Raw genomic sequence first — 71032 nt, forward strand, 5'->3', positions numbered from 1 at the left:
GCCAGCAGCTAACACACAAGTCTGCTGGCCAGTTTAACAAGTACAGGAGCCGCGAAATTGAGTTAGCTTGCTGCTAACTCTACACCAAGGAGTGACCTGGGCCCTCTGCACGACTGGAGTGCTGTCTGCCCAGCAACGCCTGCATCTTCAGCTTCAGAGCCAAAGCCTTCTCAGCCTGACTCACCCACGGATTCACCGGCTACAAAGCAGGACACCACAAAGCATCTCTTCCTTCATGGACTGGTAACAACTGGGCATAGCCTAGCAACACAGTGAAGCATAGTACGGCTAAGCAAGAATGTTTAACTCAAACAATGTACTGTACGTGTATTGATTTGGTTAAGGTTATACATTGAACTGTTGTTGTGATGTCCTTGTTGCTTATAGTCAGGCTACTGCATAGCCACACCGCTAGGTTAACGATAGCATGCTTTACACATGTTACATCCAGTAACTAGGCCTTGCATGCAACTAACCTCATCTTAACCTGGCACCTTTAGTATACACCAATTGGCCTTGAATAGAGAACCACACAGTTAAGAGGTTAAAACCTAGTTTGGCGAACTTTGGTTCAGGCAGCACATGTGGTTCAAGACACCACATGGTCTGGCCTTTTATCTCTGTAGTTCCCTTTATCAGCCAACGTGTCGACATGCCATGTGCTCAGTCACCAGGTGACTGCAGCCATCTTGCTATTGTCTTCCCTACACACACACACACACACACACACACACACACACACACACACACACACACACACACTCACACATTCACACTTGTATATAGGTACACTTAGCTAGATTAGTATTGTGTGTTGCTTTTACTCTTTTGTTAAATAAATGCTTTTGGATATACCTGTTGTCTGTTTTAATGTTGCACAAGAATGAGTTTTGCCAACCTCTGCTCTGTAAAGAACTCCAAATCCTTCAACCTTTACTAGCTATTGATATGGTGATTTTGTTTATAGTTATTAAATTAATTATTAATCAAAGTCCCAAATTCATAGATTAGTACACTTTGAGACTGAATTGGCTATCTTTTTCCCTGAGTCCAGGGTGGTGCCCCGTTATTATTAATTCTTATTAATAATTTTATTGATTTTAATAATTAACGATTATCTTTGATAATCGTTAATTATTGCTGATAGCCAAACTTGTAGCCACGGCCCAACACTGACCATCAAATGAGTAAAAAAGTGTTGGTGCGTGTATGTGTGTGTGCGCACGTGTGTTCTTGCGACACGCAAGAGAGGGAAGAAAGAGGAGAGAAAGCGATCGTGAGGGGGAGAGAAGCGGTTCCTTTGTCCACAGAGAACACGTGCACAGACAGCAGTCTGTAACGCACGTTGTCTGGTTTCTGATCGACAAAGCAACTTACTTCCTTACTCACGATGGCACAAACACAGCAGTAGTCCCAAGTGGGGAGAACACAAAAATAGTCTAGTGTGGTGAACACAACTAAACAGGCAGCAAATACTCCTCCTTTAAATACTCCTCCGAGTAAAGCAGAGACAAGACTATATGTCAGATGTGTCTGTGAAGGCTGCATAGCAGTAGTAGTAGCAGATCTAAGGACTTAGTCTAACTTATGTTACCTTATGCTTACCTATGTTACACCTGACTTCACACCTGACACAATATCTAAGGCATGCAAAGGTTATGGGGAAAACAAACTGCAAACTGACGGTGACCATGGTACTGGCGGGAGTGGTAGTAAGCGTTAGTGCATGCTGAGGTTGTGGCTACATTACACTACACTTAACTCGGGGGGACACTACCACGGTGGCTCCACCCCCCTTCAATGTGGAGGCTGCTCCATGCATCCAGGGAGTAGAATTGGCCGAAAAGGTTCAGTCAGGGTTGGTCATCACCCCTGTGGTTTCGTTTCCCACCCCGCTGGCGAGGTGGTCTGCGCCTGAGAGGTCCTGTTCTGCCGTCCACCTTGACGTGAGGCACCTTGTTTCCTTCCAGTGCTAGGTTGGCATCTCCTGACGTGTGGATCCACAGGACTCCGGTGTCATCTTCATGCCCTCTAGCAGGGCACATGAGGTGAGGTAACCCAGGTAGAATTCTACTTGACTATCAGAGTCGAAGCATTTGACGTTGCTTGTGAGGGACTCAAGCTGTCGAGTGTGCAAGCCTTGGCGTAGACATGGCGGCGGACTGTCTGAAACATCTGAGACTCCTGAGTCGCTCAGGTTGTCATAGCGATGAGGGAAACTTCTTACTCTTCCTGGTGGGGATGGAGTTCTGTTCAGACAGAGGTGCGAGCTCTGCGATGTATTCAGCTCACCTGTCAAGGGGGGCCTGCAGGCACCACCTTCGATCTGGACACGGGGGGGGTATGGTTGAGGATTGAGGGGGGTGCACCATTGGAGTGTGGGGCACCTGCGTCCATCGGGTGTGCTAATGGAAGCACTTGACAGTCATCTGTACTGTTGAGGTCGGAAACTGCACCACCAGGGGTCGCTAGGCTACTAGCTGGCATCTCCTAGTGGACTGTGGTCATCTGCTCCTTTACCTGGAGGGCTTCCTGAGGCAGGCTTCGACTGGTTGCGATGGGAGAAGGGACCTCTTTGAGGTCAGGAACGTCACTTGGTTCCTGGGTGGCCATGTCGACAGTGGTGCTCATCTGTCCGGCCTGGCCTTCTTCACGACTGTCCTCTGCTCTCCTCTGAAGAGACTGGATCTGCGTGCGCAGGGTTCTGTTGGTGTCCTGTAACCAGAGTATCTCAGTACCTGAGCTTAGGCAGTCTTGACGCAGCCTGCAATTCTCGTCCAGTACAGCCTTGTAGCTGTGTTGCAGCTGGCTCAGCTGTGCTTGGTGCTCTGTGGCTACAAGCTGGGCTCTGCACTGATGGAAGAGAAACATCTCGCCAAACAGGTCTGGGATGGTGCACTTGGGCTTCCCGGCCAGGGATGTAGGTGTATTCAACTAGTTCCTGTAACAAATAATCACATTCGCTAATACTATAGCAGTTGAGATTCTCCTGTTCCTCTATGTTAGTTCCTCCACACTAACATGGTTATAGGCAGCATAGCCTACAGTGTCTTGACATTTCTGAGAAAAAGCTAGGACTCATACCTCCTTTACTGTGGCTGGAGGGACAAACTGATTGATCCATGCAAAAGGCCGGGTCCCAGATTCAAGCATTGCACACAATAATGAATATCCTGGACTGGAGTTTGTGCCCAACAACCCAAACAGGCTTACTGAGCCTGCCATATAATTTACTTAGCACATCTTAATTTACTGAAAACACATCTGTTGAACAAAATAATGTGGACGGAAATCTTGTGTAACCGAAGTGCAGTATACACTTTATGCTCATGCTCTACTGTTTGTATTGTTTGTCTGTGCAGTTTTTAACAAGAACATAAACAATCAACACTTCCTGAAAAAAAGATGTCCATCCAGTCTGAACTTTGCTTTGTCTGTCAATTCATGACAGGAAGTCTTGCTTCTTCTTTATGGAGATGAATGGGAGGTGAAATTCACAAGATGTTTGATGAAGGCATCCATATAAAAATGAAAATGTTACCTCAAGTGAAGGAAGAAAACAAATTATTTTTCGTTATGTTTGATCTACCTGTTTTTTCTTTGTGCATTTTTTTTAACATCCATTAGAGATCAGTATTAGTAGCGTTGGTTCCTGTGATAATAAAGTCAGTCTGCTGCTGTGGGCGTCTGCTGTTTGAAAAGTTTAAAAGAAGCAGAAGCAGAGATTCAGCTCAGTCAGGAGGGACTCAGTCTGCCTGCAGCAGGTGAATGTTTGGATTCACACAGTGTGTAATATCTTAACCCTAGTCTGATACAGATTTTATATGAATGACTGTTTGTTGTTTTCTTGATGATGCATTTCTTAACTGTATGCTCTCTGTGTGTTTAGTACTTTAGCTCAGTGTAGGTTTAAAGGAAAACTAAGCCTTTAGAAATCTAAATGTAACATAACAAGTTTTTAGGTCAGGAGGATCATGATCAACTCCACACAGGTTTCATATTTCACACTTGCTGCCTATGTTGACACTGGAGTTTTTAAATATTTGTATTTTATGATCATTTTGTCTTTATATATGTTAATAGTTTGTGCCAATGTTTTGCTCATTGTGGTTATCTGTATGAACAGAAGCTTACATGAACCTATGTACCTTTTTCTGTGCAGCCTGTTTGTAAATGAACTGTTTGGTAGTACAGGGTTGTTTCCATTCCTTCTGGTTCAGATCCTCTCTGACATTCACACTATTTCTACTTTCTTTTGTTTCCTGCAGATTTTCTGTGTGTTCTCTTATGCGTGTGTTGAATTGTTGAACTTAGTCATCATGTCTTATGACAGATACCTTGCTATCTGTTGTCCTCTGCAATATAACACACGTATGACCACTAAGAAGGTTGCCACACTCATCGCTTTAACGTGGTTATTTCCCTTTCTTGCAATTCTTGTTGTGATTTCTTTGAGTGCTCCTTTACAGCTGTGTGGAAACATAATTAACAGACTTTACTGTGGAAACTACTCCATTGTTAAACTGGCATGCTCTGACACCACAATCAACAACATCTATGGACTCATTTACACTGTTATTTCAATCATTATTCCGCTCATTTTAATTCTTTACACATACATTAAGATTCTTAGAGTTTGTTTTTCTGGTTCTAAACAGACCAGACAGAAAGCTGTCAGTACCTGCACACCTCACCTTGCTTCCCTGCTCAACTTCTCATTTGGGTGTATTTTTCAAATATTACTGAGCAGGTTTGAATTGAGCAGTTTACCAAATGTGTTGGATATTTTATTATCTGTATACTTTCTAACATGCCAGCCGCTCTTCACTCCTGTACTGTATGGGCTGAAAATGTCCAAAATCCGTCTGATATGTAAACGTCTGTTGTGTGGTAAAGTGTAGGTCAGTCAACACATTTATTCAGTTGAGCTTTACTAACGTAAAAGCAGTAAATGAACTCCACCAGTGTCAACAGTCATGATGTGTCTAGTTTAGTGTGACTGTGTGGACAGTAAGGTTAATAAACATGCAGGTCGGACAACATCAACAAAGGTTTTCGATTGATTTTTCTCCCCAAACAAATTATGACCAAATGCATTTCTTTGCAATGAGGGTGTATGTTTGGTTTTAACTTTGGTAGGGACATTTTTTTGAATAACTGTGTATGTGCACTTGGTGACTCAGCCTGACTCATGATGTAAATGATGCAAAATGTGTACTTTGTTGAATGTATATTAGCTGACTTGCTTGTAATCAGACCTGTATTGTGGATTTTTCACTGATTACTGTTGGTTATCATTGCTGTATTGCCTGTGCGTGTCACTGATGGAAAACAACTGGGACACTGAGTGATTGAGCTTGAGACAAATGCTGGATCATGGCCAGCTGATGCTCATCATGACTTACTGGGATATTTTGCAATCTATTCCTCTGTCCTGCATGCGGACGAGCCCAGGTACCACAGCGAATCACTGATCCAGTGGATCGGTCATCTGTCACCCCAGTGATGAATGAGCAGCAACTTTCTGAGCCGGGCTTCTCCCTTAACAGACTAAACTTTGTTAACACGACGCATGATGTCTCAATGAATAATTTTTCGCTACTGGGCTGTGGAAACCTTGATAGGTCCAGTGTCTCTCTCACAAAACCTGCTGCTGACACACCTGTGTATTGAAACAGTGAGGAGGCCCTTCGGTGGACATTTTAACATCAGGAGCATTACTGCAAAGAGCAATCAGCTAACTCATCTTGTGTCTGATTCAAATCTGGACTTTCTCTGTCTGACTGAAATGTGGTTTCATGTGTTCACGGTGCCGGATACCAATGTTTCAGAAGAGACAGACCTGATGTAAGAGGAGGAGGAGTGCTTTTTTATGTGAGAGACAACATCAAATGTGAACATGTGGTTTGTAATGTGGGTAACACATTAGAATATGTGGAATAAAAATAATGTTATCCCAACAAATGTCTTTTAAGATCATAGGTGTCTATAGGCCCCCTTCTGGCACTGGTTTATCAGATCATAACCTTACCCTATGTGCAAGAAAATTGACTAAAAGTAGATTGAAGACCACGGCAACTAAGACAATGATCCTTCAGTGCATACCCAGAGCTAAGCAAGAAGAATTTACCAGTGAAATTAACAGCTTGAACTGGGATGATGTTCTGTCCTCTGATGATCTGGACTATGGCTGTGATACTTTTACTCACAGAATCAACTCTGTGAGGGAAAGATTTAATGTAAGGATACAGATGAAATCTAAAAATAAAAACAATTTACCGTGGATTAATGAAAACTTGTGGAAACTAATGAAATCTAGAGATGCTGCACTAAGGAAGGCAATTAAAACTAGAAGAGACACCAACATGCTGATTTATAAAGGTTTAAGGAACAAAGTTATCCAAGAGTGAAGAGAAGCTAAATCTCGTTTTTATCTCAATATTTTGAATGAGGATAAAGGCAACAGTAAATTGATCTGGAAAAACATTGATAATCCCACAAGGAGGGACCCAAAATTTTTAGAAGATTTTAAACTCAAAGTACAGGGAAAGTTAATTGAAGATCATCTTACTGTTGCTTCTGTCTTTAATAATTTTTTCTTGAGTCTGTATATGAGTTAGGGAAAAAAATTACAAAAAGGAAACTGGATGTTGTTCCTATAGATGCTACAGGTCAGGTTTTAGAAACTAATGAGTTACAAGTAAATAAAATCATCAGCTCCTTAAAAAGCTCCAAAAGTAGAGATGCTTTCGACATTTGACACCATGTTTGTCAAATCACACAAAGATATTTTAACTTCCCCTATTGCTCATTTAATTAACTTGTCTTTTAAACACAGCTCCTTTCCTGATGACTGGAAATGTGCCATTGTCAAGCCTATTTTTAAATCTGGAGACCACCTTGAAGCCAGTAACTACAGACCAATAAGTATACTGCCAGTACTCTCAAAGGTTGCTGAGAAAGTTGTCATTAAACAACTGACAACATTTCATAATACAAGCAATTTTGGTCTACATTGTATGCAATTTGGCTTTAGAGCAAATCATTCCACTGAACTGTTACCTTGCACTTAATAGAGCAAATTAAATCAAGACTTGACAAAGGAGGAGTAGTCGGTGCTGTATTTTTAGATCTGCATTAAGCATTTGACACACTCAATCATAATCTTTTAATATCAAACTCTCTAAATTTAACTTCTCATCTAGAGCACTGGCATGGATGTCTTCATATTTATCTAATAGGAGACAATGTGTTGAAGTTGGTGACACACTGTCCAGTAACATGAAGTGCACCATGGGTGTTCCACAAGGGTCAGTGTTAGGTCCCCTATTATTTAGCCTATATATTAATGATCCCCCTCAACAGTGTCATGATGTAGAATTACAAATGTATGCAGATGACACCGTTGTGTACACACATGCAAAAACAGCTGAGTTAGCTGCTGCTAAGCTAACAATTGCATTGTTGGAACCATCTTCCAGATTCGGTCCGGGGTGCAGACACCCTCTCTATGTTTAAGAGTAGGCTTAAAACTTTCCTTTTTGATAAAGCTTATAGTTAGGGCCGACCAGGCTCGCCTTGGCCCAGCCCTTAGTTATGCTGCTATAGGCCCAGACTGCTCTCTCTCCTCCTCCTCCTCTCCATCTGTATGCATTCATATAACATCAATGCATGTCACTAACTTTGCTTCTTCCCCGGAGTTTTTTGTGCTTTCTCATCTCGCAGGAAACCCTGGGTTCTGGGCCGAGCCTCCGCAGTCCTTCCCAGTCCTGTTGGCATCCTTCCCTGGCTATTTCTGCTGTTATTGTTATTGTTATGATTGTTTTTACTCTGTCCCCTCCCCCCCCCCCCCCCCTTTCCCTCTTTCTTTCTCTCTCTCAACCCAACAGGTCAAAGCAGATGGCGCCCACCTAGAGTCGGGTTCTGCTTGAGGTTTCTACCCGTTAAAGGGGAGTTTTTCCTTACCGCTGTCGCCAAGTGCTGCTCATGGGGGGAACTGTTGGGTCTCTGTAAATTAAAGAGTACGGTCTTGACCTGCTTTATGTGAAAAGTGCCCTGAGATGACTTGTTGTAATTTGGCGCTATATAAATAAAAATTGATTGATTGATTGATTGATTGATATGTTTTAATTGTTTTTCCAGATCATGTTAATACCAGGTGGAGATGAGCTCCAAAATACGGGACTCAAAGTGCGTATTCTGCTAACAAAAAGATTTTTATTGACTTCCCTGTCTCATTAAATTTCAATTTCAAACTGAAAAGGCTTTAATGATATGACCATAATCAGACACAGTAATACCAAAGCACTCTATGAACACTGGCATTCATTTACATTCAGAACATTTAAACATTTAAAAAAGAAAATCTATAGAGGGCTTTATGGGCCCTATTTCAATGATCTAAAGCGCATGGCACAAGTGCATTTAGGGTGTGTCCAAATCCACTTTTGCTATTTTAACAGCGGAAAAAATGGTCGATGCGCCAGGCGCATGGTTCAAAGGGGTTGTCCATAATCTCCTAGTAATCATGGGTGTGTTTTCGGCGTAATGTGCAATAAACCAATCAGAGGGTCGTCTCCCATTCCCTTTAAGAGCCAGGTGTGCTTGAACCTTGGCGGATTGCTATTATAATGGTGCATTTACCATGTAGTAAGAAGGAAGCTTCTCTGCAGAGGAAACAGATCTGCTCATGCACAAAGTGAAAGCGCACGATCCATAACGAGCACACTGCTGCTCCTGGACCCTCCAGTGGCCCCAGACCACCAGTTTAAGAGATCTTGTTCATTCATTTGTTGCAAATGTATTTTTGTTTGGTTTTTGAAAAGGTTTATTTTTTAATTACAGCTTTAGTTTCTTTAAAATTGTTATGAGTCATGGAGTAACAGGTCAAACCAGCAGGGTTTTAATTGCTGAAAGTATGGAAACTTTCAGCAAGTACTCTCAAAATGTTAAAGAATATTTGTTAAATATTGTTCAAAAATTAATCGTCATTATAAATCATTAATTTTAATCATGTAAAGAATTATTAACACAGTTATCAGGACTTGATCAGTTCTCCAAGGTTCTGATCCTGCTGCTGGCAGCAGCTAGAAGCTCTGCAGATTTATTTCCTTTGTTAGTTTATTCATTGTTTTAACCTCATTTATTTCCTCGTGTTCCTCATGTCATCATGTATTGATGCAGAAGAAAAGTCGATCTGAGTCTGATCTGTTGTCGTGTTTTGCCACGATTTGGTCAAATAGTTAGACAATTTTATCCGTCATTGCAATAGCAGATTTAATATTGTTCCTATATTAAAAACATGTATTATTACATGTATTATTTTAAACATGAGCCATTTTTTTTCGGTGAGCTATATTTTCACTTTGTGCAAAACAAAAGGTGGCTCTTTTATCGACATGAATCAGAGATCAGTATCAACCATTGGTGCCTGTGATAATAAAGTCAGTCTGCTGCTGTGGGCGTCTGCTGTTTGAAAAGTTTAAAAGAAGCAGAAGCAGAGTTTCAGCTCAGTCAGGAGGGACTCAGTCTGCCTGCAGCAGGTGAATGTTTGGATTCACACAGTGTGTAATATCTTAACCCTAGTCTGATACAGATTTTATATATGTGAATGAATGTTTGTTGTTTTCTTGATGATGCATTTCTTAACTGTATGCTCTCTGTGTGTTTAATACTTTAGCTCAGTGTAGGTTTAAAGGAAAACTAAGCCTTTAGAAATCTAAATGTAACATAACAAGTTTTTAGGTCAGGAGGATCATGATAAACTCCACACAGGTTTCATATTCCACACTTGCTGCCTATGTTGACACTGGAGTTTTTAAATATTTGTATTTTATGATCATTTTGTTTAAGTTTGAAAAGTTTAAAGGAAGCAGATCAGAGTTTCAGCTCAGTCAGGAAGAACTCACAGTCTGAGTGTCTTACCGTAGTATTACACAGACTTTACACGAGGGGATGGTGGTGACAGAATGCTATCTGTATGTGTTTAATGCTTTAGTTATGCATTGTCCTGAACAAGTGTAGGCTTAAAGGACATTAAATGTTACACCCTGTGAAATGTTGCTTTTTATGAGTCAGAAGGATCATGATCAACTCCACACAGGTTTCATATTTCACACTTGCTGCCTATGTTGACACTGGAGTTTTTAAATATTTGTATTTTATGATCATTTTGTCTTTATATATGTTAATAGTTTGTGCCAATGTTTTGCTCATTGTGGTTATCTGTATGAACAGAAGCCTACATGAACCTATGTACCTTTTTCTGTGCAGCCTGTTTGTAAATGAACTGTTTGGTAGTACAGGGTTGTTTCCATTCCTTCTGGTTCAGATCCTGTCTGACATTCACACTGTTTCTGTTTTCTTTTGTTTCCTGCAGATTTTATGGTTGTATTCTTATGTTTGTGTTGAATTTTTAAACTTATTCCTCATGGCTTATGACAGATACCTCGCTATCTGTTGTCCTCTGCAATATAACACACGTATGACCACTAAGAAGGTTGCCACACTTATCACTGTAACGTGGTTATTCTCTTTTCTTGCAATTCTTGTTTTGATATCTTTGAGTGCTCCTTTACAGCTGTGTGGAAACATCATTAACAAAGTTTACTGTGGAAACTACCACATTGTTAAACTGGCATGCTCTGACACCACAATCAATAACATCTATGGACTCATTTACACTGTTATTTCAGTCATTATTCCTCTCATTTTAATTCTTTACACGTACTTAAGGATTCTTAAAGTTTGTTTTTCTGGTTCTAAACAGACCAGAAGGAAAGCTGTCAGTACCTGCACACCTCACCTTGCTTCCCTGCTCAACTTCTCTTTTGGGTGTTGTTTTCAAATATTACTGAGCAGGTTTGAATTGAGCAGTTTGCCCAATGTGCTGCAAGTCATTCTGTCATTATATTTCGCAGTACTGCAGCCACTTCTGAATCCAATCATGTATGGAATGAAAATGTCAAACATACGAAATACATGTAAACACGTCTTATGTTGAAAAAAATGTTACCAGATATGTTGGATATTTTATTATCTGTATACTTTCTAACATGCCAGCCGCTCTTCACTCCTGTACTGTATGGGCTAAAAATGTCCAAAATCCGTCTGATATGTAAACGTCTGTTGTGTGGTGAAGTGTAGGGCAGCCGACACATTTATTCAGTTCAGCTTTGCTAACATGTAAAAGCAATAAATGAACATCTCCTATAACTCCACCAGTGTCAACAGTCACAATGTGTCTAGTTTAGTGTGAGCGTGTGGACAGTAAGGTTATTAAACATGCAGGTCGGACAACATCAACATAGGTTTGGGTTGATTTTTCTCCCCAAACAAATTATGACCAAATGCATCTCTTTGCAGTCAGTGACAGGTGATCTTGTTATGCTTTGCTTTGTGATGTTTTTATCTTTTCATTTGATCTAGGAGAAAGTCTAAAATCCTAAAAGTGTGAAAGTTGTGCATTCAAACTTTACAGGAACAAGAGCATATATAATGCCACAGTATGACTGCAGGTACAAGATTTTTTTTCTTATTTAAAGACATTATTAAAAAAAACACACACAAAAAAAACTATTACATGACAAAATTTCAAATTGGAAGTTAGAGGTTAACCTTCTACAATGTTATTATGTAAAACAGAGAAAAGCTGCAAATCCTTTCATAGTAGAAAATGCTCAACATTGACATGATCAATCATGTATCAGAATAGATGATTTACTGTAAATTAATTGACTGTTTCAACACTAATCTAGATTCTGTGATACTGTTGATCATAGTCAAATGTTTCAAATTTCCTTGTGAGAATTACTTAAGCACCTGTTTGTCACAAACATGTGCATATTAGTAAAGAGCATTTTCTGGTATTGAATTAATTTATTACGGACCAAGCCCAAAAGGCAGAGGACTACTGTAAAACAAACCCTATTGTTTTTTGTGTGTTTCTTTGTTTCTTTCTTTGTTTCTTTCTTTCTTTCTTTCTTTCTTTATTAGGGCCTGAGGCCCAAAGGGATGAAGACCCTCTTGTATCTGTTCTGTTTGTTTCTTTCTTCTTATCACGCCATTTAAACCCTAAATTTGACCCCCTAAACATGCTCAAAAACTCACCAAATTTGGCACGCACATCAGGTCTGGTGAAAAATTTGATAAAATGTAACATAAAGTGCCAAAATGTGCTAGAGAGCGCCACCTATGTAACTAATATGGCCGCCACGTCCCATAGGAATATCGTACAGAGATACAGAGATAGAGAACCACAACTCAATTATTCGTCTCATCAAGACCTACAAATCATACACCAACACCCCTGACCTAAATCCAACAGGAAGTCCACAATAAGCCCATCAAAGTATGACTTTGCGCCAATTTTGGACCCCGAACAAACGCTATCTCCTCCTAGGGCGTTAATGGTATCGGCTTCCAACTTTGATCCATGACTTATGACACTGTGCTGAACAAAAGTTGTTAAAAACTTTGTAATAACTCGAACGGTTTAGATTTTATAAGCCCTGAAAGTTGTAGTGCTACATCACACCTTACAATGTAAACCAATGGGGAGGCAATCTCTGGGCATGGACTTTGTGTCAAACTGAGGTTTCTGACATCTAAACTATAAGTCTGACCACTTTCAAACCTATATCAATGGATTCGCGATGAAATTTCCCACAAAAAAATGTGATTTTTTATGTAAGATTTGGTCAAAGTAATGGGATTCATGAGGAGATTTCACAAGAAGAGTACTTTAACATCCTCCTCTCCAAATGAGTGGGAGAGAGAAAGGAGGGAAGAAAGTGGGGGAGGGGTGTGTGGCACACACAGTGGAGGCTGGTCCATTGAGGCAGAGGAGGTTGATCCTCTATTTTTTGAGAGGCAAGAAGGAGATCAAAATATAAAAAGAATATTTGGTTGAAATAAACCATTAGCAAATCTCTGTATTGTTTACAATATATTTTTTCTCTCTTCCTTGGAAGAGACACATAAAATGATGCTCTAAGGGAGGACAGCCTCCCTAACCAATCAACAACCAGAATGCAATATTGACATCGAGTTGGTCCAATGATAGTTTCCAGAATTCATCCTCAATTCTCTCCACTGTAAAGCAGAGTAGCAGCAGTAGATAGCTCCTTGCATTAGCCAATGCAACAGCTGGCTTGTTGTAGCAGCCTGAAGGACTCTGTATACATCCATGGAAGGACTGTTAAGGACTGTTGTTAAGCTAATGGGAGCAATTATCTGGACTGTGCAGTGCAGCAGCAGGATGCCGCCAGGGAGGCTGGAGAGAGAACCAAAACTCAATTATTCGTCTCAAGACCTACAAATCATACGCTAACACCCCTGACCTAAATCCAACAGGAAGTGCGCAATTAGCATTTCAAAATAAGACTTTGCCTCAATTTCGGCCTCTGAACAAAAGCTATTTCCTCCGAGGGCGTTAATGGTATCGACTTCAAACTTTGATACATGACTTATGACACTGTGCTGAAAAGAAGTTCTTAAAAACATTGTAATAACTCAAATGGTAATTACAGCTTTGGTTTCTTTAAAATCATTTTGTTCAGTCATGGAGTAACAGGTCAAATCAGCGGGGTTTTAATGCTGAAAGTATGGAAACCTGATCACTGTACTCTCAAAAATATCAAAGAATATTTATTAAATATTGTTCAGAAATTAAATCATTAATTTTAATCATGTAAAAAATCATCATACACAGTTCTCAGGACTTGATCAGCTCTCTAAGGTTCTGATCCTGCTGCTGGCAGCAGCTAGAAGCTGTGCAGATTTATTTCCTTTGTTAGTTTAATCATTGTTTTAACCTCATTTATTTCCTCGTGTTCCTCATGTCATCATGTATTGATGCAGCAGGAAAGTCAATCTGTGTCTGATCTGCTGTCGTCTGTCTGTTTAAATACCTCCACGATTTGGTATCCATAAGTCATAGCAGTTCTTTTGGATTCATAATTGCAAATGCTGACTACATATCCCCTGCCTTCTAAATATGACCTGAAGAGGTAGAAGTATATCATGATCCACAGTGTCAAATGCTGCACTAAGATCCAATAACACCAGGACAGTTGACAGAAATGACTGATTTGATTAAAAAATACTTTCTCAATAATCTTGCTCATGGAGGAAAGATTTGAGATAGGCCTATAGTTGTTTAGTATTGAAGCATCCGGGGGGGGGGGGGGGGCAACTACAGTTTTTAGTGATGCTGGAAAGAGAGTAGTGAGTCATTTACAATATGGAACAAATCCACTGCCAAAAAACTGTGCTAAAAACCTGTTTTAAAAAGCTTGCAGGCAGAGTATTCAGTGAGCATGTGGAAGCTACGATAAGATGCTGCACTATTTCTTCAAGAGTTTGTTATTAATTGCAGTAAAGTCAGACATAAAGACCATTCTTTTTGCAGAGGGTGATATGGTTGTAGTGTTTTTGCTGGGCAGAGTGGAGCTAATACTTGGTCTGATATTTTCAATTTTGTGATGGAAGAACTCCTTCCATTTTTTAGCTGACAGAAAGTCAGAGGATGACTGCAGTAGGGGATCAAGAGTGGCAAATAGAGCATGATTATATTTCCATTAATGATACTAGTGGAATGGGAATACCTAGTCCTGCATAACTCAGAGTCGAAGAGACAAGTTTCTCTTTGTAGATGTCATAGTCAATCTGAAGCTTAGTTTTTCTCCATCTTGGCTCTGCTTTCCTGCATTCTCTCTTCTCATATGCTGTTATAGCATTTCTCCATGGTGCTTTCTGTTTGCCAGAAATTATTTTAGTCTTAACAGGTGCCACTGCATCCAAAACCCTGAGTATTTTGGAATAAAAATGACTAAGAAAATCTTCTACAGACCCTGCTTTTCTGATTGATGAATTAGATAGAGCTTCCATAAATAGAGCACTGGTGTTCTCAGTAATGTACCTTTTTGACAGTTTAAGGTCTAGTCTGAATAACTGGAGAAACTAATGAATCAAAGAAAAATGCAGAAGTGATCAGACAGAGCTAGATCCTTAACATTCACAGCAGAATACTAAGGCCCTTACTAATAACCAAATCTAGTGTATGACAGTTCTTTAGCAGTGCTGTCATTAAGATTGTCTGTATGAATATTGAAGTCACCAGTTAAAATAAAAGAATTAAAATCAATACATCTATTGACAGCATTTCAGAAAAGTCATCAATGAAGTGTGTACAGTATTTTGGGGGCCTGTAGATAGCAACTAAGAAAATGCTTGATGAGGTTTTCACCACAGTACAGAGATGTTAAAAGGAATTAAACTCACCAAGTGAAACCTGTTTACATTGAATTATATCATTAAAAATAGCAGCATCACCCTTTCTCTATAAACACTTTTTTGTTTTTGGAGGGGTCTCAATGAAAACTGTTGCACTGCAGCTATTATCTACTCATGTCTCCATTGAAAGCATAAAATCCAGCTGGTATAAGGTGATAAGATCATTAATTAAAAATTAAACAATTTAAAACAATATTTGACATTGAGACATTTAATAACTTGTACATATCTCATATCTGCATATCTGTTCATACAACAAACGTTATTACTCTTCATACAATTAGTCAGACATAGCCATTTATCTTATATTATCAGTCAAGCTAAATACATGTATTAGATGATCTACACTTTCCAATAGAGCATACTTTTACATAGGGTACGGATTTTAGACATTTTTAGTCCATACATTACAGGGTTGACCAGTGGCTGAAATATAAGATAGTATAATGATAAAAACATATTTAACATGCTTGGTGCAATTTTCACATCAAATCTTGCCATTATTATTTGAAAGCAAGCCCCTAAACAAAAGTTAAGGAGGGAAACAAGGTGAGGTGTGCAGGTACTGATAGCTTTCTGTCTGGTCTGTTGAGAACCAGAAAAACAAACTTTAAGGATCCTCATGTATGTGTAAAAAATTAAAATGACAGGACCAAAGACTGTGAGTAAAGTAACAGTAAGTCCATAAATGTTATTTACTCTGGTGTCAGAGCATGCCAGTTTAACGATGGCGTAGTTTGTACAGACAAGTTTGTCAATGATGTTCCCACACAGCTGCAAAGAGGAACTCAAGGATGTTGTGACAACAACTATGAGAAATGAGTAAAACCACGTTACAGCAATAAGCATGGCAACCTTGTTAGACGTCATATGTGTGTTATATTGTAGAGGACAACAGATAGCGAGGTATCTGTCATAAGACATGATGGCTAAATTAGTAAACTCCACACTCCCATAAGAGTACAAACAGAAAATCTGCAGGAAGCAAAAAGAAGCAGAAACAGTGTGAATGTCAGAGAGGATCTGAACCAGAAGGAATGGAAACAACCCTGTACTACCATACAGTTCATTTACAAACAGGCTGCACAGAAAAAGGTACATAGGTTCATGTAAGCTTCTGTTCATACAGATAATCACAATGAGGAAAACATTGGCACCAACTATTAACATATATAAAGACATGACCATCATGAAAAAGAGGTATTTTAAATCCCCAGAATCAAAGTATGCACTAAGTGTGAGATATGAAACCTGTGTCGAGTTTATTCTTAACCTCACATTTGCTCGTAAAGAAATCATAACGCTGTTTAGTGGATGAACTAGTTGCAAAAATGTTACACTGTGACACGGAAAGTGAAACTTTGCAAAAGTGAAACTTGTTGTCAGCAAAACATGAAGCTAATCCATCAAGAACACAAACAATATTGCATATTTGACTGAGTATAAAAGATCATGATCAAGACCTTATATGTGACAAAATTAAACATATTTTATGACACTGTGTTAATCAGACCGAGTCTCTCCGAACTGAGCTGAAACTCTGCTTCTTGTACAGATTTATGACAGACGACCACAACAGCAGACTGACGTCATTGTCAAATTCATGAATTTGACAATGACGCACTATTTCTTCAAGAGTTTGTTATTAATTGCAGTAAAGTCAGACATAAAGACCATTCTTTTTGCAGAGGGTGATATGGTTGTAGTGTTTTTGCTGGGCAGAGTGGAGCTAATACTTGGTCTGATATTTTCAATTTTGTGATGGAAGAACTCCTTCCATTTTTTAGCTGACAGAAAGTCAGAGGATGACTGCAGTAGGGGATCAAGAGTGGCAAATAGAGCATGATTATATTTCCATTAATGATACTAGTGGAATGGGAATACCTAGTCCTGCATAACTCAGAGTCGAAGAGACAAGTTTCTCTTTGTAGATGTCATAGTCAATCTGAAGCTTAGTTTTTCTCCATCTTGGCTCTGCTTTCCTGCATTCTCTCTTCTCATATGCTGTTATAGCATTTCTCCATGGTGCTTTCTGTTTGCCAGAAATTATTTTAGTCTTAACAGGTGCCACTGCATCCAAAACCCTGAGTATTTTGGAATAAAAATGACTAAGAAAATCTTCTACAGACCCTGCTTTTCTGATTGATGAATTAGATAGAGCTTCCATAAATAGAGCACTGGTGTTCTCAGTAATGTACCTTTTTGACAGTTTAAGGTCTAGTCTGAATAACTGGAGAAACTAATGAATCAAAGAAAAATGCAGAAGTGATCAGACAGAGCTAGATCCTTAACATTCACAGCAGAATACTAAGGCCCTTACTAATAACCAAATCTAGTGTATGACAGTTCTTTAGCAGTGCTGTCATTAAGATTGTCTGTATGAATATTGAAGTCACCAGTTAAAATAAAAGAATTAAAATCAATACATCTATTGACAGCATTTCAGAAAAGTCATCAATGAAGTGTGTACAGTATTTTGGGGGCCTGTAGATAGCAACTAAGAAAATGCTTGATGAGGTTTTCACCACAGTACAGAGATGTTAAAAGGAATTAAACTCACCAAGTGAAACCTGTTTACATTGAATTATATCATTAAAAATAGCAGCATCACCCTTTCTCTATAAACACTTTTTTGTTTTTGGAGGGGTCTCAATGAAAACTGTTGCACTGCAGCTATTATCTACTCATGTCTCCATTGAAAGCATAAAATCCAGCTGGTATAAGGTGATAAGATCATTAATTAAAAATTAAACAATTTAAAACAATATTTGACATTGAGACATTTAATAACTTGTACATATCTCATATCTGCATATCTGTTCATACAACAAACGTTATTACTCTTCATACAATTAGTCAGACATAGCCATTTATCTTATATTATCAGTCAAGCTAAATACATGTATTAGATGATCTACACTTTCCAATAGAGCATACTTTTACATAGGGTACGGATTTTAGACATTTTTAGTCCATACATTACAGGGTTGACCAGTGGCTGAAATATAAGATAGTATAATGATAAAAACATATTTAACATGCTTGGTGCAATTTTCACATCAAATCTTGCCATTATTATTTGAAAGCAAGCCCCTAAACAAAAGTTAAGGAGGGAAACAAGGTGAGGTGTGCAGGTACTGATAGCTTTCTGTCTGGTCTGTTGAGAACCAGAAAAACAAACTTTAAGGATCCTCATGTATGTGTAAAAAATTAAAATGACAGGACCAAAGACTGTGAGTAAAGTAACAGTAAGTCCATAAATGTTATTTACTCTGGTGTCAGAGCATGCCAGTTTAACGATGGCGTAGTTTGTACAGACAAGTTTGTCAATGATGTTCCCACACAGCTGCAAAGAGGAACTCAAGGATGTTGTGACAACAACTATGAGAAATGAGTAAAACCACGTTACAGCAATAAGCATGGCAACCTTGTTAGACGTCATATGTGTGTTATATTGTAGAGGACAACAGATAGCGAGGTATCTGTCATAAGACATGATGGCTAAATTAGTAAACTCCACACTCCCATAAGAGTACAAACAGAAAATCTGCAGGAAGCAAAAAGAAGCAGAAACAGTGTGAATGTCAGAGAGGATCTGAACCAGAAGGAATGGAAACAACCCTGTACTACCATACAGTTCATTTACAAACAGGCTGCACAGAAAAAGGTACATAGGTTCATGTAAGCTTCTGTTCATACAGATAATCACAATGAGGAAAACATTGGCACCAACTATTAACATATATAAAGACATGACCATCATGAAAAAGAGGTATTTTAAATCCCCAGAATCAAAGTATGCACTAAGTGTGAGATATGAAACCTGTGTCGAGTTTATTCTTAACCTCACATTTGCTCGTAAAGAAATCATAACGCTGTTTAGTGGATGAACTAGTTGCAAAAATGTTACACTGTGACACGGAAAGTGAAACTTTGCAAAAGTGAAACTTGTTGTCAGCAAAACATGAAGCTAATCCATCAAGAACACAAACAATATTGCATATTTGACTGAGTATAAAAGATCATGATCAAGACCTTATATGTGACAAAATTAAACATATTTTATGACACTGTGTTAATCAGACCGAGTCTCTCCGAACTGAGCTGAAACTCTGCTTCTTGTACAGATTTATGACAGACGACCACAACAGCAGACTGACGTCATTGTCAAATTCATGAAAGGACACTGTGTGTGTGTGTGTGTGTGTGTTTGATATAATAATAATAATAAAAATAATTATATATATTTAATTTGTACTGCAATTTTCATTAATAGTGAAACTCAAAGTACTACAGTATTAATAACATAGAACACACAACATAAAGAAAATGATAAGAGTTAGGATGACAAAAGGTTTTTAGGTTTTCTCTGCTGCACTCAGATGGTTAGGAAGGCTGGTCCACAAGCTTATAACTGGGGCCCCTTGGTGTGGAACTTAATACTGAAGGCCCCATAGTGCAGAGCTTGGTACTGGGGGCCCCATGGTGCAATGCATTGTACAAGGGCCCCAAGGTGCAGAGTTTAGTACTGGGGGCCCCAAGGTGCAGAGCTTAGTACTGGGGGCCCCATGGAGCAGAGCTTAGTGCTGGGGACCCCATGGTGCAACGCATTGTACCAGGGCCCCAAGGTGCAGAGCTTAGTACTGGGGGCCCCAAGGTGCAGAGCTTAGTACTGGGGGCCCCATGGAGCAGAGCTTAGTGCTGGGGGCCCCATGGTGCAGAGCTTAGTACTGGGGATCCCATGGAGCAGAGCTTAGTGCTGGGGGCCCCATGGTGCAGAGCTTAGTACTGGGGGCCCCAAGGTAAGGGTTAGACACGCAGTTCCACAAGGTTCTGTACTTGGACCAATTCTATTCACCTTGTATATGCTTCCTTTAGGTAATATTATTAGGAAACACTCCATAAATTTTCATTGTTATGCAGATGATACCCAATTATATTTATCAATGAAGCCAGATGAAACCAATCAGTTAAATAAACTCCAAGCATGCCTTAAGGACATAAAGACCTGGATGACCTGCAATTTTCTACTATTAAACTCAGATAAAACTGAAGTTATTGTGCTTGGCCCTAAACACCTTAGAAACACATTATCTAATGATATAGCTGCTCTGGATGGCATTACCCTGGCCTCCAGCACCACTGTAAGGAATCTGGGAGTTATCTTTGATCAGGATATGTTCTTTAACTCCCACATGAATCAAATCTCAAGGACCGCCTTTTTTCACTTAAGTAATATTGCAAAAATCAGGCACATCCTGTCCCAGAAAGATGCAGAAAAACTAGTCCACATATTTGTTACTTCTAGGCTGGATTATTGCAATTCCTTATTATCAGGCTGCCCTAACAAGTCTCTAAAGACTCTCCAGCTGGTCCAGAATGCAGCTGCACGTGTACTGACTAAAACTAGAAAAAGAGATCATATTTCTCCCATTTTAGCTTCACTGCATTGGCTTCCTGTAAAATCCAGAATAGAATTTAAAATCCTTCTCCTAACTTACAAAGCCCTTAATGGTCAGGCACCATCATATCTTGAAGAGCTCATAGTACCGTATTATCCCACTAGAACACTGCGCTCCCAGTATGCAACTTACTGGTGGTTCCTACAGTCTTTAAAAGTAGAATGGGAGGCAGAGCCTTCAGCTATCAGGCTCCTCTTCTATGGAACCATCTACCGGATTCAGTCCGGGGTGCAGACACCCTCTCTATGTTTAAGAGTAGGCTTAAAACTTTCCTTTTTGATAAAGCTTATAGTTAGGGCCGACCAGGCTCGCCTTGGATCAGCCCTTAGTTATGCTGCTATAGGCCTAGACTGCCGGGGGACTTCCCATGATGCACTGAGCTCCTCTCTCCTCCTCCTCCTCTCCATCTGTATGCATTCATGTAACATCAATGCATGTCACTAACTTTGCTTCTTCCCCGGAGTTTTTTTTGTGCTTTCTCATCTCGCAGGAAACCCTGGGTTCTGGGCTGAGCCTTCGCAGTCCTTCCCAGTCCTGTTGGCATCCTTCCCTAGCTGTTGCTGTTGCTGCTGCTGTTGTCGTTGTTGTTGTGATTGTTGTTATTCTGCCCCCCCCCCTTCCCTCTTTCTTTCTCTCTCTCAACCCAACCGGTCAAAGCAGATGGCCATCCACCAAGAGCCGGGCTCTGCTTGAGGTTTCTACCCGTTAAAGGGGAGTTTTTCCTTACCGCTGCCGCCAAGTGCTGCTCATGGGGGAATTGTTGGGTCTCTGTAAATTAAAGAGTACGGTCTTGACCTGCTCTATGTGAAAAGCGCCTTGAGATGACTTTTGTTGTGATTTGGTGCTATATGAATAAAAATTGATTGATTGATTGATTGATGTTGCAAATATTTTTATCACTGTATTTTCTCACATGCCAGCCACTCTTCAACCCTGTAATGTATGGATTGAATATGTCCAAAATACGCATCATATGTAAGAGTCTGCTTTTTAAGTTGTGTTGGGAAGGGTAGATCATCCAACAGATTTGTTCATGAGAAATAAATGTATGCTCTTGACTCCTCAGTTGAGTGTGTCAATGAAATTATTTCTACAGTTAACTCATTGTATCAAAAGGTAGGACATTTAATGCAAAAGTTTACAAAATAATTATCAAATGTTCAGTTTAATTTTGGTCTGTCTGATGAATTACAAACAAGTAATGCAGTTTTATTTCCCATCAGTGAAATAAACACACATAATCCAAAATCCTAAATAATGGAAGAATTTATTACAGTCGTGAGATAAAAATGAGATGAAGTCATTTCAGTTTTCTACTGAACATGATTTGTACACTTTTCACAAACTGCTATGGAAAGTAATGAAGTTCATTTATTTGTCCCAAATTTAGGGCAGTTTTGAGATTCTGTTGATTGATTTGAGTTATTACTATTTGTGAAATTTTATACTGTACTTTGGCCTTATAAATGTTTCTGCACTGCTTGTCCTTTTCAGATTATTATAACAACTAGGACTTTGAAGAGTAAGACTTTACACCACAAACACAGCTGTCAAGTCGGATTTAATTTTTATAGCCCAAAATTACTAGATTAGCCCAAATTTTCCTGAGAGGTCTTTACAGTCTTTACAACATACAACTGTTCTATCCTTAGACCTTCAATTAAGATAAGGAAAATCTCACTTTGAAATAACCCTTTTTCTGAAGTTTCCAAGATCAACATACATTTAATTGGTGTCTTTTTTCCAGAGTAGACAGCTGGATCAGTAGAGAAATTATGATATCAAGGAACATGATACAGGTGAAACTGTTTCTGTAAACAGGATACAAATGGAGTGCTGAAATAAATATTGTACGGGTAAAATATGATAAGTTACTTTATATACATACAGCAGGTACAAGCAATAAAAATACACAGGTGTGTTTTTCTCAATGCTGAAATGTTGTTGTCCACAGTGACAGGATCTGCCATGTTTTGCAAATATCGAGCATTTTTGCTCTCACGAGACAGTCGTGTTTCTCTGGAATTGAGACGGGAATGTTTGCCTGCCAAAATATCTGATATTGCAGTCCAATATCAGCTTGTAGTGACTGCATCATTATCAAACAGTTTTATGGTTTTGTTTAGACTCTGGCAGCATTTGGTTAAGGTGAGGGAAAGATCATGGTGTTGGTTTAATACAAAAAACGTCTGCAGTTACTTGAAACATGAGACACAAACACACACAGTCTGTCAATGTCCAACATCCACCTTGACCTCTTAAAATTCTTTAAATGAATTACTGGAACTTTATTTCAATACATCACAATCTACATTATTCATTGGCAGTGAGACACTGTCAGTACTTTTCAAATCTCTAAATGTTTCAATGCAAAGTGTTACAAATGAATGATTTACTGACTCTTTTCTCATCACATCTACATAGTATCTCTATGACCGGCCAACATTTTAGAACAGAACAGATTTCGTATTTTTGACGTTTGCAGTCCATACATGATAGGATTCAGAAGTGGAATGATCAGCAGATAAACCAACACAATGATTCTCAGCACACTGGAAACACTGCTCACATCAAATCTACTCTGAAGTGTTGCAAACAAACATGCAAAAGAAAAGTTAAGGAGGGAAGCGAGGTGAGGTGTGCAGGTACTGACGGCTTTCTGTCTGGTCTGTTTAGAACCAGAAAAACAAACTTTAAGAATTTTCATATAAGAGAAAAGGATTGGAAACAGAGGGACTACGACGGAGAGAAAAGTGTCAAAAAGCCCATAAATGTTATTCACTTTGGTGTCAGAACATGCCAGCTTAACAATAAAGTAGTTATTGCAATACAAACTGTTTATGATGTTTCCACACAATGTCAAACGGATGTTTAAGGATAAAGTAATAAGAAATTTCACAAATGAGTACAACCATATCACAATAATAAAGATGACTGACCTGTTAGACGTCATCCGTGTGTTATATTGTAGAGGACAACAGATAGCGAGGTATCTGTCATAAGACATGATGGCTAAATTACTAAACTGTATATTTGCATACGTATACAAACAGAAAATCTGCAGGAAGCAGAGAGAAGCAGAAACAGTGTGAATATCAGAGAGGATCTGAACCAGAAGGAATGGGAAGAACCCTGTACTACCATACAGTTCATTTATAAACAGGCTGCACAGAAAAAGGTACATAGGTTCATGTAAGCTTCTGTTCATACAGATAACCACAGTGAGTGATGTGTTGGCAGTAATGATAACAACGTATAACATCGCAGTCAACATGAAACAGAAATATGTCAAACCTCCAACATGCATATAAGCTCCAAGAATGAAATAAGATAACGTTGAATTCACCATAATTTTTTTCGGAGACAAAACATCGAGTTTGCTTCTAATTATTGACCCCAAAATAAATCAAGTGTAAAGATAAAAAACTGAAACGCAAGTATGCTCAACTGACCATCTCCCTGCCCTCACTAAGTTAAACATTTGCACTGTATTACAGACTGCCTTACTCACTTTTGTCAGCTGCAGTAACATCTACTGCTTTTTATACTTTTTCAGATGAATTCAACTGGCCAGCCCCACCTTAATATGTGGGCAGATACCAGTTTATTGATTGACACTCTGTCAGTTTAAAGGTGCAAAAAAAATTCCCCCTCTCAACCCCTCCCATGGGGGGGTGGTGGTGTGTTTTCCTCAAGCTCGGGTCCTCTACCAGAGTTCTGGGAGTTTGAGGGTTCTGCGCAGTATCTTAGCTGTTCCTAGGACTGCGCTTCTCTGGACAGAGACCTCAGATGTACCAGGAATCTGCTGGAGCCACTCTCCCAGTTTGTGGGTCACAGCTCACCAGTCCTCGGCCTCCCTCATTCCACTTAGTGTACAGTCTCAGGGTGCTGGACTTGGGATGAAACCCTCCCTGCATTGTGAGGAGCTTTCTTGTCTGGATATCAGTGGCCTCTATCTCCTCCTTTGGCCAGCTTATTATACCAGCGGGGTGTCTGATGACTGGCAGGGCGTACGTGTTGATGGCCCGTATCTTGTTCTTCCCACTCAGCCGACTTTTCAGGACCTGCCTTACTCTGTGTAGGTATTTGAGGAGGCTGCAAGGAAGTCAGCCACAGCGAAAGTTCCCATTTGCCTGCGGGATCCCAAGGTATTTGTAGCTGTCCTGAACATCTGCAATGCTGCCTTCTGGTAGTTCAACCCCTCGGTTCTGATCATCTTCCCTCTCTTCGATACCATCTGACCACACTTATCTAGTCCGAATGACATTCTGCTTGTTGCTGTAGATCCTGGTGATGTGGAGTCGATGTCTCGCTCATTCCTGGCATACAGCTTGATGTGACTGATGGTTGTTCCACTTCAGAACCGGTATCCGTAGCCACTGTTTGAGATGATCTGGCCGAGGGGGTTCAGGCCTATGCAAAACAGCAGCGGGGATAGTGCATCACCTTGGTATATGCCGCACTTGATGGTAACTTGTGCAATTGGCTTTGAGTTGGCCTCCAGAGTTGTTTTCCACAGCCCCACTGAGTTCTTGATGAAGGCTCTTAATGGCTCTTTCCAAGCATTCCAGTATCCATGTGTGTGGCACTGAGTCATGAGCTGTCTTGTAGTCAAGACCTGTAGTCAAGACCAACCTGTGCACAGGCATCCAGGCATCCAGGTCTGGCAGACCAGGCCTCCCTGGTCTTGCAGTCTTGGGTGACTGCTCTATCGACCAGTAGCTGGTGCTTAGCTCCCCTGGTATTGCTACCAATTCCTTTCTGGGCCCTGCTCATGTATTGGGCCATGTGCCTATTCATCTTAGCTGCTATGATGCCTGACAGGAGCTTCCATGTTGTACAGAGGCAGGTTATTGGCCAGTAGTTGGATGGGATCGTGCCCTTCTGGGGGTCCTTCATGATCAGGACTGTCCACCTGTGGGTTAACCACTCTGGGTGGGTCCCATCCATCAGCAGTTGGTTCATTTGTGCTGCCAGGCGTTCATGGAGTGCAGTTAGTTTCTTTAGCCAGTAGGTGTGGATCATGTCCGAGCCCGGTGCTGTCCAGCCATTGTAATGGTTACTGGATCTTGTTCTGGGAGATTGCTGTGGTCTGCTCTTAGGTCCACTAGCCACTGAGCATTGGTGTTATGTGATGCCTCCTTCCAGTATTGTTCAGTCTCAGCGCTGGAAGGATCTGTTTTCATGTTATTGACTGTTGTCATGTTATCCTATTTTTTCTCCTGGCTTCTGCTTCTCCTGTGTATCTCTTCAGGCAGGTAGCTTGGCAATCTCCAGTGCGTCACATATTGACAGTTTGTTGTACTTCCCAGGTATCACTTTTGTCCCCACATCTTTCTGTAGCTCTGAGAGTTGACTAACTTCTCTCTGTGTCGCCTTGATCTTGGCCTCCAGCCTCCTTCTCCATGGGGGGTAATGCTCTTTGTGGTTTATGGTGTTAGCCGAGCATCTCTAGGATCATTGTTGCTGTGGTGTATATCAGCTGATTGGTCTCAGTTATGGTCCCAGTTATGGTCTCTACATATGGGATGTAGGGAGAGTAGTAGGGATAGTACGTAGTGCTGTATTCATGTCCTCTAGCAGACTTTCAGAGGGTACTTTGTCACTTAGCCTTGGTAATCGGCTACAAGGGTACCGGGTGTCCAGCTTAGTCATGATAGTCATTCTTAGGTCAGTCGCCCTTGTGTTAAGGGCTTGTTGGGGCTTGGTACCCAATCTCGGAGTGTGGGGAGGATGATGATATCTCCCCTCTGACCTGTCGTCCTGGCTCCCCCTGCCGTAGCATGTTCATTGTACCTCATCAATCTCTAGTTGTGATAGCAGTTGCTGTTTGCGGATGTTGGAACACTGAGCTAGTAATTGTTTCTTTGTCAGCTTAGATGTTGGGTTTCAAAGCATCCATATATCCCACAACCTCTGCATGTAGCCCCTTTCATCGGGTTACTTGTATAGTAGCACATATTTTAATTTCACATTAAAAAATGATATAGTTTTTGTAAATGTAAATAGTTTCACCACCAAAATACATGTAAAGGGATATTTAAGTATTTGTGGATCCACACACATTGTGACTTCCCTCCTAACTCTTTTTGGATTTTTGTCCAATACGTACTGAAGCAGATCTGTGGAAAAAATTCACAACTGTGAGGTGCAGTTGCGAGCTACACCAGCAGGTGGCGACATTCCCTCACATGAGCAGACAGAACAACAGTCTGTGCCCGAAATCTGCATTCTCTCTAATGGCCAGCAGGGGCGACTCCAGTGGTTGCAAAAAGAAGTCCAATTGTATAGAAATCTATAAGAAAATGACCCTACTTCTCACTTGATTAATTACGTCAGTAAATACTTTCCTAATGAGTTTATAGTCTCAATCACTGGTTTCAAGTCTTCTTCACTACACTATGATTTTCAATTTGTAAATTATGGTCTTGTTAAAAGTAAAATAGATGATAAAGCAGCATATGCTTTAGGGTGTGGCTACCTTGTGATTGACAAGTCACCACCACAGCAACAACATTGATTTCGTAACGTAACCATGGCATAACCCCAGATTCACAGAGTTTAGGCGTAGCTGCCGATATTTCATAGTGTGTTTTCAGTTTTAAGTTTATTGTAACATATTGGTTGCCTAAAAAAGTCTTGTTCAGCATTTGGTTGTTCTAAAAGACCCTCTAAGATCAGTTGATCTTAGAGTCAGATCAGTTTTTTTTGTTTTTCAGTTTTTCTGTTAAGTACATTTTGTTTTAATGGTTTTAAGCCTGTTTTTTGGTAGCAAAAATTAGCATTAGCATTATCACAGTTAACCATAGACTGTAAAGTGCTAACCAAACTAGCAGCTAGTGCTAGGGTCAGCTCCAGTACACATTTATTTATGATTAATATATGTTACAACATACATACTTTGATGTAAAATGATCAAAGTGTTCTTAAAACTAATGCACTTTTTGTTCACTATTTGGTATTAACATATAATACACTTATAATTAATGCATTAAATTGCAACTAAAATACTAGTCCATATTGAATCACTTTTCATAAGTACAAATAAACACTACTTGATTAAAATTAACTTTAAGTTTATTCAAACAATGTACTTAAAAGTGTGCCACAATAAATTCAAAATGCACTAGTATTGTATTTATTTACATGATACTTAGTAAAATAGATATTTATACACATTAGTGTTGTCTGTCAGTAGTATTTAAAGATAGCTTTGTAAAAGTGTATAAAGTACTTTTCACATATATTACATAAAGCCCACTTCAGGATACTGCATTCCAGTGTACTAACAGCATATTTTTATGTAAAATGATTAAAGTGTGCTTAAAGGTATTATACTTGTACATTTTTTGGTATTAAAAAGTAGTACACTTTTTAATGAATACATGAAAGTATAACTATAAAGGCACCACATCTTAATGTACTTATTATAAGAGTATTCAAATACAGCTGGGTTAAAGTACACTTTAACACAGTACATTAAAACACAAAATAAATACACTTTTTTAAATCTAAATTCAATGCATCAATAATGTGCTTTAAATGCGCTTATTGCTATTCTTTTACATTTTAAGTACACTTAAGTGTATTTGGCAGCCAGGTGGGTGTGTGCAAGATACAAGCACAAACACAGCTTTTTTATTGTATTATTTGTTTTTTTATTGTTGAAGCCAGGCTTCTGTCCCTCTCCTTGTTGTCTCCTCTTGTATGAATGTGGATGCTTGGTAGACTCTTGTTTAAGCGTCTTCCAGTACAGACTGTAGTACTGTCAGCTCATGTGAGGGAATGTCGCCACCTGCTGGTTTAGCTAATAACTGCACCTTACAGTTGTGGATTTTTGCTACAGCTCTGCTGTGGTACGAATTGGACAAAAATCCACAAACAAATAGGAGGGAAGTCACAAATGTCACATTGCCCACAAACAGACAGGGAGCAATCCACAAATATGAAAAACCTGTTACTCGAATTAAGATTTGAGATACCAAATATATCAACTGATAATATATGATGCATCATCATAGATTAAATCAAAAGCTCCTATATCACAAATTCAAGAGGCCCTACAATCTGATTTCAATACCCCACAAACTTGGTTGTCAGCTAACAAACTCAGTGCATCAGAAATCCATTCAGTGCTTCTTGGTGTGAGACAGAACCTCTACTTCAAATCCAACTCTTTGGTTTTTAACTTGTAATGATGGTAGATTTCTTCAGAAAGTAGAAAACATTTAATATCTAGATGTTTGGATTGACTCTGAACTTACCTTTAAACCACACACTGATCATGTCATGAAAAAGTAAATTTTGGTGTTGGTGTTCTGTATAGTTCCAGACATTGCTTTACATTTAATGTTAGAAAGAGACTTGTTTCACAACTTATATTACCAATAATGGACTACACTGACATTGTTTATCATAATGCTTCTAAAACTGATCTCATCCCCTCTGTATTATATATAACAGACACTGCATATTTGTACTGGGTTGTTCTTTTTTACACACCATTGCACAGTGTTAGACACCCTCAGATCTTGATATAAGACATCAATTTCACTGGTACCAATTTATTTTTAAATGCATTAACTCTAAATATCTTTATTGTCTAAAACAGTTTTTTGTTCCTTATATGTCAAATTATTCACTAAGACGTTCTGATCAGATCCTCTTTGTAGTCCCTTAGCTTTTATGTTTCAGGCTCCTTCCGATTGGCATAAGTTATCTGCAAATATCTGCTCTCTGTCATCATTTTGTTTATCTAAAAATGATCTAAAAATCTAAACAGATTACCTATGTTTCTTTATCTATAGACTGGTTAGTTTTTTTCCCCTTGAGGTTGTAACACTTTTTTTCTCTTTGTCATTCAGTTTGTTGTTTGTTGTTTGTCTGTTATTCGTTGTGTTATATATCAGTGTCTTGTACCATTTTCCATTTGTTTTGAGTGTTTGTTTGGGACCCCCTTAAAAATGAGATGATTCATCTCACGGTGTTTATCCTGATTTAAAATAAATTATAGTGTTGCTGTTAATTTCATCATTCACTCAAAAATGAAATGCAACAAGTCAAACTGTTGACAAACTTCAGTATCTGTCAGTATCTGAGGAGTCTGAGGGGAGGTCATTATGGTCCTCAGCCCTCTTTGGACCAGTGAAACCAGTGCTGAGGTCTGCTCAGGCTGATTGGTCTCACTGGTTCACAGCTCTGACTGTAATTTGCTTCAAAGGGAATTAGTGGAAACTGTGGCTAATGTGAAGCTGCCTCACGGACAAACATGTTGACATGATGAAATGACCTTTGACCTGAGGGACTTGGTACAGTGATCTAACTTTCCCCAACACCAGCAGCCTCTGAGGGGTTTACATCAACTTCATCTGAGAATAAACTCAGTCTGTGTAGAAGTTTTCATGAGTGTCGTTTAAGATGTTTTGTTATGAAGTGAAGGACTTGACTGTAAGTAAAATCAAATCAAAGTCAGAGGGACCCGGAAACAGGCAGGTTTACTGTTCCTAACTCTACGACATTTTATTACGAAAAGAGATGATCAAACCTACACTGCAGTTCCATATTAAACATGAACTCCATTAGGATATACTATATTATAATGTATAAACACGTTGACATAATTTCACTTCTACCACTGTGATGAGTGTTGCTTTCTTAATCATACAACCTGAACAGTTTATTAAACAACCACTTGGTATTCCTTAAAGACCACTTTGACTTCCTCCAGCATCTCTTGAGTCTCTTTTTTAACTTCTTAAGCCTCTTTAGTTCCACCAGGAACCTTTGCAAGTACAACCATATCAGGAAGGACCACTAGAACCCCTTCAAAGACTGCAAGCAGCACATCATGGACTCATGTAGAACCTTTTGCTGTCATGACCCATGTATTCTCCACACCACAAGCATCACTTCCATTACATCCATTACAACTGGAACCTTTTTAAAAACCCCATAAATAATTCTTAGAATCTTCTTTGCATCAACCCCGAGAACCTTCTCATGTTCTGTCAAAGGACTTTTAGGACCTCCTCAAAGGCCTCTACAACCGTTTCAAGAACTCCTGAAACCTCCTTAAAGACTCTGAACCAAAGCCTGATATATCTTAATCAACAAATCCTCCAAATTTTTACACAGTTGTCCATGTTACCTCAGCAGATAGACTCTATAGTATTGGCTTATCTGGGCATGCTGTGAGTTGATTTTCATATTACTTGTCAGCAAGAACATAATGTGTCCAGTTTGCTGGTTCTTCCTCTTCCTTCCTCCCTGTATCAAAGGGCGTGCCTCAGGGGTCCATACTGGGACCACTGCTGTTCTCCATATATGTAAATCATTGTTGTGGTAATTTATCAAATGCTGCATTCCATTTTTATGCAGATGGTACATTTATTTATTGCTCATCTCCTTCAGTGGGACAAACCCTTGAATTCCTGCAGTCTGCCTTTGATGTTGTTCAGTCCCATTTAACACAACTTAAGTTGGTGTTAAATGCAGACAAATACAAATTCATGCTATTTTTAAATGGCAAATAGTTGCCATCTAATCTTCCAAAGATCTCAACTGCCCAAGCAGTCGAAATTGAAATGGTCACAACTTATAAGTATTTAGGTAATATTATTGATCAGAACTTGTCATTCAAATCACACATTTAACACCTTGTTTCCAAGCTAAATCTTAAATTAAGTTTCCTGTTTCTGGGGCAAACTGTGTCTTGATGGCTGATCAGCTGGTGACAGGGCCTGGTAGTCAGAATGGACTTCCAGGAGTCCACACAGAGATGGCAGTGGACTCACTGATGGATGGAACAGTGATGAATTCACATGATGGCATTCTCAGCCTGTACTTCCTTCATTATTTTTGGATAGTGAACTTATTTTGTTAAATAAAATGCACATCTGTAGGCATAGAATGAGTCTATAAAGCAGCTCATATTTGGTCCATTGTCACTCAGATTATACAAGTTACATACTTTCCTCACCTTTCAGAAACAGCACATTCCATATTCCTCTATATGATAATGATAAAAGCTACAAGTAATCAAGCAGTCAACATTTCCTACCGACTACATGTTTTCTTTAAGTTCATTACCAGAACATTATTTCAGTTCACTACCTTCCACACTAGCCAGATTCACATCTCTTTTTTTTAATTAATTGAACATTTTAAGACAATATATTGTGAAATATTTACTGATTCTTTTGTTAACACACCTACATAATATCTCTATGGCAAGCCCACATTTTAGAACAGAACAGGTGTTTACATGTATTTCGTATTTTTGACATTTGCAGTCCATACATGATAGGATTCAGAAGTGGTTGTATGATCAGAAAATACAGCGACAGAATGATTCTCAGCACACTGGAAACACTGCTCATATCAAATCTACTCTGAAGTATTTCAAACAAACATCCAAAAGAAAAGTTAAGGAGGGAAGCAAGGTGAGGTGTGCAGGTACTGACGGCTTTCTGTCTGGTCTGTTCAGAACCAGAAAAACAAACTTTAAGAATTTTCATATAAGAGAAAAGGATTGGAAACAGAGGGACTATGATGGTAAGAACAACACCAAAAAGTCCATAAATGTTATTCACTTTGGTTTCAGAACACGCCAGTTTAACAACTAGGTAGTTATTGCAATACAAACTGTTTATGATGTTTCCACAAAGTGGCAAACGGATGTTTAAGGATAAAGTAATAAGAAATTTCACAAACGAGTACAACCATATCACAGTAATAAAGATTAATGCCTTGTTAGACGTCATACGTGTGTTATATTGTAGAGGACAACAGATAGCAAGATATCTGTCATAAGACATGATGGCTAAGTTGAAAAATTCCACACTTGCATACGTATACAAACAGAAAATTTGCAGGAAACAAAAAGAAGTAGAAACAGTGTGAATGTCAGAGAGGATCTGAACCAGAAGGAATGGAAACAACCCTGTACTACCATACAGTTCATTTACAAACAAGCTGCACAGAAAAAGGTACATAGGTTCATGTAAGCTTCTGTTCATACAGATAACCACAATGAGTGATGTGTTGGCAGTAATGATAACAGTGTATAACATCACAGTTAACATGAAGTACAAATATCTTAAAGTTCCAATGTGTATATACGTGCTGAAAATGAAGTAAGATAAAGTTGAATTTACCGTCATTCTTGTTTTAGGCGACAAACTAGTTTGCAATTCATAATAAAGTGTGATTCTCATTCTGTAACACAAAACGAATAATTTGTTTTGTTCAAAGACATTGTTCTGAAAATCACTGACATTATTTTCATATTTGCCGAGCTTCACACTGACAACAATGCTTCACTTTTAAAAATTTCAAACATGTACGTTAAATAAATTCACAAGCAGCATGAACTCACAATCAAGTTAGTCTGCACCTTCACTGAATGTACAGATTTCTTAAATGACACCTTAATATTATTATTACAATTATTACACACAGTTTACCACATGTGACCTTGTGTTGCAGACTGCTGCAGTAACTAACGTGAGACTGCTGCTTTATGTGTCTTCATGACAGGAGAATCTCAACAGACCATTCCCACCTCATTCATGTCAAGTCCAGCAGGGAATCAACGCTCCCACAGTTCTGTCTGCACACTCTCCAAAGTTAAGAAAATTTGTAATTTTTTTGTGGATGACAGTTAAAGTCATTTCAAAGAGTTACAAAAGGATTGATACATGGATGAATAAATAGAAATGGAAATAATTTCTTTAGAATAATTGAGTGTTTTTCCGTCTAGTAATAAATACATTTAAATGATATGGTTGATGTTGAAACACTGAAAGACGTTACAGTGGCAGTTAAAGTTGAAGTGCTGGAAGGAGTTTATGTTTCAGTTGTGAAAGTATCAGCTGAAGTTAAATTGCACGTGCAAGTGTAGTCACAAAAATGAAGTGCAATAACAGTTGAGATATAACATTTAAGAGTAGGTCTAAAACTTTCCTTTTTGATAAAGCTTATAGTAAGGGCCGACCAGGCTCGCCTTTGACCAGCCTTTAATTATGCTGCTATAGGCCTAGACTGCCGGGGGACTTCCTATGATGCACTGAGCTCCTCTCTCCTCTTCCTCCTCTCCTTCTGTATGTATTCATTTACCATTACTGCATGTTAGTAACTTGACTTCTTCCCTGAAGTTCTTGGTGCTTTCTCATCCGCAGGAAACCCCATGGACTGTGCTGACTGGGTTGTCCTTCTCCTGCTGTTACTGCTGTTTGTTGTTGCTAGTCATGTATCTATTGTTATTGTTGTTGTTGTTGTTGTTGGTGGTGGTGTTGTAGTTGTTCTGCTTCAATTTGTAGCTCTTCCTCATCCTCAGGCTTCATCTCCTGTGGTGTCCCCCAAGGTTCTATACTTGGTCCAATCCTGCTCTCCATCTATATGCTTCCATTAGGTCATATTATTCAAAAACACAACCTTTCTTTTCATTGTTATGCAGATGACACACAGATCTACGTCCCCTAGAACCAAATAACTGCAACAAACTCATTGACCTGAATAACAGTCATCAACACATTAAATCCTGGATGGCTGCAAACTTTCTCCAACTCAATGAGAATAAATCTAAAATTTTATTATTTGGATCACAACAATTAACTGACATTATTTCTTGGAGTCATATTTGACTCAGCACTCGAGTTTGACAAATAAATCAATCAGGTTGTTCTGTACCACTGATCTGGAGAAAGTCATCCATGCCTTCATATCGTCCCGCCTTGATTGCTGTAACTCTTTGTATTTTGGTATCACTCAGTCTTCTTTATCCCGTCTCCAGTTAATTCAGAATGAAAGAGTTTCAACAAGGTCAAAAAAAGGGACCACATCACCCCCATCTTCGCTTCCCTGCACTGGTTAAGTATAGAATTGACTTCAAAATTGTGCTGTGTGCTTACAAAGGGTTAAATGGTCTTGTACCTTCTTATATAATAGAACTCCCATCCCTATATCACACTTCCAGAGGCCTGAGATCTTCTGACCAAAGATGTCTGTCTGTCCAGAGATCCAGGACTAGAGCAGAGCTGTGCCAAACTTAACCAACTCAAGTATTTCCGCTGAAGTCTTTGTATGTCTGTGTTGTCTCTGTGTGCCTTGTGTGACCATGTGCCTTGTTATTAGGATTAATATTACTATTATTGTTATTTTCTTCATTCTGTTTTTATTTTTACTTTTCTCTTTGCCTATATTGTGTTTTGGTCTTCTTTCTTTTGTTTTTGCTTTCCTCTGTGTGCTGTAAAGTACTTTGGATCAACTGTGTTGTTTGTAAAGTGCTTTATAAATAAAGTTGAGTTGAGTTGAGATAGAGAGTGGCGGGTCTCTGGAGCTCTACCAAGAACAGGCTGTTTTGTGTCTGCTCAATGACCCTCTCCTCTGATTGGCTGAATGTTTTCTGAGTGGCCAACCACAGATAATGGATTTTAGCCTAACCAACCTGTAATTATGTAAAACCAGGCTTCTGGATAAAACTCACTGCAATGGCTACTGAGAATAATGTTATTCAACCTTTGGATGGCTGTGCAATGACAAATTTGCTTCCTGACATCCAATAACTGTGAGCTCCGTCCAAGTAAAGGGTCACTGTTCGTCAGCCTTCTTATTGATTCTACAGTCTCTGAACTCTTCTGGAGGGATGATCATCATTCTTCATAAAGATATTCCCTTATGTGATGTTGTGATGATGGTGGTGGAGAGCGCTGTCTAAGTCCTAAATCTCTCATAGGTGTTCAGCTGGGTTGAGATCTGGTGACTGTGAAGGTCATAACATATGATTCACATCATTTAATGCTCATCAAACCATTCAGTGACCCCTCGTGTCCTGTGAATGGGGGCATTGTCATCCTGGAAGAGACCACTCCCATCAGGATAGAAATGTTTCATCATAGGATAAAGCTGATCACTCACAACTACTTTGTATTGATTAGCAGTGACCCTTCCCTCTAAGGGGACAAGTGGACCCAAATCACGCCAGCAAAATGCCCCCCACAGCATAACAGAGCCCCCAGACCCCCTCACTGTAGGGGTCCAACATTCAGACCTGGACTGGTTTTTCCTTTCATTCGTCACCCGTCTATAGCTGTAAGCTAGTAGCACTGAACATCACTTTGCCCCAGAGAAGGTCTTTTTAATCTGATATCTGTGCTGGATGCACTGCTGTCAGGTCACATGACCTCCTCAAACATGTGAGAAATGTACAACAGGCTGTGTGAACCAATCAGGACCCAGACTTTTGACTTGTGCTTAGTATAGCAGTAGAAGCACCAGGAAGCTGGAGCGCTGTGGCAGCTGAAAGGTTACAGAGCTTGGTTCAACTCCGCCTGGGGACCCTTGTTGCATGTCATATATCAACTGATAAAATATTATAGATTAAACTACTCAGCAGTACATGTGGTTGTTAAAATCATAATGTTAAAACTAACACTATACTGTTGCTGTTAATTTCATCATTCACTCAAAAATGAAATGCAACAAGTCAAACTGTTGACAAACTTCAGTATCTGTCCATCCTGAGGAGTCTGAAGGGAGGTCATTATGGTCCTCAGCCCTCTGTGGACCAGTGAAACCAGTGCTGAGGTCTGCCCAGGCTGATTGGTCTCACTGGTTCACAGCTCTGACTGTAATTTGCTTCAAAGGGAATTAGTGGAAACTGTGGCTAATGTGAAGCTGCCTCACGGACAAACATGTTGACATGATGAAATGACCTTTGACCTGAGGGATTTGGTACAGTGATCTAACTTTCCCCAACACCAGCAGCCTCTGAGGGGTTTACATCAACTTCATCTGAGAATAAACTCAGTCTGTGTAGAAGTTTTCATGAGTGTCGTTTTAGATGTTTTGTTATGAATTGAAGGACTTGACTGTAAGTAAAATCAAATCAAAGTCAGAGGGACCCGGAAACAGGCAGGTTTACTGTTCCTAACTCTACGACATTTTATTACGAAAAGAGATGATCAAACCTACACTGCAGTTCCATATTAAACATGAACTCCATTAGGATATACTATATTATAATGTATAAACACGTTGACATAATTTCACTTCTACCACTGTGATGAGTGTTGCTTTCTTAATCATACAACCTGAACAGTTTATTAAACAACCACTTGGTATTCCTTAAAGACCACTTTGACTTCCTCCAGCATCTCTGAGTCTCTTTTTTAACTTCTTAAGTCTCTTTAGTTTTACCTGGAACCTTTGCAAGTACAACCATATCAGGAAGGACCACTAGAACCCCTTCAAAGACTGCAAGGAACACATCATGGACCCATGTAGAACCTTTTGTTGTCAAGACCCATGTATTCTCCACACCACAAGCATCACTTCCATTACATCCATTACAACTGGAACTTTTTTCAGGACCCCATAAATAATTCTTAGAATCTTCTTTGCATCAACCCCGAGAACCTTCTCATGTTCTGTCAAAGGACTTTTAGGACCTCCTCAAAGGCCTCTACAACCTTTTCAAAAACTCCTGAAACCTCCTTAAAGACTCTGAACCAAAGCCTGATATATCTTAATCAACAAATCCTCCAAATTTTTACACAGTTGTCCATGTCACCTCGGCAGATAGACTTTATAGTATTGGCTTATCTGGGCATGCTGTAAGTTGATTTTCAAATCACTTGTCAGCAAGAACATAATGTGTCCAGTTTGCTGGTTCTTCCTCTTCCTTCCTCCCTGTATCAAAGGGCGTGCCTCAGGGGTCCATACTGGGACCACTGCTGTTCTCCATATATGTAAATAATCGTTGTGGTAATTTATCAAATGCTGCATTCCATTTTTATGCAGATGGTACATTTATTTATTGCTCATCTCCTTCAGTGGGACAAACCCTTGAATTCCTGTAGTCTGCCTTTGATGTTGTTCAGTCCCATTTAACACAACCTAAGTTGGTGTTAAATGCAGACAAATCCAAATTCATGCTATTTTTAAATGGCAAATAGTCGCCATCTAATCTTCCAAAGATCTCAACTGCCCAAGCAGTCGAAATTGAAATGGTCACAACTTATAAGTATTTAGGTAATATTATTGATCAGAACTTGTCATTCAAATCACACATTTAACACCTTGTTTCCAAGCTAAAACTTGAGGTAAGTTTCCTGTTTCTCCCTCCAGACAAGGAAACACTTGATTTCGGCAACTTTTTTACCTTTACTGGATTATGGCAATCTGCTCTATATGAATGAACCTGAGCAGTGCCTAAAGAAGTTGGATACTGTATACTGCTTTACGTTTTATTACTGCCTATCTTGTACACCACTGTACTTTGTATGCTGCTGCCAAGTGTCCATCTCTGTATCACAGACTTTCAAATTGGTTGGCTTTTATATATAAATCTCTCCTTGGGCTGGTTCTTCCCTATCAGTGTACATACATGTGTAAAAACCAAAGATCAGTATAGCTGCACTCTCACAATATTCTACAGATGTTGGTCCCCAGAGTTAGAAAAGGATCATGTAAAAAAGCCTTTAAATATGCTGCCACTTCTTCCTGGAATAATGTACAGAAGGGCCTGAAATTGTCAGAACTGATTATTGTTGGGGAATTTAAGTCAATTTTAAATGATTGAGGAAATACTACTCAATGTGAGTCACTTACACTGAAATCGTTTTTGAAAATTTCAATTTGTGAGTGACTCTAAGTTCTTACACCCAAAAAAGACTCATGAACCAGCAAAAACTACAAGTCCACTGATGCAGTTTGTACACAGCGTAATCACATTAGCTGCTCTCCACCCAGTTCCATGATCATACATTTATACATCATGCAGCAGGAATATTATGAGCCTAAACATAGCTATAAGTATAACAACCAAAGGAAAACACAGTGCCTATAAGTCTTTGTTTAGAACAGAAATGGCTGTAAATGCCTGGTATAATTTCCGGTTAACTTTATATAACCTTGTGGCAGATTTCTTAGGGGAAAATGATGAGAAATCAACACTGAATGATGTAATATTGAACATGTTGGCAGCTATGACAGACAAAAGTAGCCTCAATATCGACTGCAGCAAGGAGGACACGAATCTGTCCTCTCTGGCAACGCTTACACCAAGGTTATACTGCATATCCCTCACGTACAAGCTCATTATTAATTTAATATCTAATACTAACCATTTTAGTTTATGGAGATGGGTTTCAGTGCTTTATGGTCTCATAGTAGGCACTAAGGATAACCTATTGACTCGATTCTGGGCAAACAAACATGTTACAGAATCGGTTCAATGACAGCGTCACCAAAAATCTTATAATAAATCAGCAGAACTCCAGAAAAAAATTAACTGTTCTTGAACGCAGTTCTTTTGTCCTCACGGACATGGAATTTAGCAAACACACTGATAACTGAGAGTGTTTATAAGACCACATCTGGTATTACATTTCAGTCAAAGGCACATAAATGGATGCACTATCTATAGCAAATGGTTACTAGCATGCTTTCAGTGCTCTTCCTACACAAACACAGTGCTCCATACCTGCAATGTTAATTGACTTACAAGAGGAGTCAGCACTTTATTTGATGTGTTTCAGCAGGGGTTGCAACTATTAGTACTACCACTACTGATGATGTAACAACAGTCTTTCTATAGCTGATAAAAGAAGAAAAAAGGCAGCAATACTTAGGGAAGTCTTTTATTTTCTAGAGTAAGATTAGAGACTTCTCTTTTAAACAGGGAGGCATTCACTAAGAGATGAAATTTAAGAAATCTACTTTGTGACTGAAAGAATCAAACCAACTGTAATTTAGAAATGTATTTTTGAAACATGTTATGTTCTTGTTTACATATAATAAACAGTATTATTTTTGTCAAAGAATCCATCTTTTCAAAATGTTCATGTTATTGAGAGTATAAAAGTATATCAGATAACTTTTAACATTAGTAGCTTACATTTTACTGAAGACAAGACTTTTACATAATGTACGTATTTTAGACATTTTCAATCCATACAGTACAGGGTTGAAGAGCGGTTGGCAAGTGAGGAAGTATAATGATAAAACAATGCGCAACATATTGGGTACACTGCTCATATCAAATCTGCTCTGCATTATTTCAAAGAAACAACCACAAGAGAAGTTGAGCAGGGAAATAAGGTGAGGTGTGCAGGTACTGACAGCTTTCTGTCTGGTCTGTTTAGAACCATAAAAACAGACTTTAAGAATCCTTATGTATGTGTAAAGAATTAAAGTTACAACACCAACAATTAGGAAAATTGTGTAAATAATTCCATAAATGTTATTGGCGGTGGTGTCATAGCATGCCAGTTTGACCACAGAGTAGTTGTCACAGTACACTTTGTTGATGATGTTTCCACACAGCTGTAAAGGAGCACTCAAAGATATCATGACAGCAACTTCAATAAATGGGAATAACCATGTTATAGCAATAAGCATGGCAACCTTTTTAGACGTCATACGTGTGTTATATTGCAGAGGAAAACAGATAGCAAGGTATCTGTCATAAGACATGATGGCTAAGTTACAAAACTGCACATTTGCATAAGAATACACAAAGAAAATCTGCAGGAAGCAGAAAGAAGCAGAAACAGTGTGAATGTCAGAGAGGATCTGAACCAGAAGGAATGGAAACAACCCTGTACTACCATACAGTTCATTTACAAACAGGCTGCACAGAAAAAGGTACATAGGTTCATGTAAGCTTCTGTTCATACAGATAACCACAATGAGCAAAACATTGGCACAAACAGTTAAAATATACAAAGAAATGAGAATCACAAAAAATAAATATTTTAAGTGACCGCTGTCAATGTAGGCATTTAATGTGAAGTATGAAAATTGAGTCGAGTTTATCATGATCCTCCGCTTGGCTTGCAGAACAATCATAACACTTTTTGTGAGGTTAACTAAATGCACCAATCATGTTACATTTCATAAAATATTTCACTAATCTAAACTAAGCAACACATAGCTGAAAAATAAACATATAAGCAATATTCAATTTTCTTCCTTTGTAGAAATTCGTTTTAAAGAAGGAGCAATTATGACAAATGAATTAGACTCACCACTCTCTTATGTTAAAGTCAATATAATGCTCACATGAGAAACTAAACAACTCAGTTCATGACATTGTGTAAGTCAGACTGTGCATCTTAACTGAGCTGAAACTCTGCTTCTGCCTCTTTATAACCTCTCAAACAAAAGACGCCCACAGCAGCAGACTGACCTCATTATCATAGGAACCACTGGTTGATACTGAGTTCTAACTGATGTCATGAAAAAAACACATTTTCGAAGAATACTCAGATTGTAATTTTGAGAGGACAGCTCAATAAAAAAGGGGTAAACTTGCTTTATTGACTTTGTTGCCACATGACCTATTGGTATTGGGGAATATGAATTTAATATACAATCGTATGTTTTATGACAAAGAAGATGAACGTTAGTTAGACTTGAGTTTTTCTGTTCCAGTCGTTGTCCAGCTTTGGGCATCACCTGAAAAATGGGTAAAGGGTATGGAGGACCACAAGTGTCAGAGACTTTATTGCCATTTGAACAGGCATAGGCTAAATGCACATTGGAATTCTTGCACGGTTCACTCAGTCAAGTAAAGAAAAGAAAAAAAAACAATTTTACAATTAATTTTTCAAAAATTAAGTTAAAGAGAGAGAGAGAGAAAATGAAAAGAGAGTAGCAGGGTATGACAGATATTACATTATTTACAACAGTTATTTGCAGAACTCCAACAATTATTCACAGGGAGGAATTGCACATTAAGAAAAAACATATTACACCTGTGTAGCGGCATGTTATACTAGGATATAAATAAGGGTTTTGGATAAGTGTTTTTGTGCCATTGTAGTAATTCATAGTCCAGGGAGTGAGTGTGTGTGTGTGTGTGCCAGGACAGTAAAGTTGTACTATACATATATATCCCATCAATCTACACTCATAACCCCATAATGGCAAAGCAAAAACAAATTAAAAAGAAAAAAACTGAAATATCACATTGACATAATTCAATTCAATTCAATTTTATTTATATCCCAATTGAGGTTTTCTCAGGGCTCTTCTCACATAGAGCAGGTCTAGACCGTACTCTTTAATTTACAGAGACCCAACATTCCTCCATGAGCAGCACTTGGTGACAGCGGTAAGGAAAAACTCCCCTTTAATGGGAAGAAACCTCAAGCAGAACCGGACTCTAGGTGGACATCATCTGCCTTGACTGGTTGTGGTCAGAGAGAAAGAAGGAGGGAGAGAGACAGAGAGGCAGAATAACAATAATAGTAATAGAGATGTGAAGAAGTCGAGTTAGTAACATGCATTAATGGTAAATGAATGCATACAGATGGAGAGGAGGAGGAGGGGAGAGGAGCTCAGTGCATCATGGGAAGTCCCCCAGCAGTCTAGGCCTATAGCAGCATAACTAAGGGCTGATCCAAGGCGAGCCTGGTCGGCCCTAACTATAAGCTTTATCAAAAAGGAAAGTTTTAAGCCTACTCTTAAACATAGAGAGGGTGTCTGCACACCGGACCGAATCTGGAAAATGGTTCTGTCTCCCATTCTACTTTTGGAGACTGTAGGAACCACCAGTAAGCTGCATACTGGGAGCGCAGTGTTCTAGTGGGATAATACGGTACTGTGAGCTCTTCAAGATATGATGGTGCCTGACCATTAAAGGCTTTGTAGGTAGTAGTAGGAGTAGAAGGATTTTAAATTCTATTCTGGATTTTACAGGAAGCCAATGTAGCGAACCTAAAATTGGAGAAATGTGATCTCTTTTTCTAGTTTTTGTTAGTACACGTGCAGCTGCATTCTGGACCAGCTGGAGAGTCTTTAGACACTTGTTAGGGCAGCCTGAGGATGTGCCTTATTTTTGCGATATTACGTAAGTGAAAAAAGGCAGTCCTTGAAATTTGATTTATGTGGGAGTTAAAGGACATATCCTGATCAAAGATAACTCCCAGATTCCTTACAGTGGAGCTGGAGGCCAGGGTAATGCCATCCAGAGTAGCTATATCATTACATAATGTGTTTCTAAGGTGTTTAGGGCCAAGCACAATAACTTCAGTTTTGTCTGAGTTTAGTAGCAGAAAATTGCAGGTCATCCAGGTCTTTATGTCCTTAAGGCATGTTTGGAGATTAGTTAACTAATTGGTTTCATCTGGCTTCACTGACAAATATCATCTGTATAGCATATGTTTCATAATAACATTACTTAGAGGAAGCAAATATAAGGTGAATAGTATTGTTCCAAGCACAGAACATTGTGGAAATCCATGTCTAACCTTTGTGTATGGAGGATTCATCGTTAACGTGTAAAAATCCTGTGAAATTCTATGTGGAGATGAGAGAAACTTCCAGAAGGACAACCATCACTCTGGTCTGTCTGATGACACCAAGATTGAACTGTTTGGCCTTAATTCTAAGTGTCATGTCCAGAGGAAACCTGGCTCCGCCCATCACCTGCCCAATACCATCCCAATGCTGAAGCATGGTGGTGGCAGCATCATGCTGAGGGGGTGTTTTCAGCAGCAGGGACTGGGGGACTGGTCAGGGTTGAGGGAAAGCTGAACAGTGCAAACTACAGAGATATCCTTAATAAAAACCTGGTCCAGAGAGCTTAAGGCCTCAGACTGAGCCAAAGGTTCTCCTTCAAACAGGACAATGACCATCAGCACACAGCCAAGACAACACAGGAGTGGCTTAGAGACAACTCTGCGAATGTCCTTGCAGCCCAGCTCATCTTGAGTGGTCTTGAGCTCCTCACAGTAACTAATGACCTCCTCCTGGATGCTGACTCAGTTAACTGCTCAATCCTCTTGTTCTTAGACATACTCTAGTGCAGCCTTTGACACAGCAAACTACTCCCTCCTCGTTCGCTGGTTAAAATAAGTAATTGACTGTGACCTTGAGCCATTTACTTATATATGTAAGAAATCCTTTCAAACAGGTATTTTTCCCAATAACATGAAAGTGGCTAAGGTGACTCCAATCTATAAAAATGGTGACAAAGATATTATATCAAACTATAGACCTGTGTCTTTGCTACCTCAATTTTCTAAAATACTCGAAAAACTATTTGTAAATAGATTTGATGACTTTATTGAGAAATATGAGTTACTGAGTGACCATCAATATGGGTTTAGGAGCAAGCAATCCACATCTTTGGCAGTGATGGATTTTGTAGAAAATATAGCAACAGCAGTAGATAAGAAACAATACACTCTAGGTGTATTTATTGATTTACGTAAAGCATTTGACACAATAGATCATTCCTTACTTCTGCAGAAATAGGAATGCTATGGTATAAGAATTGTCACACAACATTGGTTAAGAAGTTATTTAACTAATAGGTTTCAATATGTAAAACTTAAGAATACTGAATCTCAGTTTAGAAGAGTGGCCTGTGGTGTTCCACAAGGTTCGGTATCAGTGGCGTTTTCTCCCAGAAGCCAAGGGAAGCCAGACTTCCCCTGATTTTCCAGACTGCAGTTGTCATTTCAATAAAAACACTTTGTTTAACAGTTTCGGTAATTCCTCTGTGCTGTTGCTGTCATCGCTTTCCCATTTCTCATTGAGTATTTTACAATGAGTGAAACAGCGCCCCTCTAAATGTTAGGTGGTGAATGTGTGGTGAAACACTATATTGCTCTTCTACTGTAGACTAATATCATGTCCGTGAGGAGGCCAGATTGACATTGGCATCCCTTGGTGAAAAAAAAAAAGAAGGATTAACCAATCAGATGAGGCTACCCTCATGCCACTGCCAAACTGTGATTAGTCAGGACTATGCCAAGGGATACCAGCCAACCTTTGGCTCACCAATCAAATCATAGCATGTTTTGAACTTCATGGTAACCCTGGTAACCCGATAACCATTTGATATCACCGTTAGCAAAATTAGCAAGTGTCGTTATGGAGGGTGGAGATTTGGAGTTTTTAGTAAAAAACAATTTTACTAAACTACCACTACAGCAGCAACTCAAAATTAAATCTGACGGCAGGCCAACGCCCAAACTAGAACCGCGTGTGGAGAGGAAAAAAGGCGGGATTCGGACATTCAATGAGGAAAATTATGTTCGCAACAAGTGGCTAGCTGGTAGCGCTAAACTTCAGTAGCTATTTTGCTGGCCGTGTCTTCTTTTCGACAAGGATTCGTGCTCACTGAATAATCAATGGAGCACTACAGGATTCGTGGACCTTGCCAACCTGTCACGGGCAGTTGAGAGGCACGGTAAATCAAAAAGTCACATAGATTTATATAGATATTGTGCTGTGAAATTAAAGCTTTTTGGGCGTCAGGATTGACGAGGCTCTTGACTTGGCAAGAACCATTAGCACAAAGAAGCACAATGAACAGGTGAAGAAGAACCGGGATGTTCTGATGAGACTCATTGTTGCAGCCTTGTACCTTGCACGCCAAGAACAAGCATTCAGGAGACACAATGAGGCCACTGGCAGCTCAAACAGGGGCAATTTTGTGGAGCTGGTACGTACATTTGCGGAGTTTGACACTACACTTTCAGAGCACTTGGGATCGTCAGCAGTCTTCAGCGGCATGTCAAACACCATACAGAATGACATCATTGAAAGCATAGCTCCTGTTATCCAGGATGAGAATGATAAGGAAATAAACATGTCTCCTTTCATTGCTATAGAAGTGGCTCACAAGTGCCAACTGACTGTCATCATCAGATATGTTAATGAGAAAGGCAGTGCGTGTGAACGTTTTCTCTGCTTTTTTGATGTCAGCTCAGATAGAGATGCACAAGCTATAACATCAGTGGTGATGAGAGCCATCGGGAACTACAGTCCCACAAATAAACTCATTTGTCAGACTTATGACGGAGCAAGCTGCATGAGTGGACAACACGGTGGAGTGCAGGCTTTAGTGAAATCCCACTGCCCCAATGCGTTGTTCATCCACAGTTATGCTCATAAGTTAAATTTGGTTTAAGCACAAGGCACAAATAACATTCAAGCAGCCAAACTGTTTTTTGTCAGTATTGATGCCTTTCACAGTTTTTTCTCACGTTCATGTAAGAGATCAGCGTTACTGTGTGAAGTTGACCAAGCTGTGCGTGTACCAGGGGGTTCTGCTGTGAGGTGGAATTTCAAAAGCCGTGCGGTAACTCTTTGGTCAAAAAAAGGGACCACATCACCCCCATCTTCGCGTCCCTGCACTGGTTAAGTATAGAATTGACTTTGAAATCGTGCTGTGTGTTTACAAACGGTTATATGGTCTCGCCCCTCCTTATATAACAGAACTCATGTCCCTATATCACACTGCCAGAGGCCTGAGATCTTCTGACCAAAGACTTCTGTCTCTCCAGAGAAGTGTTATGGGCAAAGAGCTTTCACTATGGCCACCTCAAGACTAAGGAATTCTCTCCCTCCACCATATGATTCTCCACCTCAGTAGAGATTTCCAAGAGACGTTACTTGTTAGCCTTCAGCTGTGCCAAACTTAACCAACTCGTATTTCTGTATTTCTGTCTGTGTTGTCTCTGTGTGCCTTGTGTGACCATGTGCCTTTATTATTAGTATTAATATCACTATTATTGTTATTTTCTTCACTCTGTTTTCATTTTCACTTTTCTCTTTGCCTATATTGTGTTTTGGTCTTCTTTCCTTTGTTTTTGCTTGATCAGCAGTGACACTTCCCTCTAAGGGGACAAGTGGACCCAAACCATGCCGGCAAAATGCCCCCCACAGCATAACAGAGCCCCCAGACTCCCTCACTGTAGGGGTCCAGCATTCAAACCAGAACCAGTTTTTCCTTTCATTTCTCACCTGTTTGTAGTTGTAAGCTAGTAGCACTGAGCATCTGACAAACTTCAGTATCTGTCCATCCTGAGGAGTCTGAGGGGAGGTCATTATGGTCCTCAGCCCTCTGTGGACCAGTGAAACCAGTGCTGAGGTCTGCCCAGGCTGATTGGTCTCACTGGTTCACAGCTCTGACTGTAATTTGCTTCAAAGGGAATTAGTGGAAACTGTGGCTAATGGGAACAAACATGTTGACATGATGAAATAACCTTTGACCTGAGGGACTTGGTACAGTGATCTAACTTTCCCCAACACCAGCAGCCTCTGAGGGGTTTACATCAACTTCATCTGAGAATAAACTCAGTCTGTGTAGAAGTTTTCATGAGTGTCGTTTTAGATGTTTTGTTATGAATTGAAGGACTTGACTGTAAGTAAAATCAAATCAAAGTCAGAGGGACCCGGAAACAGGCAGGTTTACTGTTCCTAACTCTACGACATTTTATTACGAAAAGAGATGATCAAACCTACACTGCAGTTCCATATTAAACATGAATTCCATTAGGTACCAACCACTTGGTATTCCTTAAAGACCACTTTGACTTCCTCCAGCATCTCTTGAGTCTCTTTTTTAACTTCTTAAGCCTCTTTAGTTCCACCTGAAACCTTTGCAAGTACAACCATATCAGGAAGGACCACTAGAACCCCTTCAAAGACTGCAAGGAACACATCATGGACCCATGTAGAACCTTTGGTTGTCAAGACCCATGTATTCTCCACACCACAAGCATCACTTCCATTACAACTGGAACTTTTTTCAGGACCCCATAAATAATTCTTAGAATCTTCTTTGCATCAACCCCGAGAACCTTCTCATGTTCTGTCAAAGGACTTTTATGACCTCCTCAAAGGCCTCTACAACCTTTTCAAGAACTCCTGAAACCTCCTTAAAGACTCTGAACCAAAGCCTGATATATCTTAATCAACGAATTCTCCAAATATTGACACAGTTGTCCATGTCACCTCGGCAGATAGACTCTATAGTATTGGCTTATCTGGGCATGCTGTAAGTTGATTTTCATATTACTTGTCAGCAAGAACACAGTGTGTCCAGTTTGCTGGTTCTTCCTCTTCCTTCCTCCCTGTATCAAAGGGCGTGCCTCAGGGGTCCATACTGGGACCACTGCTGTTCTCCATATATATAAATAATCGTTGTGGTAATTTATCAAATGCTGCATTCCATTTTTATGCAGATGGTACATTTATTTATTGCTCATTTCCTTCAGTGGGACAAACCCTTGAATTCCTGCAGTCTGCCTTTGTCAACTGCCCAAGCAGTCGAAATTGAAATGGTCACAACTTATCAGTATTTAGGTAATATTATTGATCAGAACTTGTCATTCAAATCACACATTTAACACCTTGTTTCCAAGCTAAAACTTAAAGTAAGTTTTCTGTTTCTTCCTCCAGACAAGGAAACACTTGATTTCGGCAACTTTTTTACCTTTACTGGATTATGGCGATCTGCTCTATATGAATGAACCTGAGCAGTGCCTAAAGTTGGATACTGTATACTGCTTTATGTTTTATTACTGCCTATCTTGTACACCACTGTACTTTGTATGCTGCTGCTAAGTGTCCATCTCTGTATCACAGGCTTTCAAATTGGTTGGCTTTTATGTATAAATCTCTCCTTGGGCTGGTTCTTCCCTATCAGTGTACATACATGTGTAAAAACCAAAGATCAGTATAGCTGCACTCTCACAATATTCAGATGTTGGTCCCCACAGTTAGAAAAGGATCATGTAAAAAAGCCTTTAAATATGCTGCCACTTCTTCCTGGAATAATGTACAGAAGGGCCTGAAATTGTCAGAGCTGATTATTGTTGGGGAATTTAAGTCAATTTTAAATAATCGAGAAAATACTACTCTTGGTCAATGTGAGTCACTCCTAAATTTACACTGAAATCGTTTTAGAAAATTTCAATTTGCGGGTTACTACTAGCACTACCACTACTGATGATCCAACAACAGTCTTTCTACAACTGATAAAAGAAGAAAAAAGGCAGCAATACTTAGGGAAGTCTTTTATTTTCTAGAGTAAGATTAGAGACTTCTCTTTTAAACAGGGAGGCATTCACTAAGAGATGAAATTTAAGAAATCTACTTTGTGACTGAAAGAATCAAACCAACTGTGATTTAGAAATGTATTTTTAAAACATGTTATGTTCTTGTTTACATATAATAAACAGCATTATTTTTGTCAAAGAATCCATCTTTCAAAATTTTTATATTATTGAGAGTATAAAAGTTTATCAGATAACTTTTAACATTAGTAGCTTACATTTTACTGAAGACAAGACTTTTACATAATCTATGTATTTTAGACATTTTCAATCCATACAGTACAGGGTTGAAGAGCGGTTGGCAAGTGAGGATGTATAATGATAAAACAATGCGCAACATATTGGGTACACTGCTCATATCAAATCTGCTCTGCATTATTTCAAAGAAACAACCACAAGAGAAGTTGAGCAGAGAAATAAGGTGAGGTGTGCAGGTACTGACAGCTTTCTGTCTGGTCTGTTTAGAACCATAAAAACAGACTTTAAGAATCCTTATGTATGTGTAAAGAATTAAAGTTACAACACCAACAATTATTAAAATTGTGTAAATAATTCCATAAATGTTATTGACGGTGGTGTCATAGCATGCCAGTTTGACCACAGAGTAGTTGTTACAGTACACTTTGTTAATGATGTTTCCACACAGCTGTAAAGGAGCACTCAAAGATACCATGACAGCAACTTCAATAAATGGGAATAACCATGTTATAGCAATAAGCATGGCAACCTTTTTAGACGTCATACGTGTGTTATATTGCAGAGGAAAACAGATAGCAAGGTATCTGTCATAAGACATGATGGCTAAGTTACAAAACTGCACATTTGCATAAGAATACACACAGAAAATCTGCAGGAAACAAAAGAAAGTAGAAACAGTGTGAATGTCAGAGAGGATCTGTACCAGAAGGAATGGAAACAACCCTGTACTACCATACAGTTCATTTACAAACAGGCTGCACAGAAAAAAGTACATAGGTTCATGTAAGCTGCTGTTCATACAGATAACCACAATGAGCAAAACATTGGCACAAATAATTAAAATATACATAGACATGAGAATCACAAAAAATAAATATTTTAAGTGACTGCTGTCAATGTTGGCATTTAATGTGAAGTATGAAAACTGAGTCGAGTTTATCATGATCCTCCGCTTGGCTTGCAGAACAATCATAACACTTTTTGTGAGGTTAACTAAATGCACCAATCATGTTACATTTCATAAAATATTTCACTAATCTAAACTAAGCAACACATAGCTGAAAAATAAACATATAAGCAATATTCAATTTTCTTCCTTTGTAGAAATGTATTTTAAGGAGCAATTATGACAAATGAATTAGATTCACCATTCTCTTATGTTGAAGTCAATATAATGCTCACATGAGAAACTAAACAACTCAGTTCATGACATTGTGTAAATCAGACTGTGCATCTTAACTGAGCTGAAACTCTGCTTCTGCCTCCTTATCTTTTGTCTTATGACTCTCAAACAGAAGACGCCCACAGCAGCAGACTGAGCTCATTATCACAGGAACCACTGGTTGATACTGAGTTCAAAATGATGTCATGAAAATGTTATACTAGAATATAGATAAGGGTTTTGAATAAATAAAATAAGTAAAATGTTTTTGTGCCATTATAGAGTGTGTGTGTGTGTGTGTGTGTGTGTGTGTGTGTGTGTGTGTGTGCGTGTGTGTGTGTGTGTGTGTGCGAGGAAACCAATGTTGTACTATATTTATTTACATATGAATATATAAACTTAGCACAAAAAGTAAGGAAATTTGTGTTTGGTAGATTATTTCTTTGTCGTAATGATGCTTCTTGGCAATAGATCTTCTACCTTTGGAAAGCCTGTTTATTTCCCTTTTAAATGGTGCCACATTTGTAAGGAATATGCATATGAGTATGTGGGTTGTGCCCATGAAAAATTTGCCAAATCTTCTCTGCCAATCTTCTCTGCCAATGCCAAACAGCTTATTTTGCTGTTGCTGTTTTGAGCTTCTGGTACCCCCAGGTGCTGCTAATCAGCACCTGTGAGCTTGGGCCCTGCTACAGTGGTCAGTAGGTGTCTGCTCCAAGAATCAGCATACCACATCTGACTGATCTGGATAGGGCCCGTGCGATAGGGCAACTTCAAGCTGGCTTTCCACAAAACCAAGTTGCGGCATTATTTAGAGTGAACCCTAGTACCATCTCCAAAGTTAAGGCCAAGTTCCATATAACGGGGGATGTCAGAGACAGGCTGCAAAGTGGGCATCCCAAGAGGACCGTTTCCTCACCCTGTCAGCACTGAGGTACCGTAGGCTGTCTTCTACAGATTTGCAGTCAAGGTTTGCAAGACGATATGACTGACGGCTCCCTGCCCAGACAATCCGGAACAGACTGCACGCAGCCAATCTCCGGTCTCATAGGGCTGCCAGGAGGCCTGCCATGACTGCCCTTCAACATCAGGCCCATTTGCACTGGTGTGGGCAACACGTGCACTGGAACCTGAACATGTGGAGGAACATTATGTTCAGCAGTGAGTCCAAATTCTGCCCACGGCAGTTGGATTGTAGGGTCAAAGTGTGGAGAAGACACAGAGGACGCTATGCTGATTGCTGCACTGATAGAGTAATATCTTTTGGTGGAGGCAGTGTGATGGTGTGGGGCAGCATCTCCTTCACTGGAAAAACGAGGCTTGTGATCATTAGAGGCAATCTCAATGCAGAGAGATATCGACATGAGATTCTGCAACCAGTGGCAATCCCATATCTCCACAGTCTGGGACTATCCTCCAAGATGGCAACGCTCGCCCCCACAGAGTGGGGTTTATCAGAGACTACCTCCAGAATTTGGGAGTGGAGAGGAGGGAACGTCCTGCCAGCAGTCCTGACCTCAACCCCATTGAACACTTGTGGGATCAGCTTGGGCGTGCTGTTCGTGCCAGAGTGACCAACACAACCACTTTGGCTGACTTGTGACAAATGCTGGCTGAAGAATGGGACGCCATCCCACAGCAGAGTGTGACCAGGCTGGTGACCAGCATGAGGAGGAGGTGCCAGGCTGTTGTGGCTGTGTGTGGTTCTTCCACATGCTACTGAGGCTCCTGTTTGTTAAATGAATCAATTGTTGAATTGCCAATATGTCTTGTTTATTCAAACTTCCATCATCCAATCCATCAAACAGCAAACAAGAGTCAATGGCAGAATAAGCTGTTTGGCTGTTTGGAGAAGATTTGGCAAATTTTTCATGGGCGCAACCCACATACTCAGTTCTGCTGCTCATCCCACAAATGCATGTTCCTTACAAATGTGGCACCATTTAAGGGGAAACAGTTTTGTCAAAATGGAGGTAGTGGGGTAAAACGTGCCAGTGATGTGGGGCAAGATGAGTCAATGGCTCAATTTACCCCCCAAAATTATTTTCTTATATCCTAGAGACTAGAGACCCTGTTCATGTTACTGTTTCTATTACAGAAACTGTTACTGTTACCCTAACCCTAACCCATTGATTCTACAGCCTCTGAACTCTTCTGGAGGAATGAACATCATCATTCTTCTTTCTTCACAACACCACATGAGGGAATATATATATATATATATATATATATATATATATATGGGTTGAGATCTGGTGACTGTGAAGGCCATAACATATGATTCACATCATTTAATGCTCATCAAACCATTCATTGTCATCCTGGAAGAGACCACTCCCATCAGGATAGAAACGTTTCATCATAGGATAAAGCTGATCACTCACAACTACTTTGTATTGATTAGCAGTGACCCTTCCCTCTAAGGGGACAAGTGGACCCAAACCATGCCAGCAAAATGCCCCCCACAGCATAACAGAGCCCCCAGACCCCCTCACTGTAGGGGTCCAGCATTCAGACCAGGACCAGTTTTTCATTTAATTTCTCACCTGTCTGTAGCTGTAAGCTAGTAGCACTGAACATCACTTTGTTCCGAAGAAAGTCTTTTTAATCTTATATCTGTGCTGGATGCACTGCTGTCAGGTCACATGACCTCCTCAAACATGTGAGAAATGTACAACAGGCTGTGTGAACCAATCAGGACCCAGACTCTTGACTTGTGTTCAGTATAGCAGCAGAAGTAACAGGAAGCTGGAGCGCTGTGGTCGCCAAAAGGTTACAGAGCCTGGTTCAACTCCGCCTGGGGACCCTTGTTGCATGTCATACCCCCCCCCCCCCCCCCTTTGCCCCTTGTTTCCTGTCTACTTCTCCACTATCAGCTGTTGACAAAAGGCAAAAATGCCCAAAAACATATCTTTAAAAGAAGAAGAAGTAACAGGAAGCTAAGAGGCAAAGCAGGAAATGGAACAGATGAAAACATCGGTCAGTACAGCTAAAATGGAAATATTAAAGTAGAGCACAAGTATATCATAACTGTGAATGAACACAATACTCGAGTAAATGTACTTAGTTACTTTCTAATACTGGTATTGAAGAGGTTCCTGATCTGATCACTGAACCTACCAGTGAAAAGTAACCAAATTAATTTACTGCAGTCAGGTACTGGTAGTTTACTTGAATAATAAGATTGTATGATATTTTATATGTTTACTTCACTAGATTTGCAGATTAAGATTTGAGATACTAAATATATTAACTGATAAAATATGTTGTTCATTATAGATGAAACTACTCAGCAGTACATGTGGTTGTTAATGTTAAAACTAACATTGTAGTGTTGCTGTTAATTTCATCATTCACTCAAACTGTTGACAAACTTCAGTATCCGTCCATCCTGAGGAGTCTGAGGGGAGGTCATTATGGTCCTCAGCCCTCTGTGGACCAGTGAAACCAGTGCTGAGGTCTGCTCAGGCTGATTGGTCTCACTGGTTCACAGCTCTGACTGTAATTTGCTTCAAAGGGAATTAGTGGAAACTGTAGCTAATATGAAGCTGCCTCAGGGACAAACATGTTGACATGATGAAATGACCTTTGACCTGAGGGACTCGGTACAGTGATCTAACTTTCCCCAACACCAGCAGCCTCTGAGGGGTTTACATCAACTTCATCTGAGAGTAAACTCAGTCTGTGTAGAAGTTTTCATGAGTGTTGCTTTAGATGTTTTGTTATGAATTGAACCACTTGAAAGTAAATAAAATGTAACCTTTCTCCTAGAAGTGACCTTTAATGTCAAAGGAAACATTAAAGTTTGAATTTAATTCTCAATTAATCAATTAATTAGTCTCAAAACCATAAGTTCTTGTTCCCACAGTGATCTTGTTTCCTGCAGCTCAAAGGAAACCAACCACTTTTTAGGATTTGTCTTGATGATAAAACATAAAATAATAAATTAAAAAATTAATAATTATAAGGCCCATACATGATAATAAAATAAAATAAAATAAAGACATTGTTCAGGAGTAGTGATTCAAAATGTATGACTCGAGGCTAACGAATTGCAACGGGGGATGCTGAGTGACAGCTTATTCAACTTCTCTTAAGAAATTATCTTTTTAATGTTAATGTTATCAGACATCAACCGTTGATCACAAAGCCATCTTACGCCTTGCTGTTGATGGCGGTGGAGGTGTCGCCTCGGTCCAGCGGTGTTTGGCAGTTAAAGAGCCCGGATCAGGCTGTAGACTGAGGAGTCCGGCCGTTCCAGGCTGCTCTAAAAGAGTCTTTAGGTTGGTTTAACTTCCAGTTTGCAGTACTGCTCGCAGAGGCTATCTGCTTCCAAATGACGCTTCAGTTTGAATGAAGAATTCAGGCTTTGTAATCTTAGTTTAATGTCGAATAAAGTTGAATCGGACTACACTCAAAACTTCAGCGGCATTTACTTCAAAATAAAATACTGTACGTGGAAATGTGAGACTCAGTGTTACAAATAAAACAAAGTGAACTTGTTTCGGTAAAATTAAAATATGCATGAAAACAAAGAAAAGAGATGTCTTAAGACAGACTTTTAAGGTGTGTTTTACTTTGACTTCAGATGGTGAATAACTTTCTTACACTGGGGAATTCATTTTTAGTTTTAAACACAAATTCACGCTTCAGTCACTATCTCTGAATATTTCATGTACCAAATATTGTAAAACTATTCAGAAAAACAGTTCAACATTAAACATTCATTTTGTAATAAGTCCATTCTTCTATCAACATATCAAACATTAACCTTCATATTAAAACTTCTTGATGTCTGGACATCCAACGTCTTACCTCATAAAATAACAACATTCAATATGACTGTTTAATAACTCAAGAGAACTTCAATCTGAAACTCTTTAAACATCATATCTTTACATTTCTTTTACTTCAGAAAATCCACTTTTTCAATAAAACTACTCATCTAATTTGACTATTAAAATATGATTGTCTATGAGGTTAATACATCAAAAGTTAAACACTTAGGTGATTTTAAGGAACAATTGCATAGTTACCATATAAACATTAATTAATTCTTAACACAAAGAAATTCAAAGTATTTCCCCCTGGAGGGCAGAATGGTCACACGTGGTGAAAAAGTAATAAAATCAAAGTTTAATATCTCCTCAATAGATAATCACACAATGATCAAAGTTATAAAATCCCTGTATTTTCATGACAAATAGCATTACATGACATAATGAGTCAATATTTAATTTACATGAAATTCAGGTTTGGCTCAGGGAGAGAATGTGAGTTAGAGTTTATAGCTCTGGTCTAGTGAGATAAGAGGCCCAAGAGAGGGGAGTTTTCTGTCCATGTTTACTGAGTTATTGATCCTTTCTCCTGCTTCATTTATGCTTTTAGTTTGGGTACTGTCCTGCTAACAGACACCCCAACAGGTCAGTTCAGGGTCCAGGAGTGAGGCAATGTCCCTCAAAGAAAGGCTGTTTTACCCATGAATCATCCAAGATGTCCTACAGTGTTTAGGAATAAGTGTTTATGAAACAGGTTCATGAAAAGTGACACTGTATACTAAGTGGTGCAATAATTTAGTTTGTTTTTTTTTACATTCAGGAAATATTAAAAGGCAAAGGCAGAAAACCTGGTGGCTTTGTGACACTTCTTCCAAATGAAACCTTCACAAGTGAAAATGTTTTTCCATGATTTAATAGTTGATGTTTTAACATTACTGCTAACGTTACTTTATTGTTTTCAAGCTAACGTTACTTTATACTTTTTACTGTATACTAAGTGGGCAGAACAGAGAGAGACAGCATCGGAGCAAAACACTGGTGTTTACTGTTTGCAGGATGCAGATACTCATGCAAACAGCCTGACTGATTAAAATGTGCTGATCAGTTCAAATTCACTAAGTCACAGTCAGTCCTCCATTTTGTAGAGAAGTCGTACTTTGCTTATCATAAACTAGTCCTGAGTATTTATTCTAAGGTATGCTAGGCTGCTCAAGGCAGTGAAAACAGGACAAGGACAGGATGTTAAATGAAACATTATTTAGCGAAATACAAATAACATAAATGACAATAAGAGAATAAAGTTAATACACTACATAAAATATCTGAAAGAAAATACAATAAAAATGAAAGCTGCAAACAGCGCTGATTGGGCCCTCACACCTTTGTCCACGTCGGCTGCAGTCAAAGTGCTGTTATTGCAGAGAAACACGATGCAGTAATATATTTACCAGACGGGCAATGACATGCGATACATTTTTATGAATATTGGACATTGCATACAGGAGATAACTATCACTTCCTGTGTCCACTATGTGGCACCAGAGAACACCCACTAATTATACGTCATGTTGTTGTGTATCATGTGTGTACCACACCATGTAAATTTCATGTAAATTGGATAATGTTTGTCACACAAGGCTGACTTCCTGTTGTCAGTAGGTGGCGCTATGACTATGACTCAATGTTGACATGTAGATGTGTTCAGACCTGAGGCCTCTTTTATAAAACTGTGTGCAGGAGTCAAGTTAAAATGTGGCGTACGGATGAAACACAGAGAGTACTTCTGCACAAAAATATTCTGATTTATAATCCGACACCGGTTTCCCTTTATAAATCACAATCGACTTGATATTTAGCGTCCTTGTAACACCCATAGCTGCCTATAAATAGTCAGTGAAACACCCCAAATTAATGTTCATTCATACTGACAAACATGGCAAACACTGACAGAAAAGCTAAAAAAAAAACAAAATTTCACACAGTGTGAAATCAAAGTTACTGTTTGTTGGACTCTGTAAATATTACAAACGCTAAACAGGCTTAAGGTGGACGCAGTGAGCTAAAGTGGTCCAACATAAAAGTAGAGTGGTGGGAAAAGCGGACACCAGAGCTCAGCCCATCATGAGCAACTTGCAGGAATTATCAGGGAATCCGTCCTGAGTGATGGAGGTGGAGGAGACACAGATATGCACAGCCCGTCCTCACTCCCAACTCGTCACATATCGACGCTCGGTCAGGACCCCCTGATGTCACTTTTTAACATGCAGGGTAGTCCGATACACTTCTCTTGAGCTCCCACGACGTCTGAAATAGACGCCATGAGACTGATGACGTCTATATAAGGTGACAAATTTCAGCCTGGTCGCCAGAATAAAACGTTGGCGTCGTATGTTTCTGCAAACCACAGATACGTTGAATATGTACATTTCAACACCTGTAATACGGAGCATCTTAACATTTCTGAAGTGACGTACTTCACATGACATCTATATAAGCTGACTTACTCATTAGGAGGTGGAGGGGTTGTAATGTTGTTGGCAGGAAGTTGGAACCATGATTCTTTCCCTAACCAAGTGGTTTTTGTGCCTAAACCTAACCAGACCTTAACCACAGCGTTGTCACACCATCAAATATAATTATTTTTCAACAGTGCCGTGATACTGCGCGTTGGAAAATGACACTACAGGGGAACCCCGTGGGTTAAAACGTGACGCCGGGGGTCCTGACCAAGCTTCGATACGTGACGAGTTGAGAGTGAGAACGTGTTGATATGCGAGACAAAGTTGTCCAGTGCACCACACTGAGGACGCTCGATGTAAACTCAAAAGCTTTGCAATTTCGCATCACAAAGGTCTTTAGCTGTAACAAATTTGACGTTGTCGAGGTTAAATCTCCACCAACACCAACACCTGTCGACGGCTTCCCTTGCATGCAAAGTAGATTCATAATGGCCGACTTCCTGTTGGAATTAGGGTTTGGTTCCAAGACGCTTTTAAGGCTGGAGATGGTACATCTGCCTACCAGCTTAAAGGTGGGGCTTTAACGTTGAAGTTTTCTAGGGGCCACACCCAAACCCAAAACCTATCTGAGATATCAAGTTACGCCACTTCTGATGCAAAGTGCAAAGTTTTGTGACTTTTAAAAGCACCCGTAGCACCTCAAAAATGCTAAAAGTAATCAGGGGGCGCTATAGAGCCGAGGTGCAATATAACATCGAAATATTCACTAGTTCAAACATGGGTGCAGAGTTTCCTGAGGTTTTTTTTTTGTATCATCGAGGCTTCAAACGTGTTCGTAAAATGAAATGACACACAAAATCCAAAATGACTTCCTGTTGGGTGAAAAAAAATTCCAAAAAATGTGAGAGGAGTGATCCTGCTGAACAGCTTCCTGCTCAGGCCTTAATTAAACATCATGAATTAAACGTGATGACGATTTTTAAAATGTTCTTTAAGGCTGATGATGAAGATGATCCACGTCTGCTGTTATAAGAATTAATTTGAGAATTAAATCTGAAGAATGATGTTAAAGAACATATTTACAAATAAACAACAAACTCAACAAACAAAATGTTGCATTTCTCAGTTTTATATCGTCGTAAATTTAATATGTTAGTGTAACTTTAACCATTATTAGAATGTTTTATATGTGATCCATCACTCACCTGTCATCAGCTGATGAGTCGTCCTGCTTTACTTTTACAGCAGCGAGTTGCTTTAACTGTGACAAAGACATTTGCTCAGTTTCTTGTTATTCTGAGATATTTTCTGGTTATTATTATCTGTGGTGAAAGAAGTATTCAGACCCTTTACTTTAGTAAACGGTTATCTAAAAGTAAAAGAACTGAATTCAAAATGTAAAAATTACATAAATGTTACCAGCAAAAGTATCAAAAGTAAAAGTACTCGGTTATATTATCATAATATATTATATTGTTTGTTTTAATCACTAACAAACACATGTAAGAGCATTTTAATGTTGCAGTTCATCAGTTTTAGATACTGTGGGAAGATTACTAGTAATATTACTGCATCATATGTAATAAATAATACTAATAATAATAATAATAATAATTCACTTTATTTATACCTTTCACACAAAGTGCATAACACATTTTAAAAAAGAGGAAAACAGCAACTATAAACAAAAGAATATTAAAATATTTGATCTTCTGTGAATGTAGTAAAAAGTAAAAAGTCTCATCAAATGGAAATACTCAATATATATATATAAATATATATATATATATATATATATATATTTATATATATATATATATATATATATATATATATATATATATACTGAAGCACAGTCGTTGAGTAAATGTACTTTGTTACATCCCAACAGTTTTTATGTTTTAAGGAACTTTTCTTGTCGTTAAAACAAGTTTTTCTGGTTTTAACATAATAATAAGTTTCAGTCTGTAGAGAGACGATACCGTCGCCTCCATTTCGATATAAAGAGGATGATATATGATTATTCTGGGCTGCAGTGTGAAATAAGCATGAAATTAAACTTTTAAACTAAATTAAACAACATATGAAACTTTCCAACTTATGATGTTATAACCAGAAACGTTCATTTTGTGATCTATGACATCATAACAGGAAAGACTGAATGATTTAGTGTCTCATAATAATGATTAAAACATACCGAAGATCATTTCCACTTAAAAAAAAAAACAAACATATTTAAGTAAATCAGAAATCCTGCTCATCAGACGGGGGGGCGTGGCCTCGGTGATGACGTCATCAGACGGCGCTCTGCACCTGTCTGTGTGCAGCTCAGGTGTATAAGAGCTGCAGCCGGCTGCGTGTTTCAGCAGCTCGGGAGGTTTTCCTTCTGCTGCTGTTTGATGTTCACATGATTATTAACTTGTTTGATTCTTCTGTTGTTGTTCATGAGCTGAATGTTGCCTTCAGGCCTCCATCGATCGTCCATCAGCTCATCGATTTAAATTGATTGATTTGTGCTCAGATGTTATGTTTCAAGGTTCTGACTCATTTTTTACCTTCTAGCTTTAATCACTCAAGTCGTCATATTTATTATTTAATCTGTTTCTGCTCTTTAATGTTTGATGAGACTGAAAGCAGCTGTTCAGTCTGTTTTTATGAAGCTTTAATGACGTGTTTCCTGATTAACAACCCTTCATTATTAACAGGTTTTATTGTAAAGATGAGTGTTAATTTAATCTGAATGGTGCTGATGTTACTAACAGTTTCTGTGTGTGCAGGTTTCTGACTGTAAAATCCTGAAACATGTAAAAGTTTATTTCTCTTCTTGTGTTTAAAGCCGACGAACAGAAACTTTTTCTGTTTGTTTTATCTGTTACTGATGTGAAGAAACAAGCAGGAAATGAAATCAGCTGAATCTTTAACCCTTTAAATTTGAAGATAAATGTTCATTTTTAATTGAACAGTTTGTCTTTTCGATGATCCGTCAGCTGATCTTAAACAGTTCAGTTTATGTTTCATGTTAACGCGTTTCTGCAGAGATGATTCATGTTTCTTCCTGTGAAACGTTTTTATTTTCTCCACTAAAACTTGGTTTATTTTTCATGACGGTTTTTAAACATGAAGTCTGTTTGAAGTTTTGACTGCTTGGATGTTTTTTGGGCTGTGACGTCGTCACAGATGGAGAATAACTCTGAAATCGTGTTTGTGCTTCACGGTCTGAACGACTCTCTGACCAACCGGCAGGTCTACTTCGCCTTCGCTCTCGTGTCGTACCTCTTCACCATCTTCGTCAACCTGACGCTCATCGTCACCGTGTGTCTGGAGAAATCGCTGCACGAGCCCATCTACATCTTCCTGTGTAACCTGTGCTTCAACGGGATCTGCGGCGCCTCCAGTTTCTACCCGAAGCTGCTTCACGACCTTCTGGCCGAGTCTCACGTCATCTCCTACGCCGGCTGTCTGGCTCAGATGTTGGTCGTCTACAGCTACATTTTCTGCGAGTTCACCAGTCTGACCGTCATGGCGTACGACCGCTACGTGGCCATCTGTAAGCCGCTGCAGTACCGGGCGGTGATGACGGCGCAGAAGGTGGCGCAGCTGCTGATGCTCACGTGGTGCTTCTCGCTGCTGGAGGCTTTGACGGGCATCATGCTGACGGCCCGGCTGCCGCTCTGCGGCCGCCACGTCCAGAAGATCTTCTGCACCAACTGGGAGGTGGTGAAGCTGTCGTGCTCCGACACCACCGTCAACAACATCTACGGCTTCGTGCTCACGGTTTCGCACGTCTCGCAGACGGGACTCATCCTGGTGTCCTACGCTCACCTGGTGCGCGCCTCGCTCAGGTCGCGTTCCGACCGCAGGAAGTTCGTGCAGACGTGCCTGCCGCACCTCGTCACGCTGCTCGTCTTCACCGCCTCGCTGGTGTTCGACATCATGTACTCTCGCTACGGCGGCGGCGGCTCGCTGCAGGCGCTGCGGAACGCGCTGGCCGCGGAGTTCCTGGTGGTCCCGCCCCTCATCAACCCGATCATCTACGGCATCAACCTGCAGCAGATCCGCTCCAAGATCTTCCCCGACTTCACCCGCAAACCGGACATCACAAAGTCACACACATGACGACCCGCCGTGAAGACGAACCCGACGCCGTCGACTCTCTGAAACTGGAAACATTAAAGACTGAAGTGAAGTTAAAGGTGAAAACAAATGTTGCTGTTGTTGTTTTCAGTTTGCAAATTAAATCAAATCTGAGGCTAAAAGGTGTTTAAACAACATGATGATCCTGCTGTTTGTGTTCAAGTGAATCAAACATGTGGAGGTCAAAGGTCAGACTGATGAATGAAAAGAAGTCCTATTCAAATTCTTACATTAGTTGCGTCCAAATATTTGTTTTATACACATCTGGACTCGGTTCATGTTGTCACGTTTTCTTCGTGACGACAAACTGAATAAACAACAATTAAATCACAATCAGTAAATATAAACATTACGTTTGTTTATACATTAAATTTAATCACATTTCATGTTATTTTTTATGAAGGAAAGATTCCCAATAAGTCCAGGTTTATATGTTATTATGAAAATCAAATAAATTTTATTTATTTCAGTCGTCCAGCGGCGCCGAGACGCTGCCTGCGACCGTCTGGAGGACGGCAGACGGATTATTAACCTGATAATAATTCTGTGGATTTTAATAAATCTAAAGAAACTGTCGCTGCATTTTGAGATAAAGACAATTTTGGAAAAGAAAGTCGTAATGTTTTTACTGATTTTACATGAAAGGAGTCACAACGTTTTAATAAAGTTATTTTTCTTTCTTTTTTCAACAATAAAATGAGAATCAGATCATATTCAAGAATAAAGTTGAATTCTTTCAAGAAAAAAGTCGCAATATTTGGAAATCGAACTAACTTTACAGGAAAAATAAAACATTTTACTAATAAAAGTTATATTTTGAGAATAAAGTTGTAATATTAGAAGACATTAACTGTCAAACATGTTGAAGTTATTTAACCTCTTTGTTGTTTTTCCTGCTAATTTTCAGCAGATTTTCCAACTTTTTAATAGCAAACGATGAAACACGTTTTAAAACTTTAGGTTTTTTTATTGGTGGATCATCAGAGAACATCAACAACCATCTTTTATTTTTAACATCTGACTGAAACACAAACTGATCTCTGAGCTGCACAGAGCTCTCACTCTGTCCTCCGTCCCGACAACCAAACTGAGAAACAAGAGATTTAACAGCTTGTGTATGAAAATAACCGACCGCACATAAACACATCATGAACATCATCACCTCCACACGAGCTCTCACATAAATATCTTCTATCCTTCTGAGTATAAAAATAAATAACATCAACAGCGTGTGAAGGTAAACATTCAGCTGAACATCAAGAACACAAAAAAAAGCACTGAGCTGATTTATGTACGGAAGCTCATTCATGACAAAACTACTGATATAGCACAAGAAAGAGCTGTCTCAGGTCTGCTGCTAATAATTATATTCATTACTGATCAATTGATCATTTAATCTATTACATATCAGAAATCACAAACAAACTGTGCATCAGTCCAAAAGATATTAAAACATAAAACTGAGAAAAGTAGGAAATCTGAGACATCTGAAAAACTGACTCCAGAGATTTTTTGGTCTTTTTGCTTTAAAAAAAAATAACATTAATGTTTAATGAATTATCAGAATTGTCAATTCATTTTCTTTTCATCTGTGAGTCAATCAGCTAATAGTTGAAGCTCAAATAAGATTAATGAACTAAAAATTCTGCTTCACCAACAAAAAGCCAAAGAATGACTTTAACTACAACTCCCAGAGAGCACTGCTGCCAGAACCAGCCAATCAGAGAGGAGAACCAGCCAATCAGAGAAGAGAACCAGCCATTCAGAGAAGAGAACCAGCCATTCAGAGAAGAGAACCAGCCAATCAGAGAAGAGAACCAGCCAATCAGAGAAGAGAACCAGCCAATCAGAGAAGAGAACCAGCCAATCAGAGACTTTTGTTGGATTCTGGATCAATTTTCAGCGCTTCCTGTTGGTTTCTGCTTCTTTGGTCTTCAGTTTTATTTATTAATAATGTTTTATTGTTGTATCTCTTAACATTGAGCTGAAGTTTAATGTGTACTCTTAAGGTAAAAGAATATTTCTCAGCATATGTTTTTTCATGTTTTTATGCATATTTTTGATACTTTAGTTTGATTATTTCTTTGGCACGTTGGTGAGAAGTGACTTTCTTTCTCTGTACTTTATAAATGACTGTTTGTGCAGAAAGAAACGTTGACTTTTGCTTTAGTGTGAATCAAGAAAAACAATGAAGCAAATTTCAAACTCGCCTCCGAAAAAACAAAACAGGACTTTGGTTGAAAAACTAAACTTTGTTGAAAGTTTCACAGCAACTTTTGTGAACTTTGACACATGAATTGACCAATAAGGAGCCGTCTTTACTGAGCTGATCTTACAGAGGAAGCGATCGTAGCTTATTAGTTTTATTGAAGCTCCTCTGTCAAATACATCTTCTGACTGTCAGAGCGCTTCAGTAACTTTCTGTTGAAATGAAATAGTGACCACAATGTCTGGAGGAAGTAACCTCCTGCTAGCCGTTAGCTCACCAGCTACAGCAGCTCATCAACTAGCCACTAGCTAGCAGTCGACAAACTTCCTGTTTCAGCTGGATGAGTAAATGTTGTTGCTGCCACAAAAAACCTGTTTGTCATTATAATAACATTCTTTTTTAAAATCTTCTTATAATAATAATAAATATTTTTTTCTCGTTATATGAAGAAACGTAACACAAAATCAACATATTGTTTAAATAACAACACACCAACTTTCTAATTCTAAAGAAAATGTTGATTTTGTGTAATAATTATATTCATAATAATGAACATATCTTCATATTTCTTAACAAGATCAGAAAGAAAGTCAGCTGTTTGTAAAGTTTGACGGGTAACGTGTTGTCGTGTTGCCGTGTTGTCGTGTCGGCAGCAACGCGCTGCTGTACAGAATCATTATTATTGATTATTCTCAATTTGTTTTGTGCTCTCAGTAGTTTTGTAGTTAACGAGCTTCCATATAATACTGATTTATCTGACGCCTTTAAAACACTGAAAACAAATATTTGGCTCATTTCTATGAAAATACACTTTAATAACTGGACTCCATTACCCATCATGCTCTGTGCTGCGTGATGATTAATAATCAGGAAGTTCACAGACGTGCTGGACATTGATTATATCTGTTGATTTCTAACACTGAATGTCCGTCTGCGCTTTCAGAGTCTGAACTGATGAACCAAATACAACAGGATGTGACATCACCGACATGAAACAGCCACAGGTATGGGGGGGGCGGGGCTAGACACGGCGCCGGATCAGGTTGTTCTTCTCGGGCTCCAGGAACTCGTCCACCAGAGCGGCGGTCATCTTCCTGAGCTCCGCCTCCAGACTGGACACCTCACTGCAACACAGACAGAGCGATGATGTCACTGAGGCCACGCCCACACCGCCACACCTCGTTGAATGATGTGTCAACACTAGCTTGACGTCACCAGACCGACTCGCACATGCGGATCAGTCTGGAACCGACGACCAATCAGAGCAATGAAAGACGTGGTGCTGAGCGACGATTAGATCCACGGCTGTGATTGGCCGATCCAGGCCCGACGCTTCTGCCACAGCGAATAAAACATGAGCTGATGCGTCAGGTTATATCAGCAGTTTATACATGTTTATATTAAAACATGTTTAATTAATTAGGAACAAAACAAAAAGACGATTCGCAGACGTAAAAACAGCAACGTCAGTATGTGTTTGTTTGTTTTATCATAACGAGCTCTTTGGTTTAGAGAAAAACAATATTTTCTTAAAGATTTACTCACATTATCAACCAAATATCAAACATTAAATGTGCAGTTTGGTCACATGTAAAGGACGAGTTCACAGTTTTAAACCAACAGTCTTCTTGCTGTAATCATTAGAAGATCCCTTCATAATGACCTTACAATGGAAGTGATGGAGGACAAAATCCACAGTCTGAAGCTAATATGAAGCTTCAGCGTCCAAATGAGTCAAATCAAGTAGATATCTTTCAACGTTACAGTCTTTTTAGTGCCAAAGTTCCTCTTTTTGTTACTATACTTCCACCTGCAGCTCAACAGGGAAACACTGTCCGAGGAAACACAAAGAGGGAATTTGATGCTATAAAGACTGTAAATGTGTCAGATATCCACTTGATATGACTAACTCAGACTGATGAAGCTGAATAGAAGCTTCACACAGACTTTTAAATGACTGTGTGGACACACTGTGGATTTTATCCTCCATCACTAACATTGAAAGCACATTTGAAGGATCTTTTAATATCCAGTATGAACAGGAGGAATGATTACAGACACCTGACTGCTGGTTTAACACACTGGGAACACTGGGAACACTGGGAACTCGTCCTTTAAGTGTTCAGATTAAACAAATCAGAAAAATGTTCACTGTTGATGTTTTTAAACATTTGAAACACGATGACACTCTGATTCAGACTTTACTTTGTTTAGAAACTAAAGATGAAACTTAAACTCACTTCAGTTCAGAACAAACACAACAAATCATCTCGTCAGAGGAATCGAGTCACTCCGGGCAAATTATAAAGAAAACAGAAAGTTTTATGAAAGTGTAGTTTTAGATTTATACAACTTCATCAGCTGCTGTTGAAGAGTTAATGACTTTTAGTGCCGAAGTTCCTCTTTTTGTTACTATATGATGAGAACCTGCTGCTGAGTCTCACAGCGTTGATGTTCAGTAGACGAACACATCGACGTTTGCAGATACAGAAGTAAAAACGTCTCTACGCTCCAGCTGCAACCGTTAGTTGATTAGTTGCCAAATATTACATTAATCGCCAACTAATTTTGATAATTGATTAATTGTTTTGGGTCATTTTTTAAGAACAAAAGTCCAAATATTCTGATTCCAGCTTCTTAATGTGTATTTCTGACATTTTATGGACCAAACAACTAATTGATTAATTGAGGAAATAATCATCAGATTGATTGATGATGAGAATCGTTGTTATTTGGTTAGTTGGACGGAGGGTTGCAGTCAGCTGACCTTTTTCCCGGCGCGGCGCAGAACTCGGTGTAATATTTGATTTTGGGTTCGGTGCCGCTCGTCCTCAGCGTGGCCACGACTCCGTTCTGCAGCGTGAAGGTGATCATCTGACTGCTCCTCGCCACGGGAAGAACCTGCACAGGAAAAACACGGTCAGATTACAGCCGAAAAACACTTCGATTAAGGACAACGTCCGCGCTCTCGTCTTACGGATCTGAGGTCGGGCTTGCTGCTGTCGTATCCCGTGGTGACGTCTCTGACGTGGACGATCCGGACGCCGCCGCACGTCTTCGGGTACGAACCCTCGCCGTCAAAGTTTCTGATACGACTGAAGATTTTGTGGATGGTGGGCGCGTCGTTACAGATGACGTACGAGGTTTTAGAAACATGATAACCGTACCTGCAGACAGGAAGTGAGCACAGAGACAACAGGACGAGTTACACTAACAGTATATTTAAAACACTTTGTTTTACTTCACTGTTAGTAGAGTTCAGAGACTGTAGAGTCAATAACAAGGCTGAAGATCAGCATCCTTCTGACAGATTCCCTCATTTGGTGTTTTGAAGGTGGTGAGCGCTGTCTAACGTGTTTGTGTGTTAGCGTTAACGCTAACCAGCTCGTTATTGACTAAATGTTCTGACTGAAGCAGAAATAAAAGTTAGAATCAGTTGGAGATGATTATTTTTCTGAGAAGATGAAAGTTTGACTGATTTGTTCCCAGTGAACATCAGTTCACTAGGGAGTGACTTATTTTCGGGCTCACGTCTGGTAGATGTTGTGCAGCTGTTGGTTCAGACTCAGATTCTTGTTGTGGAGGTAAGAAGCCATCTCGGCCACGACCACCGCCGAGCTCACGCCGTCTTTGTCGGGAACCAAACTGCCGCACAGGAACCCTGCAGAGAAACACGCTGATGAACACGCGTCACAACAACCCTAATAAATATATTTATATGTATCTATTCTCAACGTTGCACTGAGAGCAGCTACAAACCAGAGTTCAACTCCTTCTATGAACCTGCTTCTGATTGAATCGACATGCTGAGTCAGCGGAAACAGCGCCGATACGTCACAAAGTCAAAAGTTTGAAGATGATTCAGGAATTTATCTTAAAGTAAAATACAGTAAAAGATTCACCGATCGACTCCTCGAAGGAAAATATGACTGTGTTTCCTGTTTTGGCGAGTTCGTGCATTCTGTTCCCGATCCATTTAAACCCAGGAAGAGTTTCCTGTTCAAGACAGAGAGAGACAGGAAACCATCATCATCCTCCTCCTCATCCTCATACTGCTCTTTAACAGACAGAGGCGATGGTGAAACCCGATCACAGTTTACCGTTTCATCGGACCAACAACTCGTCGTCTCACCTCGAAGTGGAAACCCTCGGTGCGAGCAAAGGCCTGCAGGATCTTTGAGGACACCGTGGTGGCCAACATGTAGACGCTCTGGGTCTCTGCAGGATCCGGATGAGACTCCTTCCAGTTGAAGAACATCCACCAACCCAGCAGAGCCGCCAGCTCGTTACCTGTGAACACCTTCCAGCCGCACCTGAACACAAACACGGGTCAACAGAGGTCAACAGAGGTCAACACGGGTCAACAGAGGTCAACACGGGTCAACACGGGACAACAGAGGTCAACACGGGTCAACAGAGGTCAACACGGGTCAACAAGGGTCAACACGGGTCAACACGGGTCAACAAGGGTCAACACGGGTCAACAGAGGTCAACAAGGGTCAACAGTGTGTCTGTTGAACGTGAACTCTGAGTAAACTCTTACTCGTCAGACTTCTCGGCTACAGCCAAACGATCAGCGTCGGGATCTGTCGCCAGGACGACGGGCGCGTTCTCCCGCTCTGCCAGAAGAAGAGAAAGCTCCTGGACAGCAGAAGAAGAAAAGAGCTGGTTATTAAGACAGAAACGGTGAACTTAAAGAGAGCAGAAGAAGAACAGATGATCAGTGTCTCACCAGGACCGACTCCCCCTCCTCAGGGTTCGGGAGGTGGACCGAGGAGAAGTTCGGGTCCGGGTCTTTCTGCTCGGGGACGGGGATCGGCGGAGTGAAGCCGAACGTCTGGAAGGCCTGCTGGACGAAGGCGTGTCCGACACCGTGGAAGGACGAGTGGACGAACTTCAACGGACATCTGCTGTTCAGATCCCTGAGAGACACGAGAGCAAAGACTTTAATATGAACATATTCATATATCTACAGCACTGTATGTCTAAATGTGACCTAAAACATGATCACATTTCCACTCAAGTCCTAAAACTAGATAAAGAGACATCAGTCAAACAAATGAGACAAAAACTTTACACTTGTTCATTTATTTATGGAGGAAAATGATCCGATGTTACATATCTGTGTGAACCTCTAAGATTATCAAGTCATTTGAAGATGGAAATTAGAGTCGAGTGATTCAATCAATGGGATGACGATCCAGTGTGAGTCCGGGAGACCCTGCTTTATTTAAAGAAGAGAAATCTGGATCAGCTGTGTTAGCAGCAGCTGTTAGCCGAGCTGCTGCTAACGTTTGTCCAGTTTATTTCTCTGATAACTTAAGATCCAGACGTCCAATGACTAAAATCCTTCTTCCGGCTAAAAGATATAGTTAAAAACCACCTAAATTTATCATGAAAATGTGGCTTAAAACTGAATAAAAGTCCATTTATAACAGTTTGTGTGGAACAACCACAACGCCGATGTATTATCTTGTATGTGTGTAAGTTACTCTTTGGTAGACGCCATTGTAGCGGACAAACACAGCGCCGCCGTATGCATCTGGTGCGTGTTTACTCTTTGGTAGAGGAGGTATGACGTCATCGACAGGCGACCAAATGAAATACACAACATATATAACACAGGTCTAGTTGTTTCTAGACATTTAATGTGGAATAATTACAGATTATAGCTTTAACAGCATAATATAAGTTTATATTTAAGTTGTCATGACAACAAACTGTAGGTCCCACAACATTAGGCTATTTAATATGCTATTAACTCATTAATTAATTTATTTGGCAGAGGGAGGTGACTCCTCCTCCTCCTCCTACCTGTGGAAGCAGAGGGAGGTGAGCTCCTCCATGTAGCAGCTGTTGATCTGGGTCAGGGGGTCGGTCCTCAGGGAGCAGCTCTCCACCAGCTCCTCCTCCCAGCAGGAGGTGCTCCAGGGCTCCAGCTGCCCGTCGATGCTCCGCAGGATCTCCTTGTCGTGAGGCGAGGAGATCTGGGCGCCGTTACACCAGTACACCTGCAGGGGGGGCAGATTCAACTCTACGTGGTACCAAAAACGTCTTAAAAAGTCTAAAACTGGGAACTTCATGTCTTTTAACTTCTGCTAAAGTTCTAATTTCTGTTCATTTGTTTCATGTCTGTTAGTTTTACAGTCGGTCTGTAAACATGCAAATAATCCTGCTCAGTTTTCTGCTACTTCAACACTTGATACCTGATAAAGTTTCTAAAAGTGCTGCTGAAGCCTTTCAGGTGTTTCTCTGTTTAAATGTCTCAGTTGTTCTCAAGCTGCGTCACATTTATCAGTCTGTGGATCTGAATCTTCACTCAGTGTTAAACTGAAATAAACTCACTGAGCTTCAAGTGGAGAGTAAAGCAGCAGCTCTAGAAAACTATCTGCAGTCATAAAGATTAAATAATACTTAATCTGACCTTGTATCCGTTGTCTTCTTTGGGGTTGTGTGAGGCGGTGATCATCACTCCGGCCGCCGCTCCGAGCTTCTTCACAGCGTACGGCTGGAAAACAACAACAACAACAACAACAACAACAACAACAACAAAGTAAGAGTGACGCTTCCTGTTTTAACCAGCTGGACCCCCCCCCCCCCGCAACAGGAAGTGATGCATTACTGTTTTCTCACCACGTACGGCGTGGGGACGTACGCGGAGAAGAGATGAACGGGAACGTCTCTGCTGAGCATCACGGCAGCCGTCAGCCTCGCCAAACTGAAACACACATGAAGAATGACGAATGTTATTATTATCATTATTATTATTAACAATAATAATAATAATAATAATAATAATAATAATAATAATAATAATAGGGACTGAGCCCAAAAGGCAGAGAACTGCTGTAAAACAGTCGTCAGGGAGGTGAATAAACTCAGGATATATATGAAAGAAAACTTCTCTTAAATCTTTATATTTGTCACAGTATAACAGGAAACAGGAAGTGAGATTCTGTCTCCCTGAGGAGCCCGTTGTGCCTGTTTCTCAGTCTGGACGCGGTCAGGTCGGGTTCTCCGCCAGCATGGACTCTCTGTTTAGGCTCAAATACTAGCCTGTGTGAGGGCAGAGCTTCAGCAGCAGCTGGTGGCACTGAAGGGCTTTGAACTGGGAGGACTGGGGGTCGGAGGTGTTATTGGCTGTGTGTCTGTGCACAGTTCTGCATGCAGGACTTCCAGCGGCTGTTCTCCCCATGTTGGGAGGTCTTGGCTGGTAAGTGGACTCCACACTTCACTACCATATAACATCATCGGCTCTGTTACCGTTGAGCCAGGTCCTCACTGGAAGGTCAGTCAGTATTTTTCTTCTGATGGTGTAAAAAGCTCTTCTTGCCTTCAGCTCATTCACAGACAAAACGTCCAGTGGAGCTGATATTCAATATGTAGAATGTTTTATTGGCTCCGTTTCTATATTTCCTGATGTGAATGTATTGTTCTGGAAAGTCAATATTTTGGTCTTGTTCATATTTCTAGTC

General features: G+C 39.6%; 10 protein-coding genes across 11 annotated transcripts in view; 3 read left to right on the forward strand and 7 right to left on the reverse strand.

Moving 5' to 3' along the window:
• Positions 1–3974: 3974 nt before the first annotated feature.
• On the forward strand, positions 3975–6224 carry LOC122983798 (olfactory receptor 11A1-like; the record flags this gene model as incomplete). The annotated part of the gene is made up of 2 exons (XM_044353922.1): positions 3975–4885; positions 6212–6224. Coding segments are annotated over exons 1-2 (924 nt in total), but the record flags the coding sequence as incomplete, so codon positions are not given.
• Positions 6225–9954: 3730 nt separating this feature from the next.
• Positions 9955–21821, forward strand: LOC122984164 (olfactory receptor 11A1-like). Its single transcript, XM_044354491.1, has 4 exons — positions 9955–9977; positions 10078–10902; positions 19743–19747; positions 21657–21821. The coding sequence occupies exons 1-4, from the start codon at positions 9955–9957 to the stop codon at positions 21767–21769; spliced, it is 966 nt and encodes a 321-aa protein (XP_044210426.1). The 3' UTR covers positions 21770–21821.
• On the reverse strand, positions 15637–16593 carry LOC122983774 (olfactory receptor 10A6-like). The gene has a single exon (XM_044353882.1). The coding sequence runs from the start codon at positions 16591–16593 to the stop codon at positions 15637–15639; it is 957 nt and encodes a 318-aa protein (XP_044209817.1).
• Positions 18209–19165, reverse strand: LOC122983775 (olfactory receptor 10A6-like). The gene has a single exon (XM_044353883.1). It carries the CDS (start codon positions 19163–19165, stop codon positions 18209–18211), a length of 957 nt encoding a protein of 318 aa, XP_044209818.1.
• A 1235-nt stretch (positions 21822–23056) lies between the features above and the next one.
• Positions 23057–24179, reverse strand: LOC122983777 (olfactory receptor 1038-like). Its single transcript, XM_044353887.1, has one exon. It carries the CDS (start codon positions 24103–24105, stop codon positions 23173–23175), a length of 933 nt encoding a protein of 310 aa, XP_044209822.1. The 5' UTR covers positions 24106–24179; the 3' UTR covers positions 23057–23172.
• Positions 24180–31966: 7787 nt separating this feature from the next.
• LOC122984165 (olfactory receptor 11A1-like) lies at positions 31967–32917 on the reverse strand. Its single transcript, XM_044354492.1, has one exon. The coding sequence runs from the start codon at positions 32915–32917 to the stop codon at positions 31967–31969; it is 951 nt and encodes a 316-aa protein (XP_044210427.1).
• Positions 32918–39650: 6733 nt separating this feature from the next.
• LOC122983772 (olfactory receptor 11A1-like) lies at positions 39651–40675 on the reverse strand. The gene has a single exon (XM_044353879.1). It carries the CDS (start codon positions 40605–40607, stop codon positions 39651–39653), a length of 957 nt encoding a protein of 318 aa, XP_044209814.1. The 5' UTR covers positions 40608–40675.
• Positions 40676–48830: 8155 nt separating this feature from the next.
• Positions 48831–49886, reverse strand: LOC122983773 (olfactory receptor 11A1-like). The gene has a single exon (XM_044353880.1). It carries the CDS (start codon positions 49785–49787, stop codon positions 48831–48833), a length of 957 nt encoding a protein of 318 aa, XP_044209815.1. The 5' UTR covers positions 49788–49886.
• A 9196-nt stretch (positions 49887–59082) lies between these two features.
• On the forward strand, positions 59083–61761 carry LOC122983776 (putative gustatory receptor clone PTE03). The gene has a single exon (XM_044353884.1). The coding sequence runs from the start codon at positions 60391–60393 to the stop codon at positions 61327–61329; it is 939 nt and encodes a 312-aa protein (XP_044209819.1). The 5' UTR covers positions 59083–60390; the 3' UTR covers positions 61330–61761.
• Positions 61762–63626: 1865 nt separating this feature from the next.
• The window catches only part of pgm2l1 (phosphoglucomutase 2-like 1), a 13762-nt gene continuing 6356 nt past the window's right edge, over positions 63627–71032 (reverse strand). For both annotated transcript variants that reach the window (XM_044353857.1, XM_044353856.1), the window contains 11 exons: positions 70191–70275; positions 69982–70065; positions 69372–69568; positions 68290–68479; positions 68101–68198; positions 67689–67869; positions 67459–67552; positions 67088–67217; positions 66534–66723; positions 66324–66457; positions 63627–64680 (listed from right to left, as the gene is read on the reverse strand). In XM_044353857.1, the coding sequence (XP_044209792.1) occupies positions 64578–64680; positions 66324–66457; positions 66534–66723; positions 67088–67217; positions 67459–67552; positions 67689–67869; positions 68101–68198; positions 68290–68479; positions 69372–69568; positions 69982–70065; positions 70191–70275 (1486 nt within the window). In that variant the 3' untranslated portion in view covers positions 63627–64577. The remainder of the gene's footprint in view (positions 64681–66323; positions 66458–66533; positions 66724–67087; positions 67218–67458; positions 67553–67688; positions 67870–68100; positions 68199–68289; positions 68480–69371; positions 69569–69981; positions 70066–70190; positions 70276–71032) is intronic.

The sequence above is a fragment of the Thunnus albacares genome, chromosome 6 (genome assembly GCF_914725855.1).
Source record: "Thunnus albacares chromosome 6, fThuAlb1.1, whole genome shotgun sequence".
NCBI classification, from domain to species: domain Eukaryota; kingdom Metazoa; phylum Chordata; class Actinopteri; order Scombriformes; family Scombridae; genus Thunnus; species Thunnus albacares.

Bases quoted from the DNA above. Each gene is read 5' to 3' on its own strand.
- LOC122983774 (XM_044353882.1), bottom strand. From the start codon at position 16,593: ATGATTTCTTTACGAGCAAATGTGAGGTTAAGAATAAACTCGACACAG.
- LOC122983772 (XM_044353879.1), bottom strand. From the start codon at position 40,607: ATGATTGTTCTGCAAGCCAAGCGGAGGATCATGATAAACTCGACTCAA.
- LOC122983773 (XM_044353880.1), bottom strand. From the start codon at position 49,787: ATGATTGTTCTGCAAGCCAAGCGGAGGATCATGATAAACTCGACTCAG.
- LOC122983777 (XM_044353887.1), bottom strand. From the start codon at position 24,105: ATGGTGAATTCAACGTTATCTTATTTCATTCTTGGAGCTTATATGCAT.
- LOC122983775 (XM_044353883.1), bottom strand. From the start codon at position 19,165: ATGATTTCTTTACGAGCAAATGTGAGGTTAAGAATAAACTCGACACAG.
- LOC122984165 (XM_044354492.1), bottom strand. From the start codon at position 32,917: ATGACGGTAAATTCAACTTTATCTTACTTCATTTTCAGCACGTATATA.
- LOC122983776 (XM_044353884.1), top strand. From the start codon at position 60,391: ATGGAGAATAACTCTGAAATCGTGTTTGTGCTTCACGGTCTGAACGAC.
- LOC122984164 (XM_044354491.1), top strand. From the start codon at position 9,955: ATGGTGGTGACAGAATGCTATCT. The intron at 9,978-10,077 runs GTATGTGTTTAA...TTTATGAGTCAG, and splicing joins GTGGTGACAGAATGCTATCT to AAGGATCATGATCAACTCCA.